This window comes from Asterias rubens, chromosome 1, assembly GCF_902459465.1.
Source record: "Asterias rubens chromosome 1, eAstRub1.3, whole genome shotgun sequence".
Classification (NCBI taxonomy): Eukaryota; Metazoa; Echinodermata; class Asteroidea; order Forcipulatida; family Asteriidae; genus Asterias; species Asterias rubens.
In genome coordinates this window covers 29,625,981-29,697,129 of record NC_047062.1, presented here as the reverse complement: position 1 = coordinate 29,697,129, position 71,149 = coordinate 29,625,981, and the positions used below count along the sequence as shown (strand labels likewise).

The window sequence follows — 71,149 nt, the reverse complement described above, 5'->3', positions numbered from 1 at the left end:
TTTTGTTTAATTTAAAGACAATGTCATACCAAAAACCAAAACCAAAACACCATAGCAGATAAAAGGACATAACTATCATATTGAAACAAAATTCAACCGTCCAATAGATGGAAATTTGCATCGCGGATAAAAATTAATATTAATTTTTATGGGTACAACCAAAATTAATATTTGTATTCCCTACTAAAATCTTGGTGGTCTACATGTAGTTGGTAAGACACTTCTCTAGAATTGCAAAGGTCGTGGGTTTGAATCCCACTCTGAGTATACAGTACTAACACACATCAGTGTATATGGGTGAAACCAAAATTTAAATAAAATTCAACTGACCCCAAAAAAATTCCACTTTCCATGAATACGTAACACTGTGTGCATTTTAGTAAAGACAGACCGAAAAATATATGGTTAAAGAATACTCTTACTGTGACTCCTCACTTGGTGCGTTTGTGTCGTTTTCTTTGATCTTCTCAAGCTCTTCGATGTGAGAGATGATTTCTTGGTGCTCCTCGAGAAGTTTCTGGAGCTCTGCTTGCTTCTTTTCCGAGGCCTCCTACAATAAGAGAAAGTAGAAAATTAATGGTTTTCTCGCTAGCCAAATAGTTTAAATCCACACAGAGTGGAGATGCATGCATACAATACAAATAATTGTTTACTTTTTTTTTATTATATCGCTATATTTTTTTAAAGTCTGCACACACACAAGGCCGACAGGCCACTTCAAGGTGTGGGCTACAATTATTTTATTCCAGAGGCTGTTGCCACCTACTCCTAGTCCTAAGGCTGAAACAGGGTTACCCCAGGGTGACACAGCATTGGTTGGGAGCACTTTTTCTGTTAAACATTCAAAAGCGCTGGTCTAGGTCAATCAAAGAATTATCATTTTTTTTAAATAGTTTTTTTTGTATGCAAGTCGCCAGACACAAGGCCCTGAACGCCACTTCAAGGTGTGGGCTACAATCAATTATTTTTCCAGGGGCCGTTGCCACCTACTCCTGGGGCTGAAACAGGGTTACCCCCTTTACAGTCCATTTGGACCTAGGCTTGGGTATCGCCCATCAGAAGCCTGGCCGATAGAGCAGAAAGCACTACCTCCCCAACTTTTACAAAGCAATCATAGTTAAGTGTCTCGCTTAAGGAAACAAGTGTCAAGACCGTTACTCAAACCCACACTCTGCTGATCAAACAACAGAACACCAGAGCTTGACAGTGCTCTTAACTGCTAGGCCATGACACGCCATGTGGTCATAACTGGTGATAACAACTCAAATCTTACCTTCCACTCTTGCATAAGTTGATCTGATTCAGACTGTTGAGCCGGATCTTTGCCAACACCTGCTGGTATAAAAATATTAAAAAAAAAATAATAATCTAAGGATTCTATTTGTAAAAATGGACAAAAATTCAATAGACATTTCTGGGAAATAATTGCTGTTTTTCACTTGAACATTTACTCTGGGTTACTCCTGGGAAATAAACTACGAGACTGACTTTCATAAATGACAAAAACATAAGGGTGTGGCTGTGAGGTTCATTCCAGTAATTTCCTGGGATTTCCAAGGTTTTTGATCTACAGTGTGAACATGGTTAATAACTGGCAAGGCATTCAATTTTACTTTTCAAGGGGCACAGCAATTTTTTTAATGTGGTAAGGGGTATTTCTATGGGAAAAATATAAGTTTGTACAGGAACCTTGCAAAGGTACCACAATTGATAATTGTGCCGTGGGTGTTTTGAATCCTGACTGGCAATTATCAAAAACATTAAAGGCAGTGGACACTTTTGGTAGTTGTCAAAGGCTAGCCTTCACAGTTGGTGTATCTCAAAATATGCATAAAATAACAAACCTGTGAAAATTTGAGCTCAATCGGTCATCGAACTTGCGAGATAATAATGAAAAAAAACCAACACCCTTGTCACACAAAGTTGTGTGCGTTTAGATGGTTGATTTCGAGACCTCAAGTTCTAAACCTGAGGTCTCGAAATCAAATTCGTGGAAAATTACTTCTTTCTCGAAAACTAAGTCACTTCAGAGGGAGCCGTTTCTCACAATGTTTTAGACCATCAACCTCTCCCCATTACTCGTCACCAAGAAATGTTTTATGCTAATAAATATTTTGAGTAATTACCAATAGTGTCCACTGCCTTTAAGTTGTCTTATGTAGTAAAGTTGGTTCATGTCATCCTGCTTAAACAATTCTGTTTGGGGACAAAACATTTTTCACAAAGATGATGACGTACCTTCAAGTTCAGCCTCTAAGACTTCCTCCTCCAGATCAACAACTCTACTCTCACCATGGTCATCCTCAACAGATACCACGATAGCAATCGACGACGGCAGCATCCTCTCCCCCTGAGACAAGGAGCTGCTCTCTGAAGACTTCTCACTCTTATCCCCACACAGTTCTTGTCTGGTGGATTCGTTCTTTAACTCACCGGTGGGTATACTGTGGGAGTTGTTCTCATTCTCGGTCAGGTTTGACTTGCGGGATCTTGCTGGGCTCGTTGGGGGTGTGGACGGATGGATTTTGGAAGTTGTGGAGTCTTTGCTTGAGAACGTGGTAGTTCCTGCAATTGAACGGATACAAAAAGGATGCTTGTTTTTTGGGCCTCGACAAAAAGTGATGTATAAATTGTACTTCCTTCAATTAACTGCAGAGTCGTTAGTTTTGGGAGGAGTGATCTGAAAGTGAGTCAGGGTGTACACAGCTCAAATTTTACACTGGACCTCAGGCTTGAGGCCTGTGATTTTAGCTTTGGGCCAGTAAACCCATGAACGAACAAATCTTGCTGTCTTGTGTTTTCAAGTTAATAGCAATACCCTTGAACAGAAACAAATTGTATTTAAATGACGACTTTGGGTTTGATAAAATATCTTTTAGTTCTATGAGTAATACTTAATACCCGTGAACACATTGGAGATTAGTCTCCTCTCACAGGTCTTCGTGCTTTTTCAAACAAACAAAGTTAATTGCATGTTATAATGGATAATTTATTTTGGCAAATACCTCCAACACCACTGGATGAGCTGTTAATCTTGCGTAGGTCTGATGTGGATGTTGCTGGGGTACCACTCGGTACTCTGAAACCATTCTGTGGAAAGGAGGAAAGTAATTCACTATAAATAAAAGCCTCGATTTGTACGTAACAATCGCCATAACTCAAAATATTCTGGATGTTTGGACTCTGGAAAACAATGCTATTATGTAATTTCTCCCCCTTCAAGGCAAGTTCACATATTAAAGGGAAAACAAATTGTAGCGTTTAACCTGGAAAAACAAAAAACATAAGAGATGAATCTTCCCTTAAAAAAGTTTAGATGATAAAACCATGTTCTTATTTTGATTCTAGTCTCTTTTCATTTTGATTCTAGTCTCTTCTCATTTTGATTCTAGTCTCTTCTCATTTTGATTCTAGTCTCTTTTCATTTTGATTCTAGTCTCTTCTCATTTTGATTCTAGTCTCTTCTCATTTTGATTCTAGTCTCTTTTCATTTTGATTCTAGTCTCTTTTCATTTTGATTCTGGTCTCTTCTCATTTTGATTCTAGTCTCTTCTCATTTTGATTCTAGTCTCTTTTCATTTTGATTCTAGTCTCTTTTCATTTTGATTCTAGTCTCTTCTCATTTTGATTCTAGTCTCTTTTCATTTTGATTCTAGTCTCTTCTCATTTTGATTCTAGTCTCTTCTCATTTTGATTCTAATCTTGTAAATAAAAATCCCAATCCAGTGAAGATTCCGAGAAACAAGTCCTGCTGTCTTGTGGATTTTCCTCCCAATTAGAGCAAGGACACTGTCTTAGAAGAATGATGTTTAAAGGCACTGGACACTGTTGGTATATACTCAAAATAAATGTTAGCATAAACACCTACTTGGTAGTGAGCAATGGAGAGCTGTTGATAGTATAAAACATTGTTAGAAATGGCTCCCTCTGAAGTAACGTAGTTTTCGAGAAAGAAGTAAAATATTTGAATTTATTTCGAGACCTCACGCCTGAGGTCTGGAAATCAAGCATCTGAAAGAACACAACTTCGTGTGACAAGGGTGTTTCTTTCTTCCATTATTATCTCACAACCAATTGAGTTAAAATTTTCACAGGGTTGTTTTTTAATGCATATGTTGAGATACACGAAGTGAGAAGACTGGTCTTTGACATTTACCAATAGTGTCCAGTGCCTTTAAATATTAAGTTTGAGTCTCACAAGTATCTTTCAATCCTGCTGAGTATCACCCATAAAACAGAACAGATAAATTTTCTCTTAGTGTATGTTTTCAAACAAAAAGTTTAGATGATAAAACTGTGTTCTCATTTTGATTTTGGTCTTGTATGTAAATACAATCCCAATCCAGTAAAAATTCTGAGAAACAAGTCCTTTGGTCTTGTGGAATTTCCTTCCTCCCAATTAGAGCAAGGACAAGGACAACGTTGTTATAAATCTAAGGCCTGTGTGGGGGTTCAGTATGTACCTGCTGTGAGTAGATCTCTTCCGAGTCAGCAAACTTAGCATTACTGCCTCGTGTAGGTGGAGGAATGCCCTCTATGCCTGGGGGTGGATCAGAGGGGAGACTGGCTGCTCGTCTACTCAGTGAAGACTGGCTGATTACCCCTACACCTGGTGCTGCTAGTACTCTCTCTGTACTCTGTGTAGGAGCTACAAAGGGAAACAAGGGGAAGTGATTATTCTGTGCTTCTAAAGCCACTTTCGTACTATGTCTCTTTAGCCTGTGGAATACAGCCCTGGGGAAGCCCTAAGAGTTCTTTACCCCACTGTTACCCCGAGGCACTATCACACTGTGTCCCTTTTCCGTGGGATTCCGGTTGCATGTTTATTCCGACTCTATTTCCCTGGGCATGCCCATTTGCTGAGTAGATGGGGGTAAAGTGATTAAAGTGTGAAAGAGCTAGCCATTATTCCCAGGGTTGCCCCCCGGAGAATAGAGTAGTGTGAAGGGAGTGATCGCACTTTAAAAACATTATTGTCAGAGCTCACGCTTAACTTTTACCATTGCTAGCCAGCCAGCCATGACCCAATTCTAGAGAGCTGCTTAAGCATAAAATATTGCTTAATAATTGTCTGCTTAGCAGAAATGATCAGGACACCAGTCACAAATCGTAAATATGTCATGGTATTTTAGCTGGTAATCTTATTCTTGTAAGCATATTTTTGTGTTATGCTTAGCTACTTTATTGTTGCTCTATGAAGTTGGGCTCAGATCAGTTACATGTCCATGTCATAGTTAATATAGAGTTGTAATGGTCATTGCCTTGGATTTGTTTGTTTCAAATATCAAATTTGTACTGCACCTGATCACATTAATTTACAAACCAGCTGAACCAGTTGAAAAACATAGGATTTGAGGCATTGTATGGTGAGGTATCAATATATATTTGGTTTGCGGTAACACCATGTGTGTTCTACTTGCCAGGTAGAGTTTGTTCTTAGAGAACTGTCTTTCTTTATTCTACTATCGTGGAGTAGATTGTTCGGGTGTTCGGAAGACTTCTCAGTTCTGAAAAGAACTGTCCTGCTTTTTAATTATTACCCGGGCGGATGGTATAGAAAATAGGCGGGGACTACTACTTTAGCTTACAGGATCGTAATTAACTGTACTGTACAGTTGAAAAATCTTACGATTTTTTCCTCCAACTGTATATTATACTGGACTGGCTCAAAGTTCCTATATATAGGGACTTTGAGCCAGTGGAAGACATTGTGGCTTAAACAGAACATTTTTTGATATTTCAAATTTCAATAGTGATATGAACATGCTGTAGGTCATAATAAAATACTGTATTTCATGCATACATTACACACCACTGATATGAAATGAGTGATACCCCATAACAATAATACTTCAGAAAGAAGAAATTTGGTGTCTCTGTAGGTCTAATTTGCACTCCACTCGTGAACTTGTGAACAAAGTGTTGTCCCTAAAACAAAAGACTAAACGTTCAGCCCTGCAGAGATGGATCACCCACAAACACACATCACAAGTGCTCAAGTCTTTGCAAACACAATCATGTTGGCTGGCCAACTTGAGTTTATGAAGATAAAATGGCAGCAACTTTGATAACAAACACAACCACAATGTGAACTTGTGATAAAAACAGAGAGGTGCAAAGTGAATGTCTCGATATACATACTTGCATATCATCACAAAGTGTTTCGTTTTATAGGTAAAACTATCTTACCCCGATAACGATCAGAGACAGAAACTGACATATAGCCAACTTGGATAAAACATAACAGAACTTTAATTAAAAGACACTTAAAGGCACTGGACACTAATGGTAAGTACTCAGTAATGGAGAGCTGTTGGTAGTATAAAACATTGTGAGAAACGGCTCCTAATCTTAGGGTTTGCACGTTACAGTGCAAGGGTGGGACTCGTCCTAAGATTAATCCTAAGTTAGGAAGAGTTTGGTGAAATCGACGGCAGGATTGGCTGTAAGTTGTAATCAAACTGTTGACAAAACAAAGCATTGATTCCTTCTCAATTGAGTCAATACTCAACTAATTCTCTTGTTGTGGTTTGCTTGGTGTTGACATTCACATCAAGTACGTAAGTGGTTTTTTTTACTTCAAAGAGTATCAAAAAATGAAATTGACTTGAAACATCTTAAACTCACCTGGTAAGCGTGTCAACCTAACTTTACTTCCCCCATCATCGGATGTCTTGGCTAAGCATTTACTATTGTAGTAGTAAGGTGCAGGTACACGGGGCTTGGCAGAGCCTGCGAGTGTAGACCTTGACCTCAAGTCACTGTACTGCACAACTGAATGGGGACTCCTTGGATTTCTAAAACTCCTGAAGCAATCAATCGAAACACAGAAACAATTATATTAATTTTGGTCTTTACCCTTACATTAATGTGTGTTAGCACTGTGTAGACCACGTGAACTTTGTTTACGATAAGTGTGACCGTGTACATTCTTTGGGTGTTCTGGCAGGCAAGATACTGCACTGGTCATCTGGGAAAGTTGACATTTTGAGTCATAATTTCCACATAAATCCAAGAGTTATGAAAGTAAAAACTGGATAAGTTTTGAGATGTGCCCCCTTTCATCATATCAAAAGTTGATGAATAAGACAGTGCAATCTCCATAAAATATAAGATTTGATGTTTTCTTCCATTGGGCTGTGTACAAATCTTGCCTGCAAGAAGTCCAGGCTCTGTGGCTCTTTTGTAAACGTGTGATGTCACAGGTCACATCGTCTATACTCACTGTATATTAAGCTCTTTGAAAACAATCACATGCATACTACTCGTTGGGATTTGAACCCATGACCTTTGCAATTCTAGAGCAGTGTCTTAGACCACCGAGATTGCCCGGTAGCTAGAGGCTTGCGTTTGTCACAAGTTTATGGAATGCTACAAAATGCTGGTGCAACATGCAGTCAACTCGGTAGGTGGAAAGCAATAGTAAGTGGACATTTATGTCAAAAGCATAGTAAAAAAATAAGTGTTGCAAAATACCTTATTGTCAAAGGTGTAGCTACTGTCTTTGTTCTGAGGCTTGATGGACCTCCAGATTTCCTTGCTGGTAAAAGACTCTGCAAACTGGATAGATTCCCCTGTAACAAAAACATAGGCAAATCTTTGTAAACCCAATCGAGATTTAACTGATTATTAGAGTGCTAAATCTATGTAAGATTGGTTCTCGAGAGCCCAATTTCATGAAGCGTAAAAATTGCTTAGCACAGACGAACCTCGCTTACATGTAGCTGGAATAGATTACCAGCCGAATCTACCATGTAATGTATTTTGTTTGTCACTGGTTCCGAACTAAATTTGGATGAGCACAACAACTTTGCTAAGCAGACTTTTCTGCTAGCCAGCTGTATGAAATTGAGCCTAGTAACCCCCACTTGGTATAACAAAACTACCCATGGTTTTATAGAACCTTACCTTACAGACTTTCCTGTAACATTCCTCCAGTCCCACCAACTTCTTGTTTGCATTTTGGATATCTTCAATGATGGACGGAGCGAGGCTGGATTCCCTGCCGGTGCTCAAAGAGCGGAGACTCAACTCTTCAAGGCCCAAATCTTCAAGATGGGTCACCCCGCTGTTAGATGCAGCAACAAAATTTCGGACAGATTTCCTACAAATTGAAATGAAAATTTGCGATAAATTATTTTAGGGTGGCACGCTTGTAGGAGGGGTAAATTTGTTTGGAATTAGGTTTGAAGCAGGGGTGTGTTTTTGCAGTCGTAATCAATAACCGTTCCAATGGCCAGTGATCAACCAATGACTAGTTTAACCGAAAGTTATCGGTCGATCTCAAAAAAACGCACCCAAGGTTGATCGTCACCAGGCTGAGCAACATGTAATCCACTGAAAGTATGAAGAATACCACTGCCTCCGAGTGTTGGATGCATTAATGCTCATGTCAGCCTAGCTTGACCGCATTTCTACATGCTTCTCAAGTCTTAGTGTAAGGTTCAAGTCAATGCACATGAGAGGTCTACTGGGATGTTGTTCATCTGGGCCTGTTCTTGGGCAAGCATGTGCCTGTAAACTACCTTGTGTACCATAGGTCTTCCTAACCTTTCATTTGTTTTAAAGTGCGTCTTAAAAGAGCTCTTTCTTAAATATAAAGTCTTAGATCTGAGTACAGGAGTGTAAATGATTGAAAGACTGACCATTGAGAAAACCAAGTTGGGACAAGACCAAAAGTGAATGTAGCCTACTATTAATAGACCGATCCAGTAGGCTCCGCCAACGATGCACGTGTGAGCAAGAACACGTGGTGCTCTCCAATGCCTTTCTGTACAACTCTGCCGCGCGCGCCACAAGATACGCAAGCATGTGGGACCTTATTTGTCGGACCTTCGTTTCGTTCTGATTGGTCAATATGCAATGGGGCGGAGCTTTTAGTGGATCGGTCTTTTGAGGTTGAGCTTACCTTAAAACTGGCGATGGATTATTATTTGGATTTAGTTGCAGCTGGGCTTCATCCTGTCTGGACTTTGGTGGTTTCGCTTTCTAGAGAGGATAATGAGACACACCTTTTAAACATGCATATGAAGTGATTTGGTTTTACGCCAACACTGATGTGTGCCAAAAACAAAGAAGATTCAAACCCATGTAGTAATTTCTAATGTGATGCTCGTGTGACCATTCTGAATCTGCATTGTACATGTGTTCAAATTAAAATGCGTCAAATTAGCTAGGTTTTTAAAATCATAATTTCAGTATTCACTTTCTCTTTTTTTAAGTTCTACATCAATTTGTCATAATATCCTGGCAGTGAAGTTGTGTAAATCATTTGCATAGAACTTACAGGGGACATTGGTTTTTTCCAAGTCTTTGAGTTAGAAACCTTGCGCTGCTAGCGTCCCCGCAATGGCGCCTAAAAAAGATTGGTCTATTAGACAACTTTCAAACTGAAAACATATTCAGACTGGGCTCACCCTGATTGGCTGTGGTTGGAATCCTCTTGGCTCTTCTCGGATCCGTAGAGCTTCCACTCGCTGTTGCTGCTGTTTAGGGCGGAGGATGGGTAGGCGAAGGATCATGGGTGGGGTATAAGGGAGTGCCATCGGGGTGGGACAAGGGTGTTTGTAGATGTACAAGAGGGAGGCAGAAACACAGTCAGGATCAGTCAACAATACTTGCTTAGCGCTAACCTGCTGTAACTTAGGTTGTAATCCCTGCTCTAAGCCTGCCTGTCCTGGATCGGTGTAGGCCTGTTAATAGTCAACCACAAAACTAAACTAAAAACCTGCTTACTGTTAAACCTGTGTGTAAACCTTGAGCTGGTCCTAGCCCTGTATAGGATGCTGTAGTATAACACGAAAGTGTAAAGTCGCCAGGGCTAGAGCTGGTCCTTGCTCTATGGTGTAAAAACCGTCAAGACCTACCCATTCACGAGTAGAATCCTTGGCAGAAGCCTTGTGGATTGTTAATGCTACACCAGTAACAATAGGGCTACCCCCTTTAACCAAGTACAACTACGTAACAATAAAACATCCTGTGAACAGTTGGCCTTCAGATGGATCTTAAAGCAACAACAACCTCAACCCATGGAGTTATGGTCTGACGTAATATAAAATGCCTTTCTGACAAGATACTCAATGCATGACCTTATCCTTATTAACAAATAATCAATCATCTGGTAGGGATTCTTCATGTTTGTTCAACCCACTTTGAGTAGGCTGTAAAAGAGATGGACATCAAAGATGGTAGAGTGAGATTGATATATAGAAAGAGAATAGTTTAAAATACAATGTAACTTGTGTAGAACATCTTAAATGTGTATCTACCAACATGTACAATTATAGGCCTAAATTTAGAGCTAGATCCATTCACTACATAGTTTTCCCTCTATATGATACTAAGTGCAAAAACAAGCACAAGCTACAACGTAAAGTTTCCAATTATCTAAAATTCAAGTATTACAGAAGTCATAACTGATCTGTGACCTACATGTCTTAATCTGAACTATAATACACCAAAGCATCCTATGGAAACATCACACCAACTTTTTTTATAAAGAAGAATGATGAAATTTAAGTTCTAGATGTGGGAGGAGAACCCCAACAGGGGACAAAAAGTTTAGAGGGAACTGCAGCTGATTTCACGAAACGCTAGGATTAATCTTATACCGAGTTACGACGAGTTACTAGTCCTAACTTAGGATTAATCTTAAGGTTTGCATTTGACAGTGCAAGGCTGGGACTCATCCTAAGTCCTAAGATTAATCCTAAGTTAGGAAGAGTTGGTGAAAACGACGGCTGGTCCCATTTTCATGGCTCTGCTTACTCTCAATTCTACGCTTATGGCCTATGCGCTTTCCTTACAGCAAACCGTAAGCGCAGAATTCTGCAAAGCAACAAGGAAACAAAATCTAAAGACTTGGATTCTGTTGGATTGTCCAAGTGGATAATCCTTGACATGAAGCTAAGCAAAGCACCTAATTCAGTAATTCTTTACAAACACAACTTACCCTTCTTCGTTTCTCTATAGGTGTCCTTGGTCTAAACAGTGTACCTCGAGGCTTGGCTAGAGGAGGCACGGAGTGATAGGTACGAGGTGAGTTAGGAGGTACCTCCTGAAGACAAACAAAAAACAAACCATAATATATTAAGACCATTAAAGGCAGTGGACACTTTTGGTAATTACTCAAAATAATTTTTAGCATGAAACCTTACTTGGTGACGAGTAATGGGGAGAGGTTGGTAGTATAAAACATTGTGAGAAACAGCTCCCTCTGAAGTGACTTAGTTTTCGAGAAAGAAGTATTTTTCCATGAATTTGATTTTGAGACCTCAGATTTAGAATTTGAGGTCTCGAAATCAAGCATCTGAAGGCACACAACTTCGTGTGACAAGGGTGTTTTTTCTTTCATTATTATCTCGCAAGTTCGAAGACCGTTTGAGCTCAAATTTTCGCAGGTTTGTTATTTTATGCATATGTTGAGATACACCAACTGTGAAGGCTAGTCTTTGACAATTACCAATAGTGTCCAAAGATCATCAATAGTACCAGTAGTGTGCAAAGAGTCTAGCAAGGGGCCCTTGCTTAATTTTGAGCAAGGTTGATAAATTATACCTTGTGAATGGACAACAGAGTTTGTACTGCTCATAAAGGACAGAAAATTTGAGATTTCACTTTAGGGACCTTGGACAGTCTGAACATTATTGCCCTTTCACAAGAAGTGCAATTTGTAAAACTTCACAACCATGCTAAAATTAAGCAAGAGACCCCTGCTAAATACTACTGTCAGATTAGGACAATCAGATTAGGAAATATATTCCAAGCTGACATCATATTGCACTTTCAAAACAATCAACTTAATCACTTGAAAACATTGAAATGAGAACAGCTGTTACCTTTTCTTACAGATTAAACAAACAAATTAACAAACAAACAAAGCATCAACTTTCATTTAAGGTTTAACCAACCAATGCAATGGAAGACTTGAGGAAGTTTTTTTATATACGTACATTTCTCGCCAGCAGTACGCTTGCTCAGACCTACATGTTTGTGCACAATACTGAGCATGTGCGCGCATGCTCAATGCCGCATAAAACGACCGTATTGTCTGCTGCCGCCAGCGTCTCAAAAGCCTCCCAATAAGCTTGGGCGATATCGATTTATTTTATTCACGATATATCGCCGACAATATATCCCGATATTCGATATAATCGCGATCAATGAAATTCGACATCATCAGTCTTAAAACTCCAAGTGAAAGTTGTAAAAGAGACAGTCCTAGCATAAGAGAGGTGTTCTAATGACCTATTCTTCTGGTTTTACTCCCAACCTATGGGGTGCAAGATGTCTCAGCTAGCTAATACATCGCGATATTTAATCGATATATCGATATATCGCGATTATCGCGATATTGATATTTCGATTAAAACCAAATCCATCCGATATCGAAATAGTGTCCAAATTAATATCGCGATATTCGATAATATCGTGATATCGCCCAAGATTACCTCCCAATAATCATTGCGCATGCCATTCAAGCTACGCGTATGAACCTCCTGGAGGGCAACTGATTGATTTGTGTTTATATTGTAGAACTTAATGTTTGTCAGTAAATATCATAAACTCCTAGGTGCCAAATGAACAGTGATGAATTCCACACAGGCTATGGTAGTCTTTGTATCAACTAAATATTGACATAGGTTTCACAGTGTGGCTATGGTATGACCGTGGTATGCTTAATAGCCTAACCAAACAGAAAAAACCTGAGGGAGAAATGGGTTCTTTAAAGCTAATGATAAATTAACAAGTAACTAGACGTATCTATTTAAGGTCGTTAATGCTCTTGGTGTGAGTTTAATTTACGTAATAAATGAAAAGTTTTCTTTTAAACCTCAATGAAACTAAGTAATAAATGATTGATTAGTAACCAAATTTTTTTTGTTAAAAAAGCTAAATGCGGTGTAACATTTTTATGTAGAAATTATTCTGTAGGAAGTCGACAGAATGTTGACTAAAGCTTCCTAAATTGCACTCATTAAGCCCCTTAATGGAACAGTCGAACAGCTTGCCAATAAGGACTTTTCCCAGTGCTTTGTGTTTAAATGTAGGGCCTGTAGACTTCCGTTGTATCTTTATTAATAGCATTGCCTTTAAATCAACATTACCAAAATGAAACGTCTTTGAAAAAACAAAAAACATTTTTGACTCAACCTTTAAGGCCGCCTGTTGGTTTGAAGAAACTATCAACTCGAATCTAGTATTGTAGGGAATAAAGTTAGTATCGGCCTGCCCGTACATTACGCAGTTCAACACTAGAAGTTCAGAAGGCAAAATAGATTAGTTACAAAAAGCAGTCAACAGTTTTTTGTTAGGTTTGACACTTATTGGTCTATAAAATAATAAAAACCAAATAACGAAAGGATGTTTTACTTACACTTCCTAAATAAACACCAGTCATGTTCCGTGGCATGGTTCGCTGTTGCCGAGCTGGGAGACTGTTGTACGTCAACATGATGTGTGCACTGGCAGGTGGCAGATCGGCACTGGGTTGCACACTCTTCATAATTAGAAATGATGTGTGTGCACGCACGTCGGTTGCGTCAAGAGCAAATCATCAGTTTCTCTTTTTATGCTCAAACATTTTTCATTGAATCAGTGAAACCCCACAGGAAGCTGATATCTACTGAGCATTAATTAGTTCAGTGTATCCAGGTTGTATCCACGTCACATGGTCCGTTTTGATCCCATACTTTCCCCCCAGGAGCTTGTTTTAATGATGAGGAGTCCCAGGCTGTCTGTCGGCAGTCCTTTGGTGTTGATTGAGGTATCTGTTTAGCGCATCTTGTTACAAACTTCTGTATTTCCTGAAATTAACAAAAACCATCATTCATTTGTGAAAATGATCTTTTGTGTATATCTTAGGAGTTAAAAGAATCCCCATGATACTTTGTTCTTGTAAGAGAAAGGCAATCTACCCTAGTAGTAGGGGGCAGCAGCTGATTTCACGAAGCTTTACGCAACTGCGTAAGTCCACCTGCGAAACGTTAATGGCGCAACTTACGCCATAAACGTTACGTAGTGGACTTACGCAGTTGCGTAAAGTTTCGTGAAAGCGGCTGCAGGTCTGGTACTTCACGGAGTAACTGAAGGCGATTGCCTCCGTGCCCCCTTATTGGTGCCCTAGAAATGCTCAGTAGAAAATTACAATTTCCTAGAGAACCATAAATGCACCACGGATAAAATGCCACAAGTGGTGCTCCTGCCCTTTTAAAGATGAAGTATACAGGCCTATAACAGAAATACAAATTTGCACTAGACTATTTAAAAGGGCACCAAGGCAATTGCCAGGGGCAAGATGGAAGCAATTAACTTGGTTGCCTCCCTGGACTATAATCCAAGTCCGAAAAGAACCCGACCCTGGTTTAACAAAACTTAATTATCTTCACATTTGTCGGTTGAAGAACTTTCAAGAAAAGGTCAAATTGTAATTGAATATCTTTAAAAGCTATTAATGGAAAATCCTAGAACACTCGGCATGGGTACTCTTTGAAGAAATTGATGCTTACAGTTTTTTTCAGGGCAAAAACTTGCTTTAAAAAAATAGTTGAATCTTCATTGTGTTCTGTTCTGAAAACTCATTAATTCTTTTGAGGATTATTTTTGACGAGGGTACAACAGGGAAAGAGTACCTTAAATAGAAAACTTTGGGGCCGAACTCTCTCTGCCACATTATTATTATAGTATAACTAAATTTAATTCAATATATTTTTTTTATCTACTTATTAATTATTCCACTCAATTTTAAACAAACAACTATCAGGCCTGCATCTATCAAATATTTAGGTTTATGAAAATCAATTTGTGTTTTTTTATAAGGTAATGTATGAATGTAGGCTACCTGGCTTAAATATTGATGCGCTTTAAATAATTTGGATGTGGGAGGAGTGAAGCTGAAGCTGAACCTGAAGAATTAGACCAATTTGAATAAGAAAAAAATTCAGAATGCGTAGTTTAATTATTATTTATAAATTATATGGCTCTCTTTTAACATTGGTCTTATCATGGACGCCATTTTATTTTATGATAAAATGTTAAAACTTAAAATTTAAAAAAGAGAGCCATGACAACAGCCAAAAAAGGTGGGCTTATTATTTAGAGTGAGACGTAGAAGCCCTGTGGTGGTACTGTGTAAGATGCCAGTTCCGTCTTGTCCTGTCTGTCACACATGTAAATTGTCATGTCACTGTCACCAGTGTCAGTGCCGTTTCATTTAGAGTGACAAGTAATGACTATGTACAATGAAAATGCTATGCTAGCGTGGCTTGGAAAAAGACATCATCTTTGACTGTATCAATGTGTGTGTTGTTTAGTTTCATTGTACTTATTGTTTGTTTTAAATGTTAATATCAATTTGATAATTGATGACAGTTACTAACTATTTGGTGAGTTTTTTTTTTATCGTTGCCTTGGTCAGTTGCTTGCATGATGATTGAAGTCGAGTTTATGTATGTTGAAATCATAAAACAGGATAAAAGCAAACTCAACTAACCTGTTTATGTAGAGCCAGGGGTGGATTTCACAAAGAGTAAAAAGACTACTGACTAGTCCTCTCTCGAGTTGAACATTTGAACTAGTTATCTTTTGAATATCCTAGCCTACACGAATACGATAACTTTTTTAATATTAAAAAAAGTTGATTTTTTTAAAGTCCCACCTTAGGTCAGGAATAGTCCTACGACGTAGGACTAGTCCTTACGACGCAGGACTAGTCCTAAGTTGGGACTTAAGCTTGGTTCATAAGGTTTATCGCGATTCAGAACCACAATGCATTGTGGGAAGGAATATTGGGTCGTTTCTATGCAGTTTCTACGACTTGTGCACGCAACGCCTATACCTTTGTGTGGGTTCAACAGCGCCCTCTCTTGATATTTTGCTATTCGCGATAAACCTTATCATACTTCCTGCGAATGCGATACGAATTTTGGCGTCACAAATTCGCAACAAATAATTCGCAGCAGTTCAACTCTGCTCAACTCACTTGCCAATATCAGTGCGAAAGAAAGGAGGGTTGTGACGTCAAATTCACGTCAAATGCGCTTCGCAAAAGAATCGCATTCGCAGGAAGTATGAACCGGGTTTTATTATTAATTAGTCCTAACCTAATTACCTAGTATTAACTGAGTCTTTGACAATTTGACCCCCAGCCTCCAGCTCCCCTCCAGTCCAGGGACAGGTACATGGCCAAGAGCCTGCAGAGGGAATCCTTAGCTTAGTTTTAACGTTATTTATATCATGGAGGTTTATATTGTAGTAAGGCTCTGAAACAATACATCATGTTCACATCACAGTTTCCACAACAGCAATCAATACGACCATACACAATCAGGGTACTTTGAGGGTGCGGGGTATTCTGCAATTGTGTCAAACGAAAGTTTGTTAACTTGGTTGGAACACAAGTCAACAGAACAACAAGAACAACACTACCACAGCATTTGCTTGGTAAATAACTCACGTAGTGTACTTACCCATATTATCAGTAAAATGTCCGTCCTTGGTTGTCTAAATTCACTTGACTTAAAGTTCAAGCACGTAACGTTAGTTTATCAACTTTTTGTGCATCACCAGGCAATAACTATATACAGCGGCCATGATTTTCATTATGCATAATGCACACAGCTAGTAGTATACACAGTCACCACACACAACGTTTTATTGCTTAGTTGCATGACGCGCATGATGAATGGCCGCTAGCTTGAGTGACGTCATAGCAACAAGAACCCTCCGAAGCGTTTAATAACACACATTTTGATTGGTTCAGTAGATACCACGTGACTATGTTGCAAAACTTTGTGTCGTCTGCTTAAAAAAGGGTGCAGTGACCATAGGGCTACATAGCTCTATGACAGTGACGCACTGTTTGTGCACATCTTGATGTATAATGTAAAGTTGAAATCGGCAATGAATGTTTGTACGATTAAAGTATATAAACGCATCTGATATATTTCTGTTTGATGTACACATTTGACAAAGTTTGTCATCGCTCAAGAAACGTCAGTTATGTATTGCAAACACCAGTTAATTTTGATTCAGTAGATGACAGAACTTGTTCTAGTATAGTCACCGTGAAACCAACGGTTAAGGTTGAACCTTGTGATCACCAGTCTAACCATTTCAAACACAGCGGTCCACCAAACACAGTACGTGTACTTGGTATCCATCCTTTGTCAACGATTCTGACAAAATCGCTTTAAATTTTTTTTTAAATGGTGACTGTATGGTGCTTGTAGTAAGCCTACATATACCGTATTTTGATGGTCTCGGATAGTTTAACAGTTTGAATGAGTAATTATAAAACAACGCCAGAAAGTACTCCCATCTAGCAAAGTATACACAAAGCGGAGGTCTCCCATTGTGGCCCCGCCTTCATACAAACATCACTCCCGTACCTTGAAGCGCTAGACCCAGTAGAAATGTCGTCATTTCGTGAGCTGAAAGGTCATGCAAGATTGATGGGGGGAAATAGCTGTAGGAAAACAAATAATGTGTGAACGATTGGCTGTTTCGTATAAACTCCCCTCCATGACCCAGTTTTTAATCATTAATACAGTATTGATATTGCATCAGTGCGTATACACCATGACATTTTATTTTATATAAAAACAATACACATCTGTTGGGTGGGATCAGATGGAGTTTTGCTGTGCCGTGGTGCAGTGTAACTTTACCACCAGCATGGGCGGGAAACTAACGACTGTTTCTTCAACAGTAGTGTTGATATCTACAGTGCTTTTATGTCTTCTGCAGTTAAGCTGTGGTAAAGTTTTTTTTAAAGGAATAGACCGTGCAAGTCTCGCTGGGTTTTGAACATTTGGACCTGTTCATTAGCGAGTTTGTTTCCTTCACAATGATATTAAAGCAATGTGGGACTAAAGTGATCCCAAAACATTTGATGAGACTTGCATGGTTCTAGGCCCTTTTCGAAACCACGGCTTCGGCTTTGGATTCGGCTTCAGGCTCCGTTCTCTTGTCAAAGCCCTCTGCGAAACGAGTACGCAAAGCACGCGAAGTGTCAAAACAACCGCGGAGACAAGATAGCCTGGAGCCCAACCGTGGTTTCGTAAAGGGCCGTAGTTTTTGATAGGGGAGGATCTACATTTTGAAGCAAGTGGTTCTCCTGAGGACAGGTTGTCCAAGATGTGAGACAGTTGAGTCTCAAACCATAGTTCGTTTCAGAACTCGGCTTCTTCTATGACGAGAGACGTCTTTGAGTCGTGGCTGTCATTGGGAAAACTATCTCTTGTTGGCTTTTAAAGGGAAGGTACACGTTTGGTAATTACTCAAAACGAATATTAACTTAAAAACTGACTTGGTAACGAGCATTGGAGAGCTGTTGATATTATAAAACATTGTGGGAAACGACTCCCTCTGAAGTAACGTAGTTGTTTGAGAAAGAGGTAATTTCTCACTAAAATATTAAAAGACTTCTGAAAGCACACAAATTCGTCCAACAAGGGTGTTGTTTCTTTCATTATTTTCTCGCAACTTCGATGACCAATTGAGCCCAAATTTTCACAGGTTTGTTATTTTATGCTTTTGTTGGGATACACCAAGTGAGAAGACTGGTCTTTGACAATTACCAAACGTGTACCTTCCCTTAAAAGTTACACTTTCATTTCCCGCTACTGCAACAGTCTAATTATAAGATGTGCAACACTTTTCCCTCCTAAATGATTCGCGGGAAACAAAACTATGATCACTATTAAGACAGGTTTGCAGTAACACCATTATTGTGATCATCTCTTTGGATTATAGTGTTGGCTCTGAAAAAACCGGAAGTTAAAAGGACTCGGGAGCCAATACTATTCTCAAAAGAAATTTCACAAGGTGTTACCGCAAATCTCTCTCAGTTATTCTTCCACCTTCATGCAAAGTTACAAATCCCACATTGTTGTTTTCCTATATATGTAAGTTCCAACTGGTATTTGTTGAATGAGTGATTTTATTATACTTTCAGCTCTGTTTCCGAGGGCTTGCCAGGAAGCATCCAGTTCTGGATTCGAGGCTACGGCACCACGTTTTATCGACCCCGATGGGCCCGGATCTGGGGGAGTCGATGGATTCATGGTTATTTGCAATTTCAGAGATGGTAAGCTACTTTTGTTAAGCTTATAATAGCAGCCGATTTTTCGAAACGCTAGGATTAATCCTAACTCGAGTTAGGACGAGTAAATCGTCCTAACTTAGGATGTGTTCAATGCGTCCTAACGTCTATGGATACGGAACTTAACTCGTCCAAGTCCTATAAAGTTAACCCTAAGTTAGGAAGAGTTTGGTGAAATCGACGGCTGGCCAGATACTTCACAAAGCAACGAAGGTGCTTGCACACATGCCTCCTGGTCATTGCCTTGGTGCCCTTGAAACGACCCAGAGAAGTTTTAAATGTCCTTATTATAGGGTGCCCTTTACAAGGAGTTATTGGTGCCCCTGTCAAAAACGAAGAATGAATGACTGATACGCAATGTGGCAAGTGAGGATAGTCACAATACAGCATACTGTTATGTGGCAACCTGTTTGAGGGAGGTTAGACCGTTGCTAAATACCTAAAAAATGAATGACCATAAAACGTATACTTGAACAAACAATGGTTAAAAATTGACAATCGAATACAATAAAGTAGTCAGAAAGTGGTGTTATTTTAACACCCCGAATGGTATTAAGTTTAGATTCGTGGTATTTCTTTATATGGCTATGTGACATCACCACTGGCGTTAATTTTAACACCGTATAGTTTTTGCAGTGTGGTAAAGAGGGCACTGGAGAGCTATTGATATAAAGCATTGTTTAGTGCAGTTTTAGAAAAAAAAGCAATTTCTCACCAAACAATTTTAATTTGAAAAGGCTTCAGCGTGTTTTTTTCTTTCATTATTTTATTGCAACTTTGATGACCATTAATTGAGCACAATTTTTCACAGTTTGGTTATTTTATGCAATGTTGGCACCAAGTTCAATGTGTCTTTGACAAAACCATATCTATTTAATTGGCACATTACTTAGAAATATTTTACATGACACTGTGGTATGAAAACAAGTATGTTGGAGGTTTTGGGAAACTTTGTGTCAATTTGTCATGAGTTAAAAGTTTTTCCTAGTACACTGACTATAGGGGCTAGTGTACTGCTTGGTTTGGATGTATCAGACAAATTTACCAAAGTCCAACAGTCATAGTATTGTGTCCACTATAGGGTGTGTTCGTTTAGCTTCCCTGGGTCTACCCCGCGGTGCTCACTCGGGTGAGCCCCTGACAAGAGCTGAACGAACAATCACTCTCCGCTCTCGTGGTGACGTCATGCTCATGGGTCCAGCCCCCAAGTGACCCACTCCACAAGCAGGGCACTGGGGGCTGACCCGGATGAGCCCATGTAATGACGTCAAAACTATTCGAACGCACCGGGGGCAGTCCAGGGTCGACCCAGGGAAGCTAAACGAACGCACCCATAATCATCTCAAAATGGCTTATTGGTAGAGCATCTACCCGGAGTGTCAGGGGTCTTGGGTTCAAAGTCCACTGAGGACCGTTTTTTTTTTCATCCCATGTTAGGTTCTACCATAGTGGAGCACGAACAACACGGGACGGGTTACACCTCGGGTGAATCGGGTGGTCGCTTTCGAATACGGTTCACGTATGAACCCTCAATGGAGCAGATCGGAGCACTGACTGAAGTGTCTCAAACTTGTTACCAGTACGTCAAACTAAGGTGTAAAAAATCTGAAATATGGAGAAATGATACTATACTGACTTGGTGGGAGTCCAGGGATGGAGTAAGGATGAATAACTGGGGTGGTGCGCCGGCTGGCCACCGGGGCTGCGCCTGTTCGTACGGTGGTGGTGAGTGTTCTATAGTGTACACATATCGTTATGAATAATTATCTTAGTTGTTTTTACACTGACACTAGCCCTGGGCCCAATTTAACAGAGATACTTGTAACATATTGCTTAACACATTTCTGTTTAGCAAAACATTAGCAGGATACCAGTCACAAATGTACATGGCATGGTAGCTTGGCTGGTAACCTTATTCTTGTAAGCATACTTTTGCGGTGCTTGGCTGCCTTTGTGCTTGAGCAGCTATATGAAGTTGGGATTTGACGGCCTTTCGATTTCGTATTATTATTCCCAGTGTGTACCATGTAGAAGAGTCCTCTAAAGGGCTCGCTATCAACCATGTGTTGGGTTTGTTATATTAACTCAGTATACTCAGTGTCGTGGCCCAGCCGTTAAGAGCACTGTACTCAAGCTCTGGTGTATCTGATCGGCAGAGTGTGAGTTTGATCCTAGTCATAAAAATGACACCTGGGTCCTCAAGTAAGACACCTAACCATGATGATGCTTTCGTCCTTCGGATGGGACGTGGGAAGCCGTTGGTCCCGTCTAGTGTCGCTCGTAAAAGAACCTAGTGCATATATCGAAAAGAGAAGTTATTTACTCGGTTACTTCTGCTGCTCTCACACTGCGGCAAATATGCTGTATAGCGATTTGGCTTACGAGTGGAATTATTTGACAATCGCTCAAACTTCGCAACATTCGCCGTGTCTTCGTAGGCGTTGGTAACAAATTCGGAACGTTCACAAGTCATTCTCCACCTCCTTACAAAGATCGGTCAATCGCACTGTGGCGAATATTATTGCGAATATTTGAATTCGCTTTGAATTTGCCAAAACATTGCGATTGGACAGTGAATATGTTCATCTCGGTCACTCCTTACCAATATCTTACAAATGCAAGTATACACAAATGCTTACCAACGCTTGTCAGTGCTTGTCAATGCCTTACGAATAGCTAATGAACGATACGAATGTAAAACATTGTGAGCATTTTGTAACATTGGCAACATAATTCGCAAGAATATTCGCCACCGTGTGAGAGCAACATTCCTTTTAAACAAAATAAAAACCATGTTATACAACAAAATACTTGCATGTGTGTCCAGATGGGTGTTTGGATCGTAGAGATAAATGCAACTGCGACATAGACGACAACTACTGGCGAGAAGATGGCGGTAGGCTCACAGACAAGGATCTGCTCCCGGTAACAAGACTACTTATTGGGGACCTCAATCACAGTGGAGAAAAAGCGATGTATACCGTTGGACCGCTGATATGCGAGGGAATTGGTAAAAATGTTCGCAGTTTTTGTAGCATTTTTTTTCCCGTAATTGTGTTGTCCTGTTTTGGGTTTGTGTGTTCCATCCCTAAGTGTTGTTCAATGGTCAGCAAAGGTGGTGCCTTTGAGCGGCGCAAGGTGCTACGCATATATTGCAAACAGGTTGACGTATTTTCTGGCGCGGTGAACTGCTCATTGTTTAAATTAGGCGCGCGCTCGATCGCATCTTTGCAAACAGCGACGCGAGTTTATTCCCCTTTCTGTAGGATTAGGCTATAGGTAGGATGGGAGTAAGGACTGTGGACGCTAGTGAGGCGTGGATGGACGGATCTCTGACAAGCTGTGGATGATCCTGCCGACTGTGACGAGGATTGGTATTATAGGCCTCTACAATGTTACAACTATACGGTAAGTAATGACATATTCAGGCAAATTATTGGGTGAGGTGTGGTGCGATGGGTTTCGGCAAGGTGTGGTGCGATGGGTTTCGGCAAGGTGGGGTGGGATGCATTGAGGCAAGGTGGGGTGGGATGCATTGAGGCAAGGTGGGGTGGGATGCATTGAGGCAAGGTGGGGTGGGATGCATTGAGGCAAGGTGGGGTGGGATGCATTGAGGCAAGGTGAGGTTGGATGCATTGAGGCACGGTGGGGTGGGATGCATTGAGGCAAGGTGGGGTGGGATGCATTGAGGCACGGCGAGGTGGGATGCATTTAGGCAAGGTGGGGGTGAGGTGTGTGGGTTTTTGTGGGGTACAGTGGGAAGGGTACGGTATGGGGTATGACGGGCGTGCGATACGGTTGGAGTGCGATGGGGTGCAGTGGGCCTGCCGGACCGGCCCAGACGCGGCCATCTACCCTATCATTTTATTGTCCTGCACTCATGTGGAAAGGGAAAACAAGTTAATTACGTCCCTATAATGGTCGGACAAACTGCCAGAATGGATTCGCTTCAAATTAGTAATTTAGTTGATCAATGACAAATGAGCTGTCCTTGTGAATAACCATAAACAACATCTTTTTGTAACTCAACGAAGGTTGCACCAAACAAGACCTCAATTATTTAATATTGAAATTTAGTATCAGATGTCTGTGTTGCAAACCGTAATTTCGTCTTTGATACTCATCTTCCCTCTTTCTTTCTGGTAGGTCAATATGAGGAGGCATGGTCTTCAACATCGGAGAACGTCCCAACGGACAAGTTCATATATTTGTTTACAAGGTAAACAATTAAGCGGGGGGGGGTTGTTAAATGTATAATGATGATTTAATAAGGACTGATATAAGTCTCCGCATTATCATCACGAAAACTTAGTAATATAAGACATTTCTTAAGATTTATTTTTAAGTGCATCGCCACAATCATGGTTATACATTTTTTGGGGTGATCATTTTATAAGGAAGTTGGAAAACCGCTGATGTAACAGTTATCTCAATGTTATTACAATGTCAATTTGTAATCGCTGTGTGACTGATGTGTACAAAGTGCCAGAGCTTGTCGATGACAGATCTGCTAAGAGTTACTCAAATTTTTTATGTTGTTCATTTGGTGTCGTTGAAACAAAAAGTGTACCGATGAGTGTGGCTGTGCACTAAATAAAATAATATAGATTTGTAATCATTAAAGTCAGTGGACACTAACGGTAATTGTCAAAGACCAGTCTTCTCACTTGTTGTATCTCAACATATGCATATATTAACAAACCTGTGAAAATTTGAGCTCGATTGGTCGTCCGAGTTGCGAGATATTAATGAAAGAAAAAACACCCTTTTCACACGAAGTTGTGTGCTTTCAGATGCTTGATTTCGGGACCTCAAATTCTAAACTTGAGATCTCGAAATCAAATTCGTTGAAAATTACTTAATTAAAGGCAGTGGTACTGTTGGTAACTACTCAAAAATAATTGTTAGCATAAAACCTTACTTGGCAACGAGTAATGGTGAGCTGTTGTTGGATAAAACATTATGAGAAACGGCTCCCTCTGAAGTGACATAATTTTCGAGAAAGAAGTATTTGTCCACGAATTTGATTTCGAGACCTCAGATATAGAATTTGAGGTCTCGAAATCAAGCATCTGAAAGCACACAACTTCGTGTGAAATGGGTCTTTTTCTTTCATTATTATCTCGCAACTTCGATGACCGGTTGAGCTCAAATTTCCACAGGTATGTTATTATATGCATATGTTGAGATACATCAAGTGAGAAGACTGGTCTTTGCTAATTACCAATAGTGTCACGTGTATTTAATGTTTTGTTATTACTCACAAAACGCAAGTTTCGATTTCTTATTTTTGTTTAACTTGGGGAATGTAGTTCACACAGCATTCAATAATTATTAACCATAAAATAATAATAATGTTGACTCAGGCCCACGGGGTGTACGTCATAAACCGTTTGGTTTCATTTTGCATTTCATATCAATTCTCTGTATTGAAAAGTACGACAAGCATGCCCATGGTCTCACTGAATAGGCCTTTGGGGAAAATATAATTTAGCACTTTAAAGACACTGTACACCTTTGGTGATTGAGTGACCAATAGTGTCCAGTGCCTTTAATGACTAACTAGTAATAAATAAATATTTGCGTGAGCTTTCGATAGCACAAACTACTTCATCGGATGCAATGAAGAGAACAAACTTCAACTAAGGTTTATTAAAGGCAGTGGACACTATTGGTAATTACTCAAAATATTTATTAGCATAAAACCTTTCTTGGTGACGAGTAATGGGGAGAGGTTGATAGTATAAAACAATGTGAGACACGGCTCCCTCTGAAGTGCCATAGTTTTCGAGATAGAAGTAATTTTCCACGAATTTGATTTCGAGACCTCAGGTTTAGAACTTGAGGTCTCGAAATCAACCATCTAAACGCACACAACTTCCGTGTGACAAGGGTGTTTTTTCTTTCATTATTATCTCGCAAGTTTGATGACCGATTTAGCTCAAATTTTCACAGGTTTGTTATTTTATGCACATGTTGAGATACACCAACTGTGAAGGCTAGTCTTTGACAATTACCAATAGTGTCCACTGCCTTTAACAGTCCAACACATTCAAAACAAAGTGTGGTAATGCGTCAGTGCTGAATAGGTCTATGATGAGGTAAATCAGCCATTCCATTTCTGATGTCGTTTGATCCCTTTTTATTACAGGTTTCTGTGGACATTTTGCATTTTGAAGATGGCCGGTGCTGGAGCCACAAAGACGGTGTTCTGGGAGCACGGAAAAGTGCAGAGTCGGAGACACTCGTCGGAGAGGTGGCTCGTGGGGGCCAGCGGCGCTCCGTCCCCCAGATGTCGTTTGATCCCTTTTTATAAAGGTTTCTGTGGACATTTCGCATTTTGAAGATGGCCGGTGTTGGAGCCACTCTGTGTCAGTTAATACCAGTCAGACCCGAGCCCAATTCAAGAGCTGCTTTAGCACAAAAAAGTAGCTAAGCACACAAAATTGTGCTAACCAGAATAAAGTTACCAGCCGAAAAACACTGTCATAAAAGTTCTGACTGATGTCCTGCCCATTATTTTGAAGCAGGGTTTTTAAGCCGCTCTTCTGCCAGGCATGCGACTTTGCTTAGCAGAAAATGTTTCAGCAATAATTATCTTCTTGAAGCAACTCTATGAAATTTGGCCCTGGTCCGGAAGGGAACATTGGTCAACATTGACTCGTTTCAGATCAACGTGACCCTAATTAGTATTTTGGAATTCTTGAAGCTATGCAATATACAAATTGTTCTATCCCCTTTACTATCTGGATCACAATATGACACCTTTTTGTTGTGTGATTGAGTTTTTATAGGCCTACCACAAAACGGAGATTTTTTTTAACAAACTGAAATAATATTTGTGTCAATATATTGGTTTGTGTTAACATCATGTTCTGGGAACGGTCTTTCTTTATTCTACTACCGCGGAGTAGATTTATCGGGTGTTCGGGAGACTTCTCAGTTCTGAAAAAAGAACTGTCCTGTTTTTTATATACACTACCTGGGCGGGAGGTAGAGAAAATTGGCTGGGACTAATTTTTGTGTCATAATTAGCTTATCAATTATAAGGGAGTCCTCTACAGTTTGTCATGTATAACATAACTGACCAGCGTTGTGTGACCGGTGTGGCTAATCTAAAAACTCCCGGGTCAGAATTGACTTAGACTTGATTAAAGACAGTGGACACTATTGGTAATTGTCAAAGACTAGCCTTCACAGTTGCTGTATCTCAACATATGCATAAAATAACAAACCTGTGAAAATTTGAGCTCAATCGGTCACGAACTTGCGAGATAATAATGAAAGAAAAAAACACCCTCGTCACACGAAGTTGTGTGCGTTTAGATGGTTGATTTCGAGACCTCAAGTTCTAAATCTGAGGTCTCGAAATCAAATTCGTGGAAAATTACGTCTTTCTCTAAAACTATGGCACTTCAGAGGGAGCTGTTTCTCACAATGTTTTATACCACCAACCTCTACCCATTACTCGTCACCAAGAAAGGTTTTATGCCAATAATTATTTTGAGTAATTACCAATAGTGTCCACTGCCTTTAATTTATTTACTTATTCACATCATATTGACCGTGTTTCCACCATTGGTGATGTTTACTTTGTAAACACAACATTACAAAAAAATATCTTAATTTTGGCGTGTCGTGGCCGAGCAGATAAGGAGCACTGGACTCAAGCTCTGGTGTTTCTGATTAGCAGAGTGTGGGTTTGAGTCCCTGTCATGACACTTGCATCCTTAAGCAAGACAGTAAACCATTACTGCTGCATCTTTCGGGCATGACATAAAGCCATCCCATGTGTTGTGTAATACACGTAATCGAACTTGCGAGATAACAATGAAAGAAAAAACACCCTTGTCACACGAAGTTGTGTGCGTTTAGATGGTTGATTTCGAGACCTCAAGTTCTAAATCTGAGGTCTCGAAATCAAATTTTTTAAAAAATTACTTCTTTCTCAAAAGCTATGGCACTTCAGAGGGTGCCGGTTCTCACAATGTTTTATACCATCAACCTCTCCCCATTACTCGTCACCAACAAAGGTTTTATGCTAATAATTATTTTGAGTAATTACCAATAGTGTACACTGCCTTTAAGTCCCAATCCCGATAGTGTCCTTTTATTTTCAGTCTCATCGCCTAACGCCGGGACCTCAACAGCTACATTTTGACATAGGGACCTCTCTCACGGGAACGGGACTTGAATCAATTCTAGAATTGACCTGGATTCCGAGTCCCGATAAGCCTGACCTTTGACCTCAGATTTATGTCGGTTTGAACCATTTCTTGGCCATTTTTTTGAAACAGATTCCGGGTCAAACTAGCACAGAAAAGGGTTAGTGAATTTTGTGAATTTAGTTAATGATGACACGGCGTTGCAAACAAGGGACACCACTTTACTTAATACACCCCTTTCTCAAAATAGCTAATCAGCATGATACAGTCGACCCTCGTTATAACAAGCCCATGGGACTGGCCAAACTACCTCTTTATATATCATGATATTTTATAAAAGAGCACAGCAAAACAAGGAAGCATAAGCAGAAATAAGATTTTGAACTTCAGAATGTACTCTTTATAATAAAACAAAATATGCAAAACCTCTTTATAATACTGTGCTCTCATAACAACGGTCGACTGTACACTGATACAGAAACGGAAATTAACGTAATAAATGTGTACACCGGATCAAACAAACTGGAAGTTCCTGTCAATTGTTGAAATAAATTACCTTCAGAATCAATGTTTCCGTGTCAATTTTTCATTTACATCAGTCGATATTAAACAGTTGGGTCTGATCAATCAAACCATAGAGCAACGACGACGAGAGTAGGCTTGGTTCGAGGACATAAGTCACCTTTGCTCTTTACTGAATGGTTGAATGGTTCAAATATCAAGCGTATAGATTGACAGGCAAATTAGTCTAACGTCTTGAATCAAGCCTATGTAAGTGGTCTTGATGGACCATCCAGCCACAAAGAACGATTTGTTTTGTGTTAAAGACACTGGAGACTAATGGTAATTGCCAAAAACCAGTCTTCTCACTTGGTGTATCTCAACATATGCATAAAATCACAAACCTGTGAAAATTTGAGCTCAATTTGGTCGTCGAAGTTGCGAGATAATAGTGAAAGAAAAAACACCCTTGTCACACGAAGCTGTGTGCTTTCAGATGCTTGATTTTGAGACCTCAAATTCTAAACTTGAGGCCTCGAAATCAAATTCTAGGAAAATTACTTCTTTCTCGAAAACTACATTACTTCAGAGGGAGCCGTTTCTCACAATGTTTTATACTATCAACCTCTCCCCATTACTCGTAACCAAGTAAGGTTTTATGCTTATAATTGAGTACTTTATAGAGCTGCTTAAGCACAACAAGAGGGATAAGCACAACAAAATTATGCTTACCAGAAGAAGGTCAACCTTCCAAACTATGTTACATGCACCATTTGTGACTGGTATCCTTGTCATTTTTTCTTAGCAGAAAAGTGTTAAGCAATATAAATAAGCAATATTTTCTGCTTAAGCAGCTCTATGAAATTGTGCCCACAGTCAGTCATCGAGTGTTGACCAACAATGATTATTATACCGTATGCTCGATGTGTTCACTCGATGAGCAGTTTCCCGTCGGTCAAACCAGAGTTACAAAATCCCTATTTAAACAGCTTCTCCAACCCCCCCCCCCCCTGCGGCACTGATATAAGTTTTGAGAATCGCTCAACAATGCAACCCTGTATTTTGCCCAGCACCCCTCATCCCCCTGCCCACCTGTCCCCACACCCCTGTATTACTAAACATAGAAGAACAAAGCGCATCTCGGATGCAACAAGGATGTTTTCTATTATTCTCTTGCAGCTTGGATGACCAACGAGTCAAACTTTTTACCGATTTCTTATTTTATGCATGATATTGGAATATACTTTGTTGACAATTACCAGTGTCCAGTGCCTTTAACATTAATTTGTCAATTACCCCCGTCGGATTTTGGAGAGAGAAACAGAATGACGCAAATATAAGCCATCTTGAAACCCTTGTCGAGGTCCGTTTTGACGTCAGTTATAAATAACCGATTATTCTATGTCAGCGTGCCGTAAATATTGATGCCTCAGCCGGAGCGAGTTTGGACTGTGTACACAAATGGTGCACGATAATAGTTCAAATCAATGAACAGCATGCATGCACTCTACTTGTACATTTTATAAAGAAGTAAATTTTTTAGATAAAAGAAGGATGACGTTTCAATAATAAATTGGACGACAAAAGGGCAAATATTTGCATTTTGCCAGCATGACAAGTCGACGGCTATTGCCTTTTGTTTGTCTCCATTGATCGCCGTGAGAACACGTCAGTGGATGGTGGTCGTAAAGGTTATTGAAAGTTTAAGAAATATATTTGAAGAACTTTTTTAAACCGTCTGAAAATTCAAACATCCAAAATGATATTCATTGTGCTTTACAGGTATAATTTAGACAAACCAGTTTCCAGAAAGCAAGGATTAAAGGTACACAATATGAAAACAAAATAACTGTCCGAGTTAGAAATTCAAAATGGAGTTGAACAGTCTGCAAAAGTCTTCGAGGGTTATTGTGATTTTTTTATTCAACCTAAGTTGGCCGGGGATGGAACTCCCTCTCCCACCATCCCCCAACTTCCCCCACGATCCCCACACTCCCCCACCACCCCCACCATCCCCCAACCTCCTAATGTATGACCGACCAAGGAACGGCACCGTTAGTTTCGATTTGCATTAAAAAAAACAGAGTCTGGTTGAAATGGTGCGGAACCATCGGCAACAGACAAACATACAGTTGGATTTTGGAAACATATCTGCGGGATCGGTGGGAGCCTGACCCGTTCCCGGATCAGACTGACCTAGAAAGTTGTTAAAAAAATTGTGCCATTTAAACGCGGAGTCTGCGAATTGTTGACCCTCTTATCTTGGGTCATATAAATACTTCAGGTCTTTCTGACCCAGAAAATGGTCACAGGCCCCACGTGTGTGATCCGGTTAAATTCTGCCCCCGGGAGTTTTTAAAGTACAGTAAAAAGAAAACATGATTTAATTTATACAGAAACTGTTGGAGACTGGTCTTATGGTTATAGGTTCAATTGAGAACCTGATTATAATAATGGCAGAGTTTGCTCTCTGTGTGTAGTTCGACAATATTTGGTAAATGACACTGGACACTATTGGTAATTGTCAAAGACCGGTCTTCTCACCTGTATCTCAACATATGCATAATATAACAAACTTGTGAAAATTTCAGCTCAATTGGTCGTAGAAGTTGCGAGATAATAAGAAAAGAAAAAACACCCTTGTCACACTAAGTTGTGTGCTTTCAGATGCTTGATTTCGAGACCTCAAATTCTAAATCTGAGGTCTCGAAATCAAATTCATGGACAATATTACTTCTTTCATGAAAACTACATTACTTCAGAGGGAGCCGTTTCTCAAAATGTGTTATACTATCAACAGCTCCCATTACTCATACCAAGAAAAGTGTTATGCTAATAATTATTTTGAGTAATTACCAATAGCGTTCACTGCCTTTAAACTGCAGGTCAACCCCATACATAGTTTAGCACCATGATTAGTTGAGAATTATTGATTACTGTATAATAAATCATGTCATATATTGCACTGAAACAAATTATTATGTGGGATGCTTGTCATTGTCCGATTCATCGATTAGACAATGGATACTCTCTGATCGATACACTGCCATTTATCAATATTTATATTGGGTTATCATTGATCACCCCTTAATTGATCCCAATTTTGTTTCAACAACATCTCATGTATAGTTCTTACTTATATAGACGACGTAGATATTCGTGAGTAACCTAGACGATAGCTGGCGATGGGAAAGACACCATGGGTGTACAGTGGGGTGCAACACTGATGCTGGCTGCACTGTTCGTGTGCCATTTGCTTCAATTCGCCACGGGTGAGATTAGCATGAGTTCCTCTTTATGTGTTTATGGTATGGGGTCTATAGAGCTAAATTGAGAATTAAACTTCACCTCTTTACTCTTTCAAATCGTCTACTCACATTAACGATAACAAAACTTGTGAACCATGAATTTTGAGCACAATATGTGTATATTCTGACGTGCTGATTCCGATTAAAACAAATATTTTTTAAAAACTTTAAGACAAGGGACCGTTTCCTAGTGCATGTTACTTTAAAGCAGGGTATACTTTTGGTAATTGTCAAAGACCATCATTCTCACTTGGTGTATTCCAACTCAAATAATGTTAAAATGTTGGCTCAACTGGTCATCGAAGTTGCAAGCAAATAACGAAAGAAGAAACCACCCTTGGTAAACAAATTTGTGTACTTTCAGATGAAAGGGGTCAGGCCTGAAGTTTTTGTCAGATTCAATATTTCAGTGAGAAATTATCTACACGTAGTTCTAAAAAAACCTCCCGGAGAGAGCCGTTTCTCACAATGTTTTATACTATCAACAACTCTCCATTGCTCATTACCAAGTAAGTTTTTATGCTAAGAATTATTTTGAGTAGTTACCAATAGTGTCACATCATTGCCTTTAAACACATGATTTCCCACTTTATTTTCTTAAAAAAGCCTACAGTACTTGCGACGAGTATCGGGATGCTGGGGATACGTATGACACATGGTACGAGATGGAATCGGGTATTATTGTCTACTGCTCGATGTCAAAAGGTATAAAACATCAGTTTTATTGTACACAGTGAAAGTGGAGAAGTCATTACTTCAAAGTATACCTTTGGTTTTTGGAACCATTCGATTGTTTTAATCCTATATAAAATACAGATAATGCAACAGTAACCATTTCGGGGAAAATAGCCTTCAAACTTTTGGTTGTCTTGTGTCATTGTGTATAAGCAGAGATCTTGTTTTTTTTGCGCCAGGAGTGTCATCATTGACAGACACGGCGCACTATAGAAACGTTCAACATTATTGTTGTTATTAAGTGTAGCGTAAGCCATATTATTATGTACTTAGCATGTTTTTATGACTGGCTTTGTGTAATTTTTTCTTTTCCTTCTCAAAAAGTGTACATGAATTGTGAGGAGTTCCGCCAAGATGGATTTGTGGTGGATGGTTTGTACTGGATCGATCCGGACGGCCCGGGACTGGAAGACGCATTTTATGCTTCACTGCACAATGGCAACAGGTAGGTCGGTCCTATTCGCATAAATAAAACAGACACGGGAGACTTGATTTGTCTCCTATCCAAATCATCGTTACCAAACTGAGGCTGGAAGTAAAACAAATAAAATATTAGCATTCATTTGGATACAGGGAACATTCGTGACTTTTATCACCCCACTGCTTGTTCAAGTTGAAACTCTGTCACTGCTGTAATCGTCCATATTTGGCCACTTAAAGGCAGTGGACACTATTGGTAATTACTCATCAGCATAAAACCTCACTTGGTATAACGAGTAATGGGGAGAGGTTGATAGTATACAAATATTGACTTCTTCGAGTGCTATGGTTAAAACTATGACTCCCGAGGTGATCCCCGGAGCGTTCTATTTTCCCGAGGCGAAGCCGAGGGAAAATAGAACGCTCCGGGGATCACCGAGGGAGTCATAGTTTTTAACCATTGCACGAGTAAAAGCAGTCAATATTTGTTTTATAACACCCCAAACATTTCTAAATACTGTACTATTATTATTAAGTTACAGACCTGAATGCTACAATCAACGGACGACGCGAATACAGATTGCAAACACTTTTACTTACTGTGTTCAATGTAGTGTAGTGCAGTCCGAAATGGTTACAGACTATTAATTTATCATCCTCGTACACGCAACGGACGTCTGGGTACTGCACGCCGTGTGCTAGTCTGTCGGACTAGCGCACGGCGCCGTGTGCTAGTCTTCGGACTAGCGCATGGCAAACCGACGCACTATCACACGGCCGTCGTCTAGCAAAACTAAGACATGTCATGTGACGCGCTCTAAACCAATGAGCAGGCAGAATACTTGCAAGGGGTGTTATAATATAAAACATTGTGAGAAACGGTTCCCTCTGAAGTGACATAGTTTCCGAGAAAGAGGTAATTTTTCACGAATTTGATTTCGAGAACTCAAGTTTAGAATTTGAGGTCTCGAAATCCAGCATCTGAAAGCACACAACCTCGTGTGACAAGGGTGTATTTTTCTTTCGTAGTTATCTCGCAACTCCGACGACCAATCCAGCTCAAATTTTCACAGGTTTGTTATTTTATGCATGTGTTGAGATACACTAAGTGAGAAGACTGGTCTTTGACAATTACCAATAGTGTCCACTGTCCAGTGTCTTTAATTATGACGTATTTTTTTAACGAAAAAGTTGTAACTTGCAAAGTATTGCGAATTTAGACATTATAACACAGCATTAAATGGATTGATTAAAGCGAAATAAGTGACTTTTATGCGAATGTTCTTCCAATTTTATCGATGGAAAATTCTACCTATGCAGGACTCACAACAGTATTCAACAACATCCCCTCACACAGCGGTATTCTAATCTCCGGAGATGACGCCCTCTACGACGCTCCTGGCGAGTACTCCAAGACGGTTACGTACGATGGGACGACAGACCCCCAGCAACTGAAACCCCTCATCGAATCATCAGTGAGCTGTGTTCAGTTTTTATCCTTCGGTTGCCAAGGAGTCCAAATGTGGAGCGATGACGGGGTGCAGATGGCCTGGTGGGTGTCACGTGACGGCGAGAAGATGCCGTCGTGGGGCGGGGCACCGAGCGATTTTGAAGGGTGCAGTTGTGGCTTGGGTTATCTTAGTTCAATTAGTAGCAGCAGTAAGTGTATTAGTCCTTCTTTTTATAATTTATAAAATGTGCTTAGCTTTGAATTTTAAACATTTAAAGGCACCGTGCCGTGCACTGGACACGTTTGGTAATAATTACTCAATTAAAAATTTCAATTTTTGGAGAAAAAGGTAATTTCTCACTTAAGTACTTGAATCTGAGAAAGACAACAGACTGAAGACCTTTTCATGCATTTGAAATCAGCCAAATTTGTGCAACAAGGTTCGTTTTCTTTCTTTCTTAAGTCATAGAGAAAGGACAATTAGAATGCAACTCTTCAAGCCAAATTTTCACAGATTAGATACGTTAATGTATGCACTGATGTTTGGATACACCAAGTGGGAAGACTGGTCTTTCACAACTACCAAAAGTGTCCAGTGCATTTATCTGAATCGCGATAAATATTTGTTTGTATGCAGTGTGCCTCGGAGGTGGTAGGTGCAACTGCGATGTCGACTGGGGCATGACCCAGGTAGACGAAGGAAACATCGCCGACATGACCAAGCTACCGGTCAGAGAGGTTAGAATCGGCGGGATAACATCCAACAGTCAACGGGTCAGGTTTAAGGTGGGCCCGCTAGAATGCTCCGGTATTGGTAAGAATAGATTCACTCGTCAACTAAACTCCACCATTTCGACCATTCTATAACTCCACCAACACGACCATTCTGTTCTTTCTGTTCAGTGTTCATGCTATAACTACATTGTACTCATAAAAGTATCATTATGTTTCCATGTGACAATGTGAAGTTAGGCGACCAGAGGTGCGGCACGCGGTGCTGTTTGCGCTAGCGGTTTTTTCAGTTTGTGCAGGGGGGCGACGCGACGGGGAAGATAAGAGCAGGAGTTGCAACCAACAACTTACTGAAGAGCAGTGCAAACGGAACGGCACATTCCTTGGAACGACAATGTAGCACGGTCCAACAACATTCGGAAGGTTTGGAAGACGGGTGTCTTCGGTCACTTCACGCAAGCCGGGAGGAATCTTACGGAGGGCCCGATGTCGGCAGTTCCTTATATAAGGTATACTAACTGTTGGCTCAACTTTTGTGGCCAACTCTGAAGAATCCTTGGCCACACGTCGGGACCGATTTTTGTGTACAACGACTGATGGAACATTTTGAAGCCAATTCCCTATAGCTTGGTCTGTGTGTTTTGGATGCGTACCGTAAATAAAAAACATTTTAAACAGATACTTTAAGACCAAAATTTCAAACCGCCGACCCGCCGGTAGATATGCAAATTCCAAAGAGTTCAGCGGTCGCTGTACAAAAAAGGGTCCCGAAATTTGGCCAAGGGTTCAGAGTTGGTCACAAAAGTGAGGCTATAATACACTCAAATTCTCTATTCACACATAGAGTGTCGAAGCTCTGTATAATTTCATACCAAACAGGAATTGCAATACTGACCAGTGTCCGCCCTCTGTTGTTCTATTCCAAGTTCCAATCCTCTTTTTTAAGTCAAGTTGCTTTTGAATAGAAATTACATTAAGTACACTTATTCAGGAGAAAAGAACCGGAAAAGAAGATGACAAGCTATAGTAGGGTCTAATTTTCCACATTTTTTATTATACTTTTACTATACTTATTTTGAACAATTTGTACAAAGTCCTGAAATTTGATAAAACTGCTGGACAGTCCCAAATTGGCTAAAACTTCTGGACTTCTGATTTTCTCAATTTTAGACCCGAATTGGCGATTTCATTGTATTTACTGTATGTATTTAGTCCACCCCTGTGCTACTCCGGTTTAAAGGATCAAATATTTCCCACATTTATTTCTTCCCCAAAAGTGTTCTAACAATTTGTATGTATAATCATTGTATGAACAACTTAGACACCTTGGGAAGTTTGCCTGTGAACTTTATTTTCTAGCCAACTGGGGCATTTATTTTTTTAACACCCTTGATTCTTAAAACAAACACACTGAACCTCTTGAATTTCAAATAAACATAGAATTTGTAAGTTATTCTTTGATTTTATTTGTTTCAGATGCCTGTCCAACAGTCTGCTAAGCGACCGTTTCGCTTCAGGGAGGATAACACAATCGAAGAGCTATAGGGTACAAGAATTAAATGAATTGCTTAGATTAAATTATTTACATAATATTACAAAATTCCTTGCTCTAAGGCAATGAAAATATTCAGCATGTGAGAGGGTTATCTTTAGTCAAAAGTAAACACAAAATTAAATATTATGGTATTTTAAATTGTGTGTACACCTTTAGCTTTGCACTTTTAACCCTCCTACTTTCCATACCCATTTGCCATTAACCAAGATGACCAACAATTCAGAGCCACTCAAATGGGCAAGTTGTGAATGGTAGAACAACTATGCAAAGGACGTTCTGTGTACTGTGTCGATCCATTCATCATATTGCAGGTTGACATAGTGGATGCACCATTCAAAACCACAGTGGATAATATTGAATGGTCAGACGGTAGGAGGGTTGACTGTGTACTATAAGGATGCATTCACACCAAGTTATCATTGCAGGCTATCATAGTGCATCAACTATTCAAAATAGTGGATGGTATTGAATGATCAGACAGTGGGAGGGTTGACTGTGTACTGTGTGGTTGCAATCACCAAATGTTATTATATTGTAGGCTTGTATAGTGAATCAATCGTTCAAAACTACAGTGGATGGTATTAAATGGTCAGACAGTGGGCGGGTTGACTGTGTACTGTGTGGTTGCAATCACCAAATGTTATTATATTGCAGGCTGGTATAGTGAATCAATCGTTCAAAACCACAGCAGATGGTACTGAATGGTCAGACAGTAGGAGGGTTAAGGTTACAAATTTTGTTTTACAACTTTAAACTATATATATACATGTATGGGCCTACTGGTTACTCAAACTGTAGCAAGAACATTTTCCAGATGGATTCAATAACAGTTTTAAATGGAAAATGACAATATTTCAGATGGAAATACTTCTTTTGATGATTGGTATTCCTAGTAATCAAAACTATGCCTTATAAGTTTTCAGATAAACAAAATTAGTTTTTTTTATAGCAGCTACATAATTGCGTCGTCCACAAAATTCTAATCTTATAATAGTGAATTCGTTTTTATTATTTACATACAACATTTCCCTCAAGTTCACATATAATGTACTAAACACAGATGACTTTATATCTGCCAATTTGTTCCATATTTTAGTTATGGCTTGAGGCACCACTGTTTGATGATAATAAACAGACACTTTAAATAACAACTTAGCTGGTTTAGGTATCACAACTAGTTGTTTTCTTTATAGAATATGGTGATTAAAATACTGTGGAAAACTCAGAGTAGTTGCTGTATGACCAAGAAATACAAGGCAAGTCCTTTCACTTAACTTCTTATTAACCGCCTTAAGTCTTTTATAATCCATTGCACGGTTTTTCTTGCTTTGAATGGATTTGGTAACTTATAACCAAACCATCCATTCTTCGCTTCCTATTGACCTCTTAAAATCTTCCATTGTCCATTGCTCTGTTTTGCTTGATTTGAATGGATTTGGTAACTAACAACTAAACCATCCAGTATTTTACCCATTCACATTGCTTGGGTCCTGAAGATTTGTTGTAAAGCTACCAAATACTATAAATCTTTACTGGATAAATTTGTGACGTGTCATGATCTAGCCGTTTAGAGCAACTGGCTCAAACTCTGGTGTTTCTGTTCGAGTGTGGGTTCTAGTCACAGTCATGACACTTATGTCCTTAAGCAAGACACTAAACCATCATTGCTTCATCCTTCGGATGGGACGTAAAGCTGTTTGTCCTGTGTGTTGTGAAACACACATAAAGGAACCCAGTGCACTTATTGAAAAGATCATGGTGCTATGTAAAAGGAGTAAGTCTCAAACTTCAAACGTAGTCCCACAAACCTGGCCGGAAAATACTGAACATTGAAGCGCCTTCAGCTTCACTGAGTAAAAGATATGAGTGCTAAGAAGCCACTATTATTTTCAGAGTTTGAAACACAAAGGAAGTTTGGGGTTACCATGAGCTTGGTTATCTTCACAATCCTTTGTTGGAAGATGTCGTCTCTTGACGCAAATCCATAGGACTTGTCTTCCTTCCTGAGCTAACTTCATAAGGGCTACGATCTCTGGATCATGATTTGAAATTTACCTGGAAAGACAAAATGTAATTTAATAATAATAAATAATATTTATAGAGCGCCTTTTACAAAAGTTACAAAGCGCTGAAAGGACATTATTTCAGTGATGTTTGAAGCATAGTGTGGATCATAATCAAATAACGTAGTGAACTTTTGGGAAAGTGATAGCTCAAAATACTGGCTCTCAAAAGATACATGGTTCACCCCCACAAGTGTACTACCATAGTTCTTGCCGTAACTCCTACCGGTTTAACCTTAAGACTTGCACAGTTTATTAAAAGTATTTCTTGTGGTGCTAAATACTAACCTCACACCAAGTTAGCTCTCATATTAACACAAATCAATGGTTACATTTCTTGATATTAACAACAAAATATTAACATTGAAGGGCTTGTTCTGGTAAGAACTTTTACTCAGTGGGCTTTCAGACTGAAACTAATCCATCATCTTAAACATAGCAATCCTGCACTTAATATTTTATCATTATTTATTTATTTTGATGTACATGTAGCCAGTGGCATCAGAGTTTTTGGCTTTCGAGTCGCAGTTATTTGTTTACTTTTAATTCCTGGCATGTGCCATTGGCTTATTGTCCATTTTGTATTTTGTATTGTTCTTTTTGATATGCTGAATAAATAATAAATAATAATTATTATTGAGAACTCACATGCTGGCATAGTGCTGACCTCTGCTGTCACAATGCAATTTAATCCTAAGTTGGCAAGAGCTCCACGAACAAGACCACATGTATATGCTAGATACTGCAATTCATTGAAAAAGAGAAACAACAATTATACATGATGGTTTCATATTGATCAGAAACAAATCTACAAACAGTCGACTCTCTTTATAACAAGGTTGCTCGGACTGGCCAGGTTATTATGACAGGAACAGTGTTATAATGGGACAGCAAATTAAGAAACACAAAGCAGAAATGAGATTCAGGAATGTACTCTTTATAAGCAGAACCGCTTTATAACAGTGCTCTTTAAAATTAAATATTTTCCTCGCAAAATCGTATTTTTGTAGACTAGTTGAAAACACTTGAAGAGTTGGTTCTGAAAAGAAACAGTGGTTGGCATCTCCTGTTCCTTTCAGATCCAACACTACACCAAAAGAGATTTACACAAGGCTTTACAGCGAACCTTGCCTGAAAGTACTTCAACAAGTTATTGCTGCTAACAAAGAAGTAAACCACAAAACACTAACAACAAAAGTAAACTAATCTCAGTTCAGAATTGCAACCAGTTGGTTTTGGACTGTTCAATTACTATCGTCTACTACAGGGGACGCCACCGTCAAAGCAGGCCTGTAGCTTTACATAGAATTACGAACTCTCACCCAGTTACTGCACATGCATGCCCTCCCTCCAAATAATAGGGACTTTTCGTTTTCGACGACGGATGGTTCTGCGACGGGTAAGATGACATTTGGCGTCATCTGCGCATGCGTCGGCTTTGAGGACGGTCGTCCCTCAATTTCTACGACAATACTTTGGATGAATCTTCGTTGTGCTGAAAACGACAACGTTTAGCTGAACAACCGTCGCAGAACCATCCGTCGTCGAAAACGAAAAGTCCCTAATATCTATGTAGGGCGAGTCGCAAACAGTATCTTTGTGCGAGTTCATAATTCAATGTAAAGCCACAGGCCTGCCTTGATCATTACGGCCATGCCCCTGCAATGTTTCTCCTTTAAAAACAATCAAACGAACCATTTAAATCCCTGGAACCACAAGAAGTGACTTACTTTTGGTGCTGCCTCAAGGTATTGTTTACTTGCAGACATTTGAACGAGAAACCTAAATTTGTTATCTTGAAGAACATACACCCCCTAGAAGAAAAGCAAAAAGACCTATAAGTATTCTTATCCTGCTATGGTAATGAAATGCAAATATAAGTAGTCTGAGTAAGACCATGTCTTTGAATTGAGCAACTTGTGTCAGTGTATTTTTTAACGTTATAATGTATCAAATTGAATACTTTTAAAAAAGAAAAAGAAAAAACTGAAAACAAATTTGCCAAATTTTAGTTCATTGGAACCCTCCTTTCTACAACCCTTGGAAGGATTAAGGGTTACAATTACCACAACAAACTATTAGCCAAAATCTCTTCCATGATGAGTGTTCTGTCGTCTCCCGCCCCCCTCCCCCTATGCACACCGAATCAGTGTTAACAAACGTGTTAACAAAGTACACAGGACCTATGGCTTAATATCCAATCCTAAGGACAAAGTAACAATAGACCTTTTCGCAAATACCCATTGCGCAAGCGCTAGCTGTTGAATGAGGTGCATTCTGGTCTAGCTATGGATCAAATTTGATCCTCAGCTCGACCAGAATGCACCTAATTCCACGATTAACGCGCTCGCCAGAGTATTTGCGATAAGGTCTATGGTTTAGTATCTTGCTCAAGGGACACAAACGCTGTGACCAAGGGCCTTTCTCAAACCACGGCTTGGGCTCCGGCTCAGGCTTAGCGTGCTGTGTACGCAGCTTGCATTTAACCTGCATTTTGGAGCCGCGCGTATTGCACGGAACTCAGCACGCGGAGCCTGAGCCGGAGCCCAAGCCGTGGTTTGAGAAAGGCCCCAAGACTTAAACCCACACTCTGCTGATCAGAAACACCAGAGCTTGAGTCTGGTCCTATTAGCTGCTCAGCCACCAAACACCTATAGCTACCTGGTGATTTGTCCGCAGATTGTCAATCTGCTTCTTGCAGACATTGGTCCAGAAATCTTTACAGATGAATTTGATGATGTCTAATTCGCTTGAAAACCTTGGAGTGTCTCTGGTGAAACGTTCTGCAACACTTTGTCCGACCCTGTAACCCATCTTCTCCAGTTTGGCAACTAACTGGTCCTGCAAGTTGGAGAAAAAAAGTATTAAAAAAGAAAAACATGTTTTTAATGAGCACAATATCAAGCTAAGCATTTAAAATAAACAAGTACAGAATACAAATTGGATTGAGTCTACAACTAAAGTCATAGTCTTCTTTTATTTTGAAGCTATTTTCTTATGTTGTCTGTCCGATAAACTAGGGGGAAAGGAAAGGATAGAGGTATTTGCATTGCATAAACAAGTTTTAAAAAAGGCACCCTTAATCAACAGCAGGATTAGAAAACAATTTAGTTAACCAAGGCTGAATTAAACAGAACTGGTTCTCTAAATTGCAGAACACCCCGGTAATTTGTAGCTAACAACAATAGCACACTGATTGACTGATGTCTTTATTTAGTTTTGGAAAAGTTTCCGTATGGCGCCACCACTTTTTCATTCGAAATAAAATAATATAGTATCTAATTTACCTGATTGATATATCCCTTTTTGTAAAAATGAGTGAAAAAGTGGTGGCTCCATACGGAAAGTTATCCTTAGTTTTTAGTTATAACCAGTTAACACAAGAGGCCAAAATTATATTTGAAATTGAAGGCATTTATAACAATTGTTGCATAGCTCAGTGGAATGCATCCTGCTCATTGATCGACACAATCAATTTTTCAATGCCTGATAATTGATTTGGTTCCCTCCTGCCATAAATTTTGATTTCATCCCCCAAAATTTAGATTAAATAAAAAGGTAAACTTTCTAATCCTGCGAATCCTGCCACTACTTTTTTCCCTTTTTCACTTCTTTTTACAAAAAGGAATACCTCATTAAAGGAAGTTAGATATTATTTTGTTTCATAACGAATGAAAAAGTGTTGGCAAGATACGGTAATGTTTCCTTCATAAGTTTGTCCTAAAAAAAGAGAGAGAAAACGAGAGAAAAAAATACTATTTCTTTATTTGGTTTATCACGAAATTGGTGCAGTAACAAAAATCACAGTGATTCGTAAACCTACCTTCTCATCTTTCTTTGCCGAATTTTCCACGTAAGCAACGATCTCCATGTGAAGAAGTTCAAACAAAACATCGTCAGCCATTTTACTGGTGAAAATATTTATTTAAAATACAAGAATCGCTCTTTTCAGCGGCCACTTGTTTTCAACAAATCACGAAAACTAGTCGCCCGATGAATAGTCGGTACTCGTTGTATAAAAGTATGTCAAAATGTGTCTAAAACGTCTGGGAAGCTGTCACTGAAGTATACACATATGGAACGCCAACAGATTTGCTGATATAAAATAACTATTAATTTAAGTCAACGCTAAAGACAAAGTAGACTAGTGGTAATTTTACAGCCCAATACTCATGAAGTCAGTATTAGGGTTCCATATACAACTGTTGATAAAAATCACAGTCGTAAAATGCAAAATTATAATGAATACACTTAAATTCTCAATTCTAAACGTGGTAAATGATTTGATACAATTTGCACTTTATACTTTTACATTCAAGTCGTCTGAAACCTAGACGTTCTGGGTATGCATTACACGAAGCTGTTCTTGTGTGTACTGACTAATTCATTTCATATACCGAAAACACCAAAAAAGCCATGGCGTACGTGTCGGCTTTGCAGGGTCGGCTTGAAAAAGCGAAAGAAAGTCTTCAAAACGTCGATGAAAATATACGAAAACTGACAGGCAGAGAACCTGGGGAAAGGAGGTATTTGTTTATTTGTGGTTTATGAAAATTTGTGTGCATAAAACACTTATAATATCGGGAAAAATGCTGGGAGGAGTTCACATTTTCAGCATTTCACTTTCAGCATCGCATGCGTCCCCGCTTCGGCGCTTGTCAGGTCGATAGGGGGCGCTCTTCATGACAGTAATACGAATCTTATTTCTCAGTAATGATTTATTTCAGTTTGGGCTATCTATAATAGAGGTTAGTTTGTAGTATGGAAAAGTTTCCGTATGGCGCCACCACTTTTTCATTCGAAATAAAATAATATAGTATCTAATTTACCTGATTGATATATCGCTTTTTGTAAAAATGAGTGAAAAGGTGGTGGCGCCATACGGAAAGTTATCCTGTAGTATTACCATAAGTCTTCATGAACTTCATGTCGTAGTAGCCCCACATATTAATTATTATTTGGCCAAGACTGAACTGAAGTTTGAATTCTTACTAAATAAATCTTAGGCTTAGTCACACACACAGTCCACACACACAGACGTCTGTCGGGACTAGCCCCCATCAATAGGGCCAGTAGCTGATAGCCCCATAAATCGGTCCAATCCACTTCAAATCCTTGGCCCCAGCGCGTCTGATATCACAATCTTTCGCTTTTTTGAAAAACCATCTGAAACGATCTACATCATGAAACTTACCGATCTAACTAATGCTTGAGAAATTGCAGATAGCCCTACACTTGGAATTGTTCAAATAGGTATCACAGGTTTTGAGTAAAAATCAAATGAATTTTGAGTGTAAATTTTCTCAACTACCGCTCTTTTAGCGCTTCACACTACTAATGCTGATTGTCCTCGACCGTGTGCGTATTTTTTTCCCAGGACACACGTGGATAATTATCTGGACGATAATTCATCCTGGAAAGAAAAAATACTCGTGCTTTGTGTACAAACATATGGACACGCGTCTGGAAACTACAAAGATATCCTCCACTTTTTGGCCCTACATCCATATTATAGCTTGGGATATATGGAACAGTCTCCCGGAAGACCTGATCAACTGCACAACTCTTGCTAGTTTTAAGCGGGGTGTACAGTTTGTCCAGCTCCGCTAGGTCCAGCCTGAGCTGCTTTTAGTCGCACTCTACACGTTATTCCACTGTTCACCCCCATGCACTGTATAAAATACTATATATCCACACCCTTGCATGCACACATTAACTGTAGTACGTAATACACAAAGTGGTGGACTCTACTTTTACGGAAGAAGAAGAAGAAGAAGCTTCAGGGTGTTTACAAAATTGTTGGACTTTCCTGAGTGCATAACTACATGCACAGTATTACGCAAATGTGCCACTCCTATTTTAGGTGTAATTTATGGAGAAAATTTAGAGGCAGAACAGGTCAGAAATTGTATCGTCCCGCATCAATGATGTTAGCTGTTCCACCTCTGATTTTTTTCACATCTAAAGGATTGGGTACCCCAGCGATTTAAAATTTGATAAATATCCTTATTAATCTTGCCAATTTTTCTATTGTGTTTTGACTCAGAATTCCTGCTGGTGCAGCAGACCGTGGTAGAGACGGAGACCAGCGCAGAGTGTCAGTTGGAGGCCAGGGACAGAGGGGTAGAGGCAGAGGAGGTGGTGTGCAAAGGTAAGTCACATCAGAAATGGGCGATTGTGAGTTTAAAGACACTGGACACTATTGGTAATTGTCAAAGACCAGTCTTCTCACTTGGTGTATCAACAACATATGCATAAAATATCAAACCTGTGAAAGTTTGAGCTCAATTGGTCGTCGAAGTTGCAAGAGAATGATGGAAGAAAAAAATGCCCTTGTCACACAAAGTTGTGTGCTTTGGGATGCTTGATTTCGAGACCTCCAATTCTTAATCTGAGATCTCGAAATCTAAATCGTGGAAAATTACTTCTTTCTTGAAAACAACGTTACTTCAGAGGGAGCTGATACTGTTTTATACTATAAACAGCTCCCCATTACTTGTTTCCAATTAAGGTTTTATGCTAATAATTATTTTGAGTAATTTACCAATAGCTTTTAAGACTGTGTTCATCCAGTGTAGGATGTAGCCATCCTCATTTGGCAAGGTGCAAGCCTGTATTTTAATTTTTGAGAGAACGTGGTAATTTTGATTTTGTTGGAAATTGTTTAAGTATATGAGAATTTTTGGAAGTGGTTCAAAGACCAGTGAAAAAGAGGAATGGCCGCCATAATTCCAGCCTGAGAGTGTATTTGTGAAAAGGGAAAAACATTTTTAGCAGGCCTTTTGTCTGATATAGTCAAGATGGATGGACTTGCTTTACATCCTGCAGACACAGCGTTTTCCTTAAATCGATGTCTGTCAGCAAGCATCAGTGTATATGGGTAAACCAAAATGAATAAGCCTATATCCATGTTAATTTAGCAGCATTTCAGTTGTAAGTCTGCATAGTGCATTAAGTGAATACTTTAACCAATGTGTATATGGTAATATTTTGTTGTCCTTCGTAGGGGAGATGCGTTTCAGCGTTTGGGCTTACCACTACAAAGGAGACAAAGTACCGGCAGTGCCTTTAGCAGGTAAGATTTGAACTCCTGGAGATTGTTCACTTGCTAATGCGAAATGGTCAAGTTTCTGAATTCTTAGATCTCCTCACTTTCAAAGCTGTTCAGACTATATATCTGATCTTTTGCATAAATATTTCACTGTTCATCCTCTTTGTTTTGCTGGCCAATCCCTACTAATGCTAACTCATAGAGTTATATATAAGAACTAGAGGGCGCACTGGCCTATATATGCGCCCCGGCATGCACGCAGGCGGCCATTGTCTAAGTTGACAAAACGGCCGTCTCACAGCGTGTGTTTGTGCGGCCATTTTGTAAGTTGAACAAACAGCATCGCGTGAGCGTTCAATAAAAAAACCTCAAACGTGTATTTCATATTCAACGCGCGTACAGAATGGCGCTTGTCATCTTGCGGTCTCGTCGAGTTTGTGCAAGCAGCATCACCAGTGCACCCTTTAGTTCTTAAATATAACTCTATGTGCTAACTGCTGTTTTTACAAAAATCTATGGTCAAAGAGTCTTCAAATGGGAGACTTTTGGACAGTTCTTTTTCACAGTTCTCGCCAGTAGTGCGCGTGCTCAGACCTACGCAAGCAATACTGAGCATGTCATGCATGCTCATGACTGCTAAAAGCCCCATTATGTCTGCTGTCACCAGCGTCTCAAATGTCTCCCATTGATTGCATCTTCTGGATGGAATGACTTGGCAGTTAATATTCGTCAAGCTGACTCTCTGATTTTCAAGGGCATTTTAAAGAATCGCTTGTTTTAATTTTCCTTTTTTTGTAACAAGTTGCATAATTTTTAATAGCTTTTGTGTTGTGCGTAGAGTCTCCTGCATTATGCACTACATATAAGTTGATTATATATTTGGTTTGCGGTAACACCATGTGTGTATCTACTTGCCAGGTAGAGTTGTTCTTAGGGAACTGTCTTGCTTTATTCTACTGCCGTGGAGTAGATAATCGGAGGGTGGGGAGACTTCTCAGTTCTGAAAAGAACTGTCCTGTTTTTTAACTATTACCAGGGCGGATGGTATAGAAATTAGACTGGACTACTACTTTAGCTTATAGGATCGTAATTAACTGTACTGCCGCGGAGTCAGTTCTGAAATTGGTCTCCGATTATCTACTCCACGGCAGTAGAATAAAGCAAGACAGTTCTCTAAGAACAACTCTACCTGGCAAGTAGATACACACATGGTGTTACCGCAAACCAAATATATATTGATACCTCACCATGCAATGCCTCAAATCCTATATAAGTTTATTATTATCATTTATTATTAGACCATCAAACTCATGTCTACTGTTATTGTTGAAATTTTCATCAAAAATTGTAGACTGAATTGTTTGAGATGTTATTTGTTTCAGGCTTGGTGGCCGCGTGGACGGACCAAGGCTAGGGGGCCGGGTGGACGGCGGACCAAGGCTTGGTGGCCGGGTGGACGGACCAAGGCTTGGGGGCCGCGTGGACGGACCAAGGAGCCGCGTGGATGGACCACAGCCCAAACGACTGCGGCGGAAGCAAAATGATGATGATGACGATCTGCCCAAGGTTGGTGTTGTGTTTTTTTTTTTTTTTTTGCAAGAAAAACTCACATTGATTTCAAACCCCTCTATTATATCCAGTGAGTTGATCAACCATATGCAGTTACTGCACTTCTTACAGGTTCAGAGCACATCACATTATGTGTCTTGTTTTTACTAGAAAGGCATGCGAACTTGATACGCTGCTCACTCAGCAAACAAAATACCGTACCTGTTGCAACCAATTAACTGTCCCTATGTCAAGCAACGACAATAGCAACAGCAGTTTCATGGTAGGTGTCTAGGCACAATACTGGTGTTTTAAAGGCAGTGGACACTATTGGTAATTACTCAACATAATTATTAGCGTAAAACCTTACTTGGTAACGAGTAATGGGGAGAGGTTGATAGTATAAAACAGTGTGAGAAACGGCTCCCTCTGAAGTGATGTAGTTTTCGAGAAAGAAGTAATTATCCATGATTTTGATTTCGAGACCTCATATTTAGAATTTGAGGTCTTGAAATCAAGCATCTTGAAAGCACAGAACTTTGTGTGACAAGGTTTTTTTTTTTTCTTTCATTATTATCTCGCAACTTTGACGACCGCTTGAGCTCAAATTTTCTCAGGTTTTTTTTTTTTATGCACTGTGAAGATTATTCTTTGACAATTACCATTAGTGTCCAGTGTCTTTAAAACAAATATTGACTGCTCATGCTATGGTTGAAAACTATGACTCCCTTGGTGATCCCCGGTGCAGCCTATTTCCCTTGGCTTCACTCAGGGAAAATAGAGTGAGCATAAAACAGTCAGTATTTTGTATACTTTTAACTGCACAGGTTGTTTGCGGCTGGCACAACTTTGCAGAACTAACAGTGTACTGCACAATGTGCAGGGGGTCAATCAACAGTATCAATAAAAAAACCTCAAACGTGTATTTCATATTCAACGCGCGTACAGAATGGCGCTTGTCATCTTGCGGTCTCGTCGAGTTTGTGCAAGCAGCATCACCAGTGCACCCTTTAGTTCTTAAATATAACTCTATGTGCTAACTGCTGTTTTTACAAAAATCTATGGTCAAAGAGTCTTCAAATGGGAGACTTTTGGACAGTTCTTTTTCACAGTTCTCGCCAGTAGTGCGCGTGCTCAGACCTACGCAAGCAATACTGAGCATGTCATGCATGCTCATGACCGCTAAAAGCCCCATTATGTCTGCTGTCACCAGCGTCTCAATATTTTTTATACTTTTAACTGCACAGGTTGTTTGCGGCTGGCACAACTTTGCAGAACTAACAGTGTACTGCACAATGTGCAGGGGGTCAATCAACAGTATTTCTAACATTTGAAACATTTGTGACTCTTTTTATTTTCAATCTTCGAAGTATCTGATGATTGTAGTATGTGACTTGTGTGTGTGTGTGTTACTTTCGTTCTGAACCTGTAACTAACTGTTTCTTTTTTCCCGGTTCCGTTCCCACCAGCACACCATTCAATCCTCTGTTGTAGCGACCCCTATCATAGAGAGAACGCGTCAAGATTCCATCAAGGAGCAGAGTAAAAATGAAGAAGGACAGAAACGGTAAGACCAGAGCCCAAAACTTGCTTAGCACAAGAAACTTTTGCTTAGGAGAGCCTGGATTAGGGCACAGGGCCTGATTTGTTTTTGTTGTAGCCCTTCACCTTGATTGGTTTAAGCTCTAATAAAATGGCGTCAAAGATAAAAAATCAATGCAAGAACAGAAATAATATAAAGGAGATCATAAAGCATAGTTAACGTGTAAGTGAAAGCAAAGTATATGAATTTTTGTTTGTTACGATTGACAAAACAGCGTGAACTGATTTTTGCGTCACCAAAAACCTTTTTTTGCTTTCGCGAGAGGCTTAAAATGATTATTATGATTAAATTTTTGAAGCTGTGAATCTTTTTTGTTCATCCAGGAATCGGCGGATGTTTGGTCACCTTCTTGGTACTTTGCAGAAGTTCAAACAGGAATCTAATGACTCGGAAAGCAAGGTAGATATAAACAGTGTCATTTGGCAAAGTTGCTTTTAATTTTTGAGTTGTCGGGCAGTGTGCTGTGGTAATAACTGCAGCTTGTGTTTTAAAACCAATGGAATTGTATGATGTTTTGTACCCAGAATTTTATTTGTGTTTTTGTTTTCACTTAAATTTGCATTGAATTGTGTTTGCATTGACTTATTGCATTGAGTTTATATTGCATTGAATTGTATATACACATACTGCATTGAATTTATATTGCATTGAATTGTATTCATATAATATTGCATTGAATTGTACACAGAAATTGCATTGAATTGTATACAAATATTGAATTGAATTATATACAAATATTGCATTGGGTTGAATACATTGAATTTAATCGTATACAAATATTACATTGAATTGTATACAAATACTGCATTGAATTGTACACATATTGCATTGAATTGTCACATATTGCATTGAATTGTCACATATTGCATTGAATTGTCACATATTGCATTGAATTTTACACATATTGCATTGAGTTGTCACGTATTGCATTGAGTTGTCACGTATTGCATTGAATTGTCACATATTGCATTGAATTGTCACATATGAATTGTCACATATTGCATTGAATTGTCACATATTGCATTGAATTGTCACATATTGCATTGAGTTGTCACATTTTGCATTGAATTGTAAACTGCATTGGATTGAATACATGCATTGCATTATATTTCATTGAATTGTTGTACTGCATTGAATTGTAGACATATATTGATAGATTTTTGCACTGAAAACAATATTTTTGATTATATTTTATGGTATTTACCCAATTTGGAAACATTATGCTCAATTACTGTGATTTTGTTTTGTTTATTTATTTATTGCATTTATTTATTTCTTTACCTGGGGAAACCTCTCAATGAAACACTGTTTTTCAGAGGTGCCCAGCAACTACAAACATATTAACGTTTTAAAATTGTATTAATATACTATAAAAATACATTTATAAAAACATTAATTGCACATTTATTTGTGTAATTAGGAAAACCCATTCATCATATTGAGATACAGTGATTAAAATCATCGCTTAAAATAGTCCAAAAGAAACAAATGAAACATGCTACATTTTTGGTAGGATTTGAAACTTTGCACGGTGGGGGTATAATTAGGTGAGGTTAGCAGTACTACCATGTGAAAATCTCTTTGAGAAGCGGTGGTTCTGAAAAGATCCGGTGGTGAAAACTCAACGTTTCGATCTGATCGTCTTCATGGTGCTACCGGAAACCTCACCGATGTTTCATTCAGTTCGATAAGTTGTTGATGTGCAGAGTTATGGCGCCAACCTCTAACTTTTAGGCCTAGTTATTGCGCCAACCTCTAGCTTTTAGGCCTAGTTTACCCCAGCTAATACTTCAACCGTGAGGGTTCAATTTTATAGAGCTGCTTAAGAATTATCAGAATAAGGAAACCAGCCAAATTACCAAATTACCACATATATGCTTTGTGACTGGTATCCTGCTCATTTATGCTAAGCAGAATATTGTTAAGCTTTAGTTCCTGCTTATGCAGCTCTGTGAAATTGAGCCCAGCTTTTAGGTCTAGACCTACTCTAGTTGCAGATATTTAACAAATGAAATTAGTTTTTCAATATTAATACCACATTTTTACTTTACAATATCAGGAAAGCAGACGTGTTGAAATAGAACACAAATTAGACGTCCAGGCTCAGGAAGAGAAGCAAGCAGTTGCGCATGAAAGAACACAACTGTTTATCAAACGAAGCAATCAGCAGCAAGAACTGCAGAAACTGGAGAAACTAGTGGATATGGCCAAAGAGGTAAGAAGCAGACATAAGCTAAGAAGATTAAGCTTAACAGGGTCCACAGATTGAAGTTGTGGATTAGTGGATTAGGTGTTTTCTTAGATATTGCATATATGTATTGTATTTCTCTACCACATGTTCTGGAATTCGTCTTAGTTAAGGCTGCGTTTCAACTTTGGTTATTGTACATGTGTATGTTATTGTTTGTTTTTAGTGCCGTGAGCAATTTGATGGATTTGTGTTTATTTTATTGATATTGAGGGTGAGCAGTTAAAATTAGTGAAAGACTTGCTCTGATTGGGTTTAGTGTGAGTGGATAACAGTTAAGATGTAGTGGAAGGTGCAGTTTTAGACATCTTGTACTGTCAGTTTCGTTGAAAAAGCTTGAGAGGTTATAGGGTATCAGATCGTAGTATTGGAAGGTGCAGAGAGTACTTGATCTTGTACTGGTTGGTTCAGTGGAAAAAAGCTTGAGAGGTTAGGGTCTCGGATCGTAGTAGTGGAAAAAGCTTTAGCAGGTCAGCTCATCAACAGATGGTAGTAGTGGAAAGTGTAAATATTGCAGGGGCCAGTTTAGTGGAAAATCATGGCAGGTAGGGTCAACACATTGGAGTTGTTGAAGGTACACAGACACATTAGTGGATATAGTGAAACGAGTCTTCCACTAACCGGATTAGTGGAAATTGCTTAGCAGCTTAATTTGTGAACCAACTGGTGTAGTGGAAAGTGCAGAAAGTACACAACTTGCACTGATCGGATCAGTGAATGTAGTACAACTTGTTTTAAAATAGTTGACAGATTAGTGAAAATAGGCAAGAGGTTGTTAAGGTGAATGGTTTAGAGGCCAGGGACAGTTTTTATAATGCCTGTGAAATGTTTTGAGCTGCCCTAGACTTGATTAGGCGCTGCTTTCTGCGTGCAAAACAGACGAGCGCTAAACTTGCCAGCAGAACTTGCAATCCGATGAGCTGCAGAAGAATACAAATCTATTGCAAATGCGCACACTCGTCGTCAACTCTTCTTGAGCCTTTAGGTAAGCACAATAATCTGGGTTAAAAAGTAATTAGGTGTAATTCGTCGTAGCAGTTTTATCATAACTAGCTTAGCAGTAGGTCATCTTGAATCAAAGAGATTTATCCTAGCAATAGTAATAGCTGTTTTAGCTAAGCAACATTAGCAAACTTGCACTGAAGCTGGCTTAGAGAGCATCATTGCATTTAACCAACCGATAGCAGATGGGCCCAATTTCATTTAGCTGCTTAAACACAAATAGTAACTAAGCACAACCCCAAAAGTGCTTACCAGAATAAGGTTTCGTAGCAGACACAGAGTAGGCTTACTAGTAAAAGTGGCTCTGGCGTTAACTTTACAAGTAATGTCGGGCCATTAACTATTTCTTTGCATTTATACTATAGTTTTTGTTGCTAAGCAGTTTGCAACAGTTGACTCTATTTTCTCAGGAATATTTATTATTAAATGATAATAATATTATGCGGGGAACCTGTCAAAGCACCAGGATACAGAAGCTGCGCTTCAAACAGAGGCATCCTGGCTACCCATCAAACTCCAATATCATTTGATAAATTAATAATGTCAATAATTCCCAACCATGAGTTATTACCAATCCATTTCTGCCAAGACAACATTTTAAGGAAAGTTTTGTTTCTCAACTTTACAATAGACCACCTTTATTATTACCAATATCATTCTATTTCTGCCATACAAATTTTTTAAATTTTATTTTATTTTATGTATTGACAGCAAGATGTGTGGGACGCTCATAGTAAGAGGTTGAGTCAGTACATTCGCACTAAGTCTAAACCAGCAATATTCTACAGGCCGGCAAAGCCATCATTGGTAACTGAGAAGAGGTTGAAAGATACTAAAGAATTGATGAACGGTAAGTTCCACGGCTACATCTAAGAAGGGGCAGACTACGCTTGAATATTTTGAATTCTGTAACTGATAGCACAGATTGATTCATTTTGGCTGCCCATTCATGTCCATCAAAAAGTTTACAATGCTGAAAAAGAAAACCTTGATATATTGATCGTTTAAACTTGTATTTGACGCATAGTTGTGAAAAAGCTAGCTTATTGATTTGGCTAGCCCTTACCAAAGTGGTAAAGGTCAACCTAGCCTTGTCCAAGTTGGTTGCACAATTATATGCAAATGTTTGTGATGCAAAATTGAGTGTGCTGATGGGCCACAGATCCCTGATTTGTACTGGAAGTGTCGTGGCCGAGCAGTTGATAGCACTGAATTCAAACTCTGGTGTTTCTGATCAGCAGAGTGTGGGTTCGAATCCCAAGCCATGACACTTGTGTCCTTAAGCAAGACACTTAACCATTGCTTCGTTCTTCGGATGTGATGTAAAGCCGTTGGTCCCATGTGTTGTGTAACGCATGTAAAAGAACCCAGTGCACTTAGCGAAAAGAGAAGGGGTTCGCCGCGGTGTTCCTGGCTGTGGCTGCTGTATGTGCCGTAGCACCTTGTAAACACTCATAAGGTGCTACATAATTGGGTCTCGGAATTCATTACTGCAATAACCTATCTTTCTGAAAGTTTGTATATACTCAGCGCCTTGAGTACCTTGTTTGGTAGATACGTGCGCTATATGAGACTTCAATATTATTGTTATTGTTACTCTGGAATGCCAGTACAAATGATAAATATCAAACTTTAGCTGGCATTTACAGTGCTTGAGGTTTTAAAACCCTGCCTCAACCTCACGGTACTTTATATGCAGTTCTTGACCACAGGGTTTGTACTGTGTGCGTTGTGAATGTAGTGTGGTGAATCGAATCAGGCATGCATGCTTAACGAGCCTTTGGACAAGGCTTGGGTAAACTCCGATAAAGTATTCATTGAAACTGGTTGATCATTAAGTCTTAATCATCATTCATGAATACCTCAGACAGTTTCGCTATTCCTATTGGTGGAGAGCGCGTCATGTGGGTGTGTATAAACCTTTGTTTATGACCAGTAAAAAGTGTTGAAACATGGGCGTGACACGCGAGCTTGCACCTGTGCTTTGAAGACAGTTTCTTCATTCCTATTGGTCGAGAGCAATGGCTGAAACAGTTGTGCCACATCACGCGATACACGCGACGCGCACAGCATTGCCTAATAAGGAGTTGTTTACCCGAGGGCCTTGACTGGGCCTTACCATTTCATAGCTGGAGGGGTGTTATGTTGAAAAAAATCATTGAAAAATTAAAAGTTTTGCATATATTTTACTTTTGACCATAAGTGTTGATTTTTTTGACCAAAGAGGTATTTATGAATGGGAATCAAAGTGTGTTGAATCGGTTTTCAACTAGTGGTTTAAACCCGCCGAGGCCTGGTTCTTGTTATCAAGAACCAGGCCTCGTTGGGTTTAAACCACTTGTTGAAAACCTCTTCACCATACATTGATTCCCTTATTAATAGTACAAATCCAACGAGGATTTGATATGCCGTTTTGCTGCATACAATGTTTTGAAAAATTATTAAAGGTATGATGCAATCATTATTTCACCCACAGAGATGATGAAGAAACGTCGGGCGGAGATCGAAGAGGAGATTCAACAACTGCAGGATGACGCGGAGGAGCATGATGGGAAGGAAATGGAGCATGATGGCAAGGAGTCTTCAGAGGTTAAGGGTAAGACCAAAGAAAAGAAGAGACGACATAGCAGTATGGGTAAGCATGAGGAAGGCGAGCAAAGAAACGGAAAACATTCCAAGAAGCGGCCGGTCAGCGATGATGGTGAGCTGCCGACGTCAGAGCAGCAAGACACCGACGACGACTATAGTAAAGAAACTTCCAAGGATAATAAGAAAGCTGACATTTCAATGGAGGCTGAGCAAGAGTGGGTAGTGAAGGAAGGGTCGGCAGGTAAGGATGGGGAAGGGAAACAGACAACCTCTTCCTCAGAGGAAGGGGAGGTTGATCGGACGATGACGGAATCCGCAGGACCAGAAGAAAGCGGAGATGCAGACGAGGGGAAAGAGAACATAGACGAGAAAGAGAAAGAGGACTTTAGAAGTGCCTTGTATAAGGAGGAGTTTGATCAGAGGAATGAACTGTCTTGGGAGGGTGATGTCTAGGGGATTGTGTACAATGCTGCGTAAGATGTTGGGCTGCTTCCGTGTGGACTCAAGGTGTTCAAGTTCTTGTCGTTTGATAAGAAATATTCTTTATCTTCTTCCACTTTTTGTTAAGACACTCTGATCTGTGGCACCTATAACATTATTTTCTTTGAAATAACAACCGAACATAGACGCTACTTGGATAAAGTTCACATCATTTTTATGGAAAGAAATAGAAAGACTGCTGCCATTTTACTCTACTTCACATTTTTAACTCTCCAATTGGTTGCTATCCTAAACATCAGTTTCTTTGAAATAACCAAACATAGCATTATGGATGCTACTCTTCTTCTTTTGGACTCCAATAGACAAAGAGTCCTGTCCAGAATTTGATACATTTCTCATTAGTTCTATGGAAAGAAATAGAAAGTCTGCTGCAATTTCATCTACTTAACCTTTTATTCCCCCAAAAATTAGTAAGTGGCTTGACGTTTCAACCCTAGTAGACTCTTTTCAAAGGCTAATATGACAACACTCTCATTCTGTGCCATCTAAGACTCCATTTTCTTCGGAAATAACAACCAAACACGGATATTTTATTTGTTTTATTTGTGTATTGCTCTTAAAGGTAAATGGTCCTTTCCAATTCTATGGAAAGCCTGCCGTCAAACATCATTTAAAAATATAAATATTTTAAAGTCATTGTCTTTGAAACAAACAAAACGAGCCAACTGACACGTGTTGCGCACCATTTCATCGCAAAAAAAAACCCACCCAAATTTCTACTGATATATCTTCTACATTTACCAAATTAGCTAACATCCTCGACAGACGCGAACAAATAAATTACAAAAGCATTTTTTCAAATCACCACAGGTTTGTTTTCTTACAACTGTTTGGATGTCGTTGGTGTGCTTACAGATTCCTCGTCCTCCAAACACTTTGGAAATCAAAAAACAAGGAGGTAACTTTGATACCTTGTGAAGATATTTTTTTCTAAGCAACGGTTTTGTTCACATATCATCACCAAAGAGTACGATCAACAATAATTTGAATGTGGAGGCACGCTCCAAAAAGCAAGGAACAAAGTACAAAATGAAACAAAACAACAGCTTTACAAACGACAAATAAACAGAGTAAACAAAATAATACCTACAACAAGTACAACAAGTTGCAACAACAGTGTGTGTTTACATGTCTGTCGATGACATACAATGCAGGAGTGGTACTTTACGGAGGTTTCAAAGGGGATTGCCTCCATGCCAAGCCCCCAGATCATTGCCTTGGTGCCCTTGGAATGCTCCAGTAGAAACTTACAATTTCATCATAGGGTGACAATTACTGAGAAGAAATTGCGTTGGTGCCCTTAAAGACAAACAGCATACAGGCCTGACAATGTATGATGCACTCGCTAAATTGTTGTTGGATATTTACCTTTTTATGGGTTGCAGGTGATTCCTTTTGCGGAATGAGGTGTGGTGGGTATTGACCCCTTGCACACCATGTTGGTGGGCAGTTAGGTTTCGCGTGGCATAGAGTTATATATGAAAACGCACAGTGAAATTGCCCACCAGTATGGCACATTCAAGATTTTTCTGATGATGACGTCAGGTGAAATCGGTCAATTGAGAGAGGGTTGAGGGGGGAGGGGGGAGCGATGGGTACAGCATTTATCACAACTATTTCTGTCTCTAAAGGGAAGCATCATTGTACAGTAAAAAAAAAATTAAAATCCAACTCTCGAAGGACTTCTTGAAGCTTTGGCTTAATTGCAGAATTCTATTAAAGGCAGTGGATACTAATGGCAATTACTCAATAGCATAAAAAATTACTTGGTAACAAGCAATTGAGAGCTGGTGATAGTACACGTATAAACCATTTTCTAAGTTGAATAAACAGGCATTGCTTAGTGTGTTTGTGCGGCCATTTTGTAAGTTGACAAAATAGCATCGCGTCGGCGTTCAATAAACACAAACTCCAGCGTGTACTTCGTATTCAACACGCGTACATAATGGCGCGCGTGTCTCCTTGCGGTCTCGTCGCGTTTGTACAAGAAGCATCACCAGTGCGTCCTCTAGTTTTTATATATAACTCTATGGTGTACACGCAGGGTAGCCCATTTAGGTCTACTTCTTTTTTTCTCTTTGCTTATTGATTCTTTTCTCTTCAAAAAAAAAAATACAAATATAAAAACGATACCACATCATACTATACACGTCAAATCTGTGCCATGCACCGTTGCCACACTTTCAAACACACAAATCAATGTGGAAATGACTGAACATGTACATTTTCTCAAAATGTTGTTTGAATTTCCAAAATTCCGGCGAGGACTTGAACATTCTGGCGAGTTTCTGGAGCAGCCCCTTTCCAGCTGCAGAATCATTTAATATTAAACTGTTCCAAAATAAAAGGTAGGTATGAGTTTTTACTTCACTTTTTGTTGATACTTCTATTTCAGGTCGGAACCGCTGTTGGTATCTTCCAATAATGGCATTACCTTTTAAAATGCCATAATGATACTTTTGTTGAGAGTTGTGATAGTTCTCTGAAAAGACCAACGCCCAATTTCATGGCTCTGCTTACGGCCGACTTGAGCGCTTACGATCACAAGCATTCCTGCGCTAGCTGTGTAAAATGGAAGTAATGCACATGCACAAACCAAAATTCCCTGCTAACCCGTGAAATACCCTTGATGAAAGCGCCAATTATTTTCTAACGATAACCAGAGCCATGAAATTAGTAGCTTACTGCCTATTAAACTTTGATTTTAAGGGCGCTGTAACTGCAGAATTCCGCAGTAACCAGAGCCATGATATTGGGCTGTGGTCTTATTTGGAGAACTAAGTCTGTAAGTCTGTGCTTACAGGCTTAGTGCCAAGTTTAGCTAATTGTATAAGCATATAATGTTTGGTACAGAGAAAGTCTGCACAGGCCTAATCTACACTTTGAATGGGTAATCTGCTTTTTTAAAGACTCATTGGGATAAAATGGGTAAGCTGTTGGAGAGATGAGAGACTATAAAGGATGTTTGGTGGCAGTAGACTTTCCTTGTAAAATCCATTGTTCTCGGAAATGTGCGTTTATGCAAACTTCGTAAACATTGGTTAATTACCAGGTATGTGTGCTGTCACCTAGTGTTAAAAAATCTCCAGTTTGAAAACTACCTTTAGTGAAGACACGGCATCCTTAGGAGCGGATAGTTTCATTAAAACATCACCATAAAAAAAACCTGTTGAATTGACTGGATAAATGACAAATGTGAAATGAGATATGTTGTTAAAAGTTTGCCTGATATTGTGCAGCCATTTTCGAAAGCAGTTGGTAATTATTTGACACACCTTTTCATTTTGAAGTTGGTCTTCTCAACAGTTACCTCATGCCATTACTGGCTTAGTCTGGGCCCAAGGAGTCAGTGATAGTGGATAGTGTACTGCGCTCGTTTGTAAATTGTTATAGCGTGCCCTTTTACGGCATGACCAGACAAGTTGGTTAAGTCATGCCTAAAAGGGTGCGCTATAATGAGTTACAACCGAGCGCAGTACACTATCCAATATCACTGACGGCTTGAACCAAGACTACTTCTGGCTCAGCTTTGGTGTACTTGTATTTTAATTTGTTGTGAATATAATAAAAACTTGTGTATTTTATTTTTTGCAAAAGTAGGGCAGCATTTCACTTGAAACATGTTCTGTATGCCTTTTTTGTTATCACTTAATTAAAAAAACAGATTTGTATGCAGCACTGAAAATTTTGACATAATTGATCATCGTATTCCAAATAATGTATTGTCCATTTTAAAGAATTGTTCAGAACGAGTGTATAACTATATTCTTAAAGCAAATAGTTAAAATAAGATGCACTGTATATAGTAACATAATAAGCTTGATAGAAAGCCAAATAGAGAATTTATTATCGGGCCAAGAATTTCATCTTGAAACGGCAAGGCCATTTTATGTTGCTAAAGTGCACTTCCATTGGAAAATGTTCAAGTCAAATTATTTTGTTGTTTTCTTGCAAAAATCAGGTGAAGCTTTTAAAAGCTGTGCCCAAATTCCATAGAACTGCTTCATTTAAAAGCTGGGCCCAATTTCATAGAACTGTTTAAAGGTCCTGGACACTACTGGTCACTACTCAAAATAATTGGTACTTGGCATAAAAACTTAAAATTATCAAAGATGTCTTTAAGCAGAGTCGGAGATGGTGCATGTGGTGTGGTGTTTATCGCAGCTCTATGAAATTGGGTCCTGGGGCTGTTATTAATGCTGTACCCTCTTATCAAAAAGAGTCAAAGCTCCTACTGTTCTTAATAAAGACCACGATTATAATTTTTCACTGTTGTGTTTGTGATTTAAACATCGTTATTTTTTGTTTGTACACATGGAAAATAATTGTTTGAATCGGGCTGTTTTGAATACTGTGTGATAATGTGGTTGTTTTTTACATGTATGTCGTCTCAAAATTTCATTGTAAAATAAATCAATCACATACACAAGTTACCGTTCAGTTTGTAATAATGTTGTCTTTATTTCAATACGGTAAGAACTACATACAAAAGTACTGAAGCTAAATTACATTACCGCTGATTTTCAGGATACATGTGAGAAGGATTTGAAACTTTGCATGGTGGTTGGAAGTGTAACTAAGAGAGGTTTGCGGTATAATCTCTGTGAGTCATGGTGGTTCTGAAACGAACCGGTGGTTAACGACTCGACGTTTCGATCAGTATGCTCTGATCGTCTTCAGGATACATGTAAAATTATGTGGTTTTACCTTTTAGAGTGATGTGTATTAAACACTGTGTGCCCAGTAGGGGGCCTACTCTCCCCCCGGGTATAACGAGAAAAACGATATGCGTATCACTCATGAGGATTCAAACCCACGTCATGCAAGAGCAGATGTCGTACCACTAAACAATGATGTCCAATTATGCTGTTGGAGTTGTAATAACTTATAGAGAAAAATAAAAGCAGTACTGTTTTTTCTGTTGCCCTAAAATGCATCTCATTAATGTTCAGTAAATCTTAATTCTTTGAAAGTATCCCAAGTCTTTGGCAATACAAGACGTTTCCCTTTTCTATCCCAGCAAGTACCTATTAGAACGACCTGAATGCACAATCCTGCCTGTATATTGCCCGCCCTCTGGGTTTACCAAACAACCCAATCTTGTCTGTAATGTTACTGTTTCTTCTGTCCACTAAATGTTTCTCTTTTACATTTTAGTAAACTTTGATTCTTTGAAAGTATCTGCAGTCTTTGGCAAGTTTCCTAACTCCATCCCATCATGGTCTTATTAGAACGACTTGATTGCACAACCCTGCTTGTATACCGCCCTCTGGGATCACAAACGAGTCGATCTCGTCCACAAAGTTTCCATTTCTTCTGTCCCCTAAAACGTATCTCTTTGATGTTTAGTAAACTTTGATTTGAAAGTATCTGCAGTCTTTGGCAAGTTTCCTTCCTCCATCCCATCATGGTCTTATTAGAACGACTTGATTGCACAACCCTGCCTGTATACCGCCCTCTGGGATCACAAACGAGCCAATCTCGTCCGTAATGTTACTACCGAGTTCAACCAGGTTGGCATTGCTGTCTGACAGAGCGGAATACTCCCACGGGTGGACGTGGGTGCTCTTGCCCTGCCTGGCGAGCACATAGATATTGGAGATAGAAATGTTATCGAGGACTGAGCGGATAGCTTGACTGCTGGTTGTCGGGCCGTTCGGGGTGGCCATGTGGTAGAGGTTTGGTTTATCCGAGTCATGTTGCCAAGATGTTGAATGTAGATCGGACATGCTGTGTTGGTTAGCTTGAAGAACAAACCCTGCGAGTGCAGAATATGCATAATGTTATTACCAATTGATTTGGATTAAAAATGTTCATGTGTTTAGCTGTAGAAGTATGTTGCGAGGCTTCCTTACGAGGTCAAAGTAGTGTTTACTTATTAACAGTGATATATATATATATACACGCTTCAAGACAAGTATCGGCCCTTTCAAAGTCCCATTTATACACCTAGGTTAAGAGAAGCAGTTATGGTTCAGTGACTTGCTCAATGACACGAGTGTGCTGGCTGGGAATCAAACCCACACTCAAATAATTGAGCCACATGGTGGTCACCTCTCTATGGATGGGATGTACATGTAGCGTTTTTTTTTTTCTGGGTTCGAACGTTTGTCTTCAAATCTTGTAGTCTTGTTTTCGGTTGGTTTTGGAGAAAGTTTTCTGTAATGTAGTGAATATGAAATAAGTAGCACCCTACTACGCTAGTGTGTTTACTGTTTGCTGTGTTTATCTCACCTGTTAAAACAGCCCAGTGAGCCTTGTGTCCCCTCTTGCAACATGGTTCACAATTACCGTCTTTGTCGTAACTTTGCTAGTTAAAGAAAACAGCATCAATATGTGTTCATATCTACATAGAAAGGTTACTTAGTGTTTAAGTGTGGATATTTTTAGTGTCTTAATCAATCTAAAAAATCTATGACGTTTATGTGTGCCAAGATTTTTCTGAATTCAGTGACATTCGGGGAAAAACATCAAAAAGAGAACATATAAACATGGAAAACACAACAAACTTACACTTTTGGACATGACTTGTGTCAAATCTTGCAACTTCATTGGCCATTTGCCATTATTGCCATTTTGGTATAAGCTCCTTGCCAGCATTAGTCCCATAAGAACATGGAGGTATTTGCACAGTGAGTAGTTTTAACCATAGCACTTAAAACAGTAAATATATGGAAACTACAAAAGGATACGGTACTAGGACTGGCCAGCCATTGGCTAAGTGTCCGATGATGCCATGGTGATTTTCCACCATAGTCCCACTGACGACCTTTCCACTGACTTTGGCGACATGACGGGCCAACTCCAGCATATTGGTAGCTGTAGACAATTGATGGAATAGTTAATGATTGAAACAATAGTAATAATAGTGGCTTCTTTATATAGCGGTCATATCCATCACTCAGTGACGCTAAAGACGCTTCAACATTGAGTATTTACCTGCAAGGTATTGTGGAGCTACGTTTTTGTATGGGACCGATTCTTTAACATAGCACCATGTAAATGTTTACAAGGAGCTGTTACGCAATATGCAGCAAATCAAACCAGGAACACCTACTCCTTAACATAGCACCATGTAATGGTTTATAAGGTGCTGTGGTGCAATATGCTGCCAATCAAACCAGGAACACCTACTCCTTAACATAGCACCATGTAATGGTTTACAAGGTGCTGTGGCGCAATATGCTGCCAATCAAACCAGGAACACCTACTCCTTAACATAGCGCCATGCAATGGTTTACAAGGTGCTGTGGTGCAATATGCAGCCGATCAAACCAGGAACACCTACTCCTTAACATAGCGCCATGCAATGGTTTACAAGGTGCTGTGGTGCAATATGCTGCCGATCAAACCAGGAACACCTACTCCTTAACATAGCACCATGTAATGGTTTACAAGGTGCTGTGGTGCAATATGCAGCCGATCAAACCGGGAACACCGGGGCGAACCCCTTCCCTTTTTGATAAATGCACTTTGTTTTGTTACGTGTATTACACAACACATGGGATGGCTTTATGTCATGCCCGAAAGATGCAGCAGTAATGGTTTATTGTCTTGCTTAAGGATGCAAGTGTCATGACAGCGACTCAAACCCACACTCTGCTAATCAGAAACACCAGAGCTCGAGTCCAGTGCTCCTTATCTGCTCGGCCACGACACGCCAAAATTAAGATATTTTTTGTAATGTTGTGTTTACAAAGTAAACATCACCAATGGTGGAAACACAGTCAATATGATGTGAATAAGTAAATAAATTAAAGGCAGTGGACACTATTGGTAATTACTCAAAATAATTATTGGCATAAAACCTTACTTGGTGACGAGTAATGGGTAGAGGTTGGTGGTATAAAACATTGTGAGAAACAGCTCCCTCTGAAGTGCCATAGTTTTAGAGAAAGACGTAATTTTCCACGAATTTGATTTCGAGACCTCAGATTTAGAACTTGAGGTCTCGAAATCAACCATCTAAACGCACACAACTTCGTGTGACGAGGGTGTTTTTTTCTTTCATTATTATCTCGCAAGTTCTTGACCGATTGAGCTCAAATTTTCACAGGTTTGTTATTTTATGCTTATGTTGAGGTACACCAACTGTGAAGGCTAGTCTTTGACAATTACCAATAGTGTCCACTGCCTTTAAGGAAAACCGAAATCATGGCTTTACCTGAAAACATTTCTCCCTGTAACGTAAACCCTTTCTCCTTTGCTGTGGTTGAGATGTGACTTTTATTGACTTTTGTACATGAACTAGGTTCCAGCATGTTGAGTGCAATACACAATGCTGCTATACCACATCTGCGATCAAAACAAAAACATCAACTACTCATGCAGGCCTGTATACTTTGTTACAGAAAGGGCAAGGGCACCAGGGCAGTTTCCTTCAAAAAAAGAAAATTAAAACTTGTAATGCAAGTTCGCCCCAAATAAGGCAAAGGGCACCCTATGAGGAAATTGTCAATTTGTACTGGAGCATTTCAAGGGCACGAAGGCAATGACCAGGGGGCACGAAGGCAATCGCCTTTGTTGCCTCCGTGAAGTATCAGGCCTGCTTGACTTTTGGAAAACTTCCTTCAGTCCTCCAGGCCTTAAATCTCAAGAAAATAGAATTCATAGACCACAGTTTTTGTTAACCCACTTTCACTGTCCAGATCAGAAATGAAATACCTAAAATATTTGTTTCCTCGTTTTTTATTTCAAAATTTATTTCAAAAGGTGGTAGAAATGTTTAGTTATTGCCAACAATCTGGATCGGTTATGTCTATGAAGGAAGAATAATCAGTAATTGGAATATACAATCTGAGAAACATTTCATGCAGAAATGTTTCTCAGATTAAAACGTTGTTGAATGCCCTCTCTCTAAAATCACATTCCTATGAAGGGGATCATTTCTCAAAAATGTTATATAGATAATCAACAGCTATAAGCACTTCTTACCTAGTAAGTTTTCAAAACTACAGTGCGTGTAAATTTAGGCACCACCAAAATTTAAACAAAGAAGGAGGTTTGATTCTGATTACACAATTAATTTCTTTTGCGTTTTAGAATGTAATGCTGTCCTTACTCTGGGCCTTGTTGTAAGATGGGCACCGTGTGACGATTGCTGGCCAACCAAATAGACTCATTATCATCTAGTTTGCACACTCCCCTAAACATAAGAACACATTGTTTATACCTGTGAGTACTGAACAGTTGTTAACAATTAATTAATGGCCAATAATACAAATTTAACCCCAACAACAAACCAAAAGGATTTACAAACTTGAAAGCCAATTCTTAAAAATAATGTACCTCCCTTGATTATTTGCTTTGTTTCCAACAAGATCAACACTATGTTTGAATATTTGTGTAATGTTGTTATGAACAGTAGCTAGATGTTTCTGGTTTGCATTTATGGCTTTCCATAGTATTCACACCTCGATTGGCAAAAACTCTGCGACTTTTGAAAGGTCTCTAATCCTTGTATTGTGTGATACTTAAAGCCATTGGACACTTTCGGTAAACAGTATTGTCCAAAGGCTCACACTTCGTGTATCACAACTTCTATATCAAATAACAAACAGGTGCAAATTTAGGCTCAATCGGTCATCGGAGTCGGCAGAAAATAACGGGAAAAACCCACCCTTGTTTCCGCACGCTCAGCTGTGTCATGACATGTGTTTAAAATAAATCCGTTATTCTCGATATCGAGAATTGATAAGTATTTTAGTGTTTTCTCAAAAAGTAAAGCATTATATTGAATAATATTTCAAGGGAAGTCTTTCACCATCACCTTCTGTAAACCCTGTAAGTTATTTGTAAATCTGTGAACTTTTTTTCCCTCTTCTGTACCGAAAGTGTATAATGGCTTTAATGCCTGTCAAGATCACACAGCAACAACTTCATAATAATAACAATAATAATGGCTTATTATGGCGCTAAATCGGCCACTCAGTGATGCTCAAGGTGCTTACACATTATTACCCCTGGTAACTGGGACATTTATTTGATTCCATAAACCATCTCAGCTCCCCGGGGAGTATACAGCCTGTGCTTCCAATAATGTAACACAATAAGCTTAATTGGTCACAAGAACCATCTCTACCCTCACAGGTACCCAATTTACCCCTGGGTGAAGAGAAGCATTTACAGTGTAACGTCTTGGTTGCTCAATGACACAATTGTCATGACCTGGATTCGAACCCACACCCTGATGACTTAACCCCATAGAGTTATATATAAGAACTAGAGGGCGCACTGGTAATGCTTCTTGCACAAACGCGATGGGACCGCAAGGAGACACGCGCACCATTCTGCGTGCGTTGAATATGAAAAATAGGTTGGAGTTTGTGTTTATTGAACGCCGACGCGATCCTGTTTTGTCAACTTACAAAATGGCTGCACAAACACACCCTAAGCAATGCCTGTTTGTTCAACTTAGAAAATGGCCGCCTGCGCGCATACGGGGCGTGTATATAGGCCAGTACGCCCTCTAGTTCTTATATACAACTCTATGCTTAACCCAGACAAAGGAACCAGCCATAGTTGTGTTTATAAAGAAGTTTTTATGTACCATTTTAGTAACTTGTGAATCCCTGTATGAACTTCCCTCCTCTGGATGTCTGCATAGTGTGACTTCACATCAGTTGAAGGTACTCTGCCGGTAACAGAGGGTTGGGAACGTGGGGAGGGTAGGCAAGGATGAGGCGTGGGTTGTTCAGGAACGGGAGGCAGGGGTAGGCTAGGAAGAGGAGTAGGGGGTTGTTCAGGAAGAGGCAGGGGCAGTCCAGGAGGTGGCAGGGGTAGGCCAGGAGGAGGAGGTGGAGTCGGAGTGGCTAACTGATGCTCCTCATCGCAATTCTCAGTCCTGTGTGGACAGGTTGATCTCGTTTCCCTTTGGTTGATCATTATCACCACAAGATGTAGGATTTGCGCCAAGTCACAGGAGTCAGATAACAAATGGATTCATTTTGAGATCGTCCTCCACCGACAGGAGGTTGTGTTTCATTAATACGTTGGCAGTTTTGCTGAAGAGCTGTGAAGAGTCAACCAGAAACATTCGTTAATAAATAGGGCTGGATAGCTCGGTTGGTAGAGTGCTCGTAATATGTTAATCCAGAGGTCGTTGGTTCAAATCTTGCTCAAGTCAGTTTGTCTTTGTGCAGCCCCAAAGAGTTTGTATTTTGAATCAACAAAGCTGAATGAAAGGGGTTGTTCTAAACCCCCCTCCTCGGCCCTTGATCCTATGCCCCTTGACTACGCTCCATATAATCAAACCGTGTCTCAAATCCAAATCTTGTTTGATGGCTTGAGTTTGACTAAGCCTAAGGCATGTATGGCGCAGATTTTTGTGTCTTCTACTTCCACCGTACTTCTAGTCTACTTCTACTTCAGTACTTGTCATACTATAGACAGTCCTTCAGTCAGGATGTAAACGCCATGGATCGAATGCAAAACATAGAAATGAGATAAAGAGATGGCAACGTTTGAAATTTAAAAAAAGCTTTGTGATCATAACCATTGGCCTCTGGCTCTGATGTTAACTCGCATTACTTTGCAAGACTTTGAAATAATTTAAAACTATTCATTAATTAAAGCCATTATACACCTTCGGTACAGAAAAAAACCAAAAAGGTTCACAGATTTACAAATAATTTTCAGGGTTTACAGAAGGTAATGGTGAAATACTTCTCTTGAAATATTAATCCATGAAATGCTTTACTTTTTGAGAAAACATTGAAACAATTATCAATTCTCGCTACAGTTTTTTTTAAAACACATGTCATGAAACCTGCGGAAACAAGGTATGGGTTTTCCTGTTATTTTCTCCCAACTCCGATGACCGATTGAGCCTAAATTTTCACAAGTTTGTTATTTTATATATAAGTTGTGATACACGAAGTGTGGGACTTGGACATTACCGTTACTGAAAGTGTATAATGGCTTGGGTAACTTTCCGTATGGCGCCACCACTTTTTCACTCATTTTTACAAAAAGGGATATTTCAATGAGGTAAATTAGATACTATATTATTTCATATCGAATGAAAAAGTGGTGGCGCCATGCGGAAACTTTTCCCATTTGTCAACACTTTAGTAGAAGAGCTACCAAACCAAGAAGTAGAATAGTGCAATTTGCTTTAAGACCTTTAATACCTCCGTTATATCCAGTGTCCAGACTATATACAGGCACTGGTCGTTAAGGCAAATAAGGGACTTTCCCGAACAAGGCCCGGCCGTGGCCCAACGCGACGATACGATACAAAAATTAGGCTGCAAAATGCACTTTCTTTAGTACGACTATGGTGTTTTACAATAGAAAATGATATTCTTAGGGTTGACATGGCTGTTTGTTTTAAATAATATCTATACTCTGAATGATTGCATACACCATAACTGTCAAAAACAACTTACTTTGTATTAGAAATCACCCTTTTTACTGACAGCCCACTTTTGTTATTTTTGACCATTGAAAGACGCCCTCAAGTGACAGAAATTCTATCAATGCGCTTGAGGGCGCTTGATCACTGACCTATATACAGAGATCAGTGCGCTTGATACATATACCCACAGATTATTTCTGTGCACATAACAAATTAAACCAATTTGTAGTTTCGCCCCGTTTATTGGCCCAGCTTATAAATGCCTCGAATGAAATTCGCAGGAAGTTGCATCTGATGATATAATGTTAATCCAGTAGTTACCCCAAAGTCAACCTTTTTGTATTACAAATATAAATAACAGCTAGGTTTTATAAATAAATAAAAAATTAAAAAATTAAAAAAGTTTCCGCACCTGTTAATGGTCACCCCTTTTTGCCTATTGATGTTTTTAATGAATTTTTGACTTTATCCCCCTTTTAAAACCTTACTTTCCAGAAGTAGGTAGCTGAGATGCTATTTTTTTTTACTTATAAAAAGAAAAGCCCACTTTTCGTGGCGCACTCGAACTCGAACTCTCGTGCACCCATGCCCAAATAAGGAACTATTTTCACTTGGTGTATCCCAACATAATATGCAAAAAATAACAAGCCTGTGAAAATTTGGGCTCATTGGTCATCGAAGTTGCAAGAAAAATATGATGAAAGAAAAAGCACCCTTGTTGTACTTGGGTGCTTTCAGATGCATAATAAAGGGCTTCGGCTGAAGTCTTTTGTTATTGAGTGAGATATTACCCTTTTCTCAAAAACTCGTTACTTCAGAGGGATCAATTTCTCACAATGTTTTATACTATCAACAGCTCTTCTTTGCTCATTATCAAGTCAGTTTTGTATGGTAATACATGTAATTATTTTGAGTAATTACCAACCAGTGCCTTTAAGACCACCATAATATACCTGAACATGACACTTAGTTTCTTCATGATGTTGACACGTTGTTTGTGCCTTATTGTAGACATTCTGTTAACCCCTCCTCTGCACAGGGGTCATTCCATGTCAGACCAACGCACTTTTTTACCTCATGTCTTCCGATTTTGATAAAAGTTGCTGTGATTGTAGGTCCTTATGAGCAATGAATGCACAGCAATTTTTAGCCCGATCGGACTTACCATGTGGTCAGGGCAGAAACCACTAAAATCTGACATTTTTAGGGTAAAATACCACCTTTTTGGTAAAAATATGTCATAACCATGTCAATTCTCATCACATATATGCAAATTTGGTATCAAAATGATGAGAATTGCATGCTCAAATCAGTTCTTTTGTAAAAAATAAATTTTCTGAAATGTAGGTCACTGTAATCTTTAATATGTTATCGTGACCTTTGACCCAGTTTTTGAAATAATGTATCATTCCAAAAATCAATGAAATAAAAATCTCTTGATAGAGCATGTCTTCCTCTATCAGAATCCACTAAGAAACAGTTGGGCTCTTCAAAATTTACAACTTTATGACTATTTTTGTACAAGTACCGTGATCTTTAATATTGTCTCATTTGTCACATTAGTGCCATTTTGAAATTTTGGCACTGAGGTTTACATTTCTATGGAACTGCCCATGTGATAAAAATTGACATGGTTATGACATATTTTTACCAAAAAGGTGGTATTTTACCCTAAAAATGTCAGATTTTAGTGGTTTCTGCCCTGAGCACATGGAAAGTCCGATCGGGCTGAAAATTGGTGTGCATTCATTGCTCATTAAGACCTACAAGCACAGCAATTTTTATCAAAATCGGAAGACATGAGGTAAAAAAGTGCCTTGGTCTGACATGGAATGACCCACAGATACAGTTAACCTATTTAAACTTGAATGAAAGGTCGTTTGATAATCACTCTCATAATTAAATGGCAATAAAATTGGGCGAAATTTAATTATCTCATTGTGGTTATAGGCAGAAAGAATAGTTGTTATTGCGTGCTGTCTATAGAGTAATAAACGTACCTGCATTTGTATCAACTATAGGAGAACGATAAAGGCCTAAAAGTGGCGCCATTAATTCATTGGCACAGACAAAGTACTCATGTAATCTGCTGGTAGGTCCAGCTGTTTTTATTTAGCAGCCATTGCATGAAAACGAGCGCCAAAAGCGCAATATTGTTAAATTTATCGCCGCACTACACTTTATTGAGCAAAGTGGATCAACATAATTAAGTCCCCTTGATATGATGTAAGTAAGTTGACGAATAAAACTATGTAATAGTAGCTTGATTGGCGCCCGATATTGCAACTTTTTGCCAATACAGTCACAAAGGTTTTTGGGCTTGAGGCGATTTGACTGGGTATCCGGTCTGGGGATGATTACCATCTACCGTCTAGCCGGACCCAATTTTAAAAAACTGTTTAGCAGAAATTACTGCTTAGCAACTTTCCCTGCTCAGCCAAAAATGAGTGGACACACCAGTCGCAACAATGCAAACTTAATGGAATATTGGCTAACTGGAAAATCCGGCAGGAAATATTGGCTGGACAATTACTGTAGTGGCGCTTCTCAGATTCAAATTTCATTTCATTTAATTTTTATTCATTTCAAGACATTAGTTCCATTCCAACACATATAATCAAAAGAACAATAACAACGAGCAATATTGAGGAATGGGGGCATAATCAGAAATGCCAATGGTAGGTATGCACATACAGGGATGAGATTGTTCAGACTTTTGGCTGAATTCAGACTTTTTATGTCGGCCTGGTGAAGAAAATCAGACAATATTTTTTCCACAGATAAAGAAATCCTGCTCATTGGTCTACTTCTCTAGTGCTTTGGATACTGTTTCCAAAAGCTCCTTGGAATCTATAAAGTAGAAATGCCATCATTTCAACATACCTTTGAATTTGTATCCAACTTTCAGACTTTTTCGTTAGTATTGACTCTCACCCCTGAGACACACAAAAACACAAAATTGACCAGAATGTAACATGGACAATAACAAGTATAGTGCTGAGAGTATGGGATCGATATTTAAAGGCAGTGGACACTATTGGTGATCACTCAAAATAATTATTAGCATAAAACCTTTCTTGGTGACGAGTAATGGGGAGAGGTTATTGGTATAAAACAAAGTGAGAAACGGCTCCCTCTGAAGTGCCATAGTTTTCGAGAAAGAAGTAATTTTCCACGAATTTGATTTCGAGTTCTCAGATTTAGAACTTATTCATTATTATCTCACAAGTTCGATGACCGATTGAGCTCAAATTTTTACAGGTTTGGTATTTTATGCATATTTATGTTAACTACAATAACTGTGAAGGCTAGTCTTTGACAATTACCAATAGTGTCCACTGCCTTTAACCAAGACAGAATAAACTCCATGTAAACTTAAGTGACATCGTCAGAAAAAAAACCCATCTTTTTCTCATAAACACATTATACTTTGAAGTGATAATGTTCCTCAAAATCCTTTGTACCTTCGAAAGCTGCTGTAAGAGTGCTTACCAAACGTACCTTCCTTTTTATGACACTAGGCCTATTAGCTTTTGTCAAATGAGTGGATCACAAAACTCCAATTGACCTTGGTGCCCCCTCTTCAAATGCGCCCAAGCGTTCAGACCATACCTTATTTTATTTACAGATGTCATAAATTTTGTCTGAAACGTATGGAATAACACATTGAAAAACAATTATACTATTTTAATCTAATAAAAAGCTTACTTTGATATTGTGCATTATTAGGCCTATTGACGCATGTTCTAAATTGTGATGAGTAGTTATCCTTATACGGGTATGTATTAATCTCTTTTTGATGAAGTATAGGCAAGGAACACACCGTTTGACTCGAGTGTTTTTAAAGTACTCGTGTCAGGAAAGCAACCATCTGGGACGGGGGCTAGGTGGCGAGGGGGTGGGCAGGATTGAAGGTACTGGGGTTGGAATCTCCCTTTTAAAACTACCCCCGCCTGTTTAGATTTAAGACTTTTCATTTATTGTACCTTTACATACCCATACTTGGTTCAAACAATGCAACGAATGGTTCGGTATTAAAGGCAGTGGACACTATTGGTAGTTACTCAAAATAATTATCAGCATAAAACCTCACTTGGTAACGAGTAACGGGGAGAGGTTGATAGTATAAAACATTGCGAGAAACGGCTCCCTCTGAAGTGACGTAGTTTTCGAGAAAGAAGTAGTTTTCAACGGATTTGATTTCGAGACCTCAAGTTT

The 71,149-nt window shown here is 39.2% G+C and overlaps 5 protein-coding genes across 5 annotated transcripts; 2 read left to right on the top strand and 3 right to left on the bottom strand.

The window, feature by feature from the left end:
- Positions 1–262: 262 nt before the first annotated feature.
- LOC117289532 lies at positions 263–16,580 on the bottom strand. The gene is made up of 13 exons (XM_033770679.1): positions 16,467–16,580; positions 13,376–13,805; positions 10,952–11,056; positions 9,417–9,485; positions 8,909–8,988; positions 7,909–8,104; positions 7,477–7,574; positions 6,628–6,806; positions 4,464–4,648; positions 3,006–3,090; positions 2,239–2,565; positions 1,274–1,335; positions 263–550 (listed from the first exon to the last, which is right to left on the bottom strand). Exons 2-13 carry the CDS (start codon positions 13,502–13,504, stop codon positions 419–421), a joined length of 1,647 nt encoding a protein of 548 aa, XP_033626570.1. The 5' UTR covers positions 13,505–13,805; positions 16,467–16,580; the 3' UTR covers positions 263–418.
- A 14,299-nt stretch (positions 16,581–30,879) lies between these two features.
- Positions 30,880–34,570, top strand: LOC117293778 (contactin-associated protein-like 5). Its single transcript, XM_033776221.1, has 5 exons — positions 30,880–31,040; positions 31,683–31,781; positions 32,136–32,256; positions 33,552–33,890; positions 34,319–34,570. The coding sequence occupies exons 3-5, from the start codon at positions 32,166–32,168 to the stop codon at positions 34,546–34,548; spliced, it is 660 nt and encodes a 219-aa protein (XP_033632112.1). The 5' UTR covers positions 30,880–31,040; positions 31,683–31,781; positions 32,136–32,165; the 3' UTR covers positions 34,549–34,570.
- A 3,127-nt stretch (positions 34,571–37,697) lies between these two features.
- Positions 37,698–42,029, bottom strand: LOC117295554 (trafficking protein particle complex subunit 6b-like). The gene is made up of 5 exons (XM_033778254.1): positions 41,855–42,029; positions 40,693–40,872; positions 39,762–39,845; positions 38,680–38,773; positions 37,698–38,023 (listed from the first exon to the last, which is right to left on the bottom strand). The coding sequence occupies exons 1-5, from the start codon at positions 41,933–41,935 to the stop codon at positions 37,992–37,994; spliced, it is 471 nt and encodes a 156-aa protein (XP_033634145.1). The 5' UTR covers positions 41,936–42,029; the 3' UTR covers positions 37,698–37,991.
- Positions 42,030–42,437: 408 nt separating this feature from the next.
- LOC117297460 (pinin-like) lies at positions 42,438–56,359 on the top strand. The gene is made up of 9 exons (XM_033780512.1): positions 42,438–42,557; positions 44,078–44,182; positions 45,038–45,106; positions 46,465–46,648; positions 48,100–48,197; positions 48,557–48,632; positions 50,293–50,448; positions 52,195–52,333; positions 53,960–56,359. Exons 1-9 carry the CDS (start codon positions 42,448–42,450, stop codon positions 54,523–54,525), a joined length of 1,503 nt encoding a protein of 500 aa, XP_033636403.1. The 5' UTR covers positions 42,438–42,447; the 3' UTR covers positions 54,526–56,359.
- Positions 56,360–59,180: 2,821 nt separating this feature from the next.
- LOC117292377 (UPF0692 protein C19orf54 homolog) lies at positions 59,181–67,021 on the bottom strand. Its single transcript, XM_033774408.1, has 7 exons — positions 66,963–67,021; positions 65,123–65,584; positions 63,635–63,718; positions 62,738–62,868; positions 61,266–61,392; positions 60,808–60,878; positions 59,181–60,331 (listed from the first exon to the last, which is right to left on the bottom strand). The coding sequence occupies exons 2-7, from the start codon at positions 65,455–65,457 to the stop codon at positions 59,979–59,981; spliced, it is 1,101 nt and encodes a 366-aa protein (XP_033630299.1). The 5' UTR covers positions 65,458–65,584; positions 66,963–67,021; the 3' UTR covers positions 59,181–59,978.
- Between the last annotated feature and the right edge of the window lie 4,128 nt (positions 67,022–71,149).

What these genes read in the sequence shown, in the direction of transcription:
- LOC117292377 (XM_033774408.1), bottom strand. Translation starts at nt 65,457, where the DNA reads ATGATCAACCAAAGGGAAACGAGATCAACCTGTCCACACAGGACTGAG. An exon ending in ATCTTACAACAAGGCCCAGA is followed by an intron (nt 62,869 to 63,634) that starts GTAAGGACAGCA and finishes TTTTGATCGCAG; the next exon opens with ATGTGGTATAGCAGCATTGT. An exon ending in GGCTGGCCAGTCCTAGTACC is followed by an intron (nt 60,879 to 61,265) that starts GTATCCTTTTGT and finishes TAACTAGCAAAG; the next exon opens with TTACGACAAAGACGGTAATT.
- LOC117297460 (XM_033780512.1), top strand. Translation starts at nt 42,448, where the DNA reads ATGGCGTACGTGTCGGCTTTGCAGGGTCGGCTTGAAAAAGCGAAAGAA. An exon ending in ATGATGACGATCTGCCCAAG is followed by an intron (nt 46,649 to 48,099) that starts GTTGGTGTTGTG and finishes CGTTCCCACCAG; the next exon opens with CACACCATTCAATCCTCTGT. An exon ending in AATGAAGAAGGACAGAAACG is followed by an intron (nt 48,198 to 48,556) that starts GTAAGACCAGAG and finishes TTGTTCATCCAG; the next exon opens with GAATCGGCGGATGTTTGGTC.
- LOC117289532 (XM_033770679.1), bottom strand. Translation starts at nt 13,504, where the DNA reads ATGAAGAGTGTGCAACCCAGTGCCGATCTGCCACCTGCCAGTGCACAC. An exon ending in TCCAACCACAGCCAATCAGG is followed by an intron (nt 8,989 to 9,416) that starts GTGAGCCCAGTC and finishes TATCCTCTCTAG; the next exon opens with AAAGCGAAACCACCAAAGTC. An exon ending in AACTTATGCAAGAGTGGAAG is followed by an intron (nt 551 to 1,273) that starts GTAAGATTTGAG and finishes CTCTTATTGTAG; the next exon opens with GAGGCCTCGGAAAAGAAGCA.
- LOC117295554 (XM_033778254.1), bottom strand. Translation starts at nt 41,935, where the DNA reads ATGGCTGACGATGTTTTGTTTGAACTTCTTCACATGGAGATCGTTGCT. An exon ending in ATCTGCGGACAAATCACCAG is followed by an intron (nt 39,846 to 40,692) that starts GTAGCTATAGGT and finishes CTTTTCTTCTAG; the next exon opens with GGGGTGTATGTTCTTCAAGA. An exon ending in ACCTTGAGGCAGCACCAAAA is followed by an intron (nt 38,774 to 39,761) that starts GTAAGTCACTTC and finishes AATGAATTGCAG; the next exon opens with TATCTAGCATATACATGTGG.
- LOC117293778 (XM_033776221.1), top strand. Translation starts at nt 32,166, where the DNA reads ATGGATTTGTGGTGGATGGTTTGTACTGGATCGATCCGGACGGCCCGG. An exon ending in TCACTGCACAATGGCAACAG is followed by an intron (nt 32,257 to 33,551) that starts GTAGGTCGGTCC and finishes CTACCTATGCAG; the next exon opens with GACTCACAACAGTATTCAAC. An exon ending in TAGTTCAATTAGTAGCAGCA is followed by an intron (nt 33,891 to 34,318) that starts GTAAGTGTATTA and finishes GTTTGTATGCAG; the next exon opens with TGTGCCTCGGAGGTGGTAGG.